Source organism: Arvicola amphibius, chromosome 4, assembly GCF_903992535.2.
Source record: "Arvicola amphibius chromosome 4, mArvAmp1.2, whole genome shotgun sequence".
Taxonomy (NCBI): Eukaryota; Metazoa; Chordata; class Mammalia; order Rodentia; family Cricetidae; genus Arvicola; species Arvicola amphibius.
Genome location: NC_052050.1, coordinates 47,406,770 through 47,478,858, shown reverse-complemented (window position 1 = coordinate 47,478,858; position 72,089 = coordinate 47,406,770). Strand labels below are relative to the sequence as shown.

Below are 72,089 nucleotides of genomic sequence, written 5' to 3'. Positions count from 1 at the left end.
ACAAGAACTCCTGAGTAAACTGGAATTAAGGCATAATGGGAGAGACTAGAAGTGGAAGCAGAGGAAGAGAATGGAATGGAGAAAAATACATAGTTCAAAAAAAAAACAATTGAAAAAACAGTGTCACTTACCTAATGAATATCTAGAATCACAAATGAAAGACAGGATAGCATCATTGAGTTACTAAGGTCCTGTTCCCTAGTTGAACTACTTTGTAAAACTTCTCTTTGCAGTGTAAATATTATGTTGTATGCCATCGAATGTGTCTTATTTTAGAGAAATATTTTGTAATATTTATATCAACATATTTACTATATTAAGTAAAAACTCCAGTGTTGCCATTATAAAGAAATTTTCTTCTTCCGAAGGACTCTTATCAGGGCCTCTTTCAGATCTCTGTTCCTCAGGCTGTAGATGAATGGGTTAAGCATTGGAGTCACCACTGTGTACATCATGGCCATGGCTGTCTCCTTCACAGTGGAGGTATTAGTTGATGGACAAAAGTAGACACCAATAATTGTCCCATAGAACAGTGAGACCACAGACAGGTGGGAACCACATGTGGAGAAGACCTTGTGGATAACTTGAGCTGATGAAACCTTTAAGATGGAACAGACAATTTGTACATAGGATACAATTATCAGTAAGAATGGGATGAAAATAAAGAGCCCTCCAAAGATAAATATCATTAGTTCATTAATATAAGTGTCAGAGCAGGACAACTTGAGCAGAGCAGATATGTCACAGAAAAACTGGGGGATCACATTGTTCTCACAGAATGACAATCTAGCCATGAGTAGGGTGTGCAGCATGGCATGGAATGTGGTCAGCATCCAGCACAGCACCACCAGACTCACACAGAGCTTCGGGCTCATGATGCTGTTGTAATTGAGGGGGAAGCAGATAGCCACATAGCGGTCGTAGGCCATGACCACAAGAAGGAAACTCTCCATGTCTCCAAAGGCTACTAAAAAGTACATTTGTGTCAGACAGTCTGCATAGGGGATGGATGGGTCCTGGATCAGCATGTTCTGCAGCAATTTTGGCATTGTGACAGAGGAAAAACAGAAGTCAGAGAAGGACAAGTTGGTGAGAAACAAGTACATGGGAGTGTGGAGATGGGAGTCCAGGTGAATGAGGATGATGATGATGAGGTTCCCCAGGATGGTGGTGAGGTACATTGTCAGAAATAGGGCATAGAACAGGTGCTGGAGCTCTTGAGGGATGGGCAGGCCCAGGAGGATGAACTGGGAGATGACAGTTTGGTTGTTTTTAGTCATGATTTGCTTCCAATGACTTCAGGAAGAAATTACTAGTTTCTTATGGTGCCAGTAGTTAAGCCTGTATGATATCATAGATGAATTCCATTCTTGTATTATTTAGAAAGAAGAATTTTTCTTTATTTTTCATGTTCTTTAATTTTTATAATTTTTTTGCTTCACTATGGCATGTAACATCCTTATTCCCTTAAGTTTTTTAGTTGTCATTTCTAGGTAATGTCATACTAACCCTGCTCTTTATACTCACTGTAATTCCCCAATTCATCTATTTATCCCAGTGAAAACAGACATGTGTCTGTGACACTCATGGTGTGTCACATACTCTACAGTAATTAATCTTACTCTTATCAAAATAATTATAATCTCTACATCCAGATACATTCAGTCATTATAGCCATGAATGACTTTTCTTAATTTTTTTAGCATGCTCTACTTTTTTGGTGTTGCCTAATCACTTCTAATTAATTTTGATACACAAAATGTATTGGCATATCTCTTTCCTGCCTGCCTGCTTATTCTAGGCAACCATAGTTCACTCCATTCTATAGTTTATTTTTCTGTGAATTTTTGAATTATTTTTGTATGCCTGATCCTCACAATTCTATATGAACACTGAGAAAAACACTTTATGTTAATGTGTTAGATTACCAAATGAAAGTCAGATGTAACTGTCTCTCTAACTCATTGCTGACTAATCATACTCTATGTTTTGTTTTTCTTGCAGGCATCTAATGCTGAATGTTTCCCAAGGTAAATATACTCCTCTCTCTCACAACATCTTCTGTTTTCTACTGCTGTCTGTGGGTCAGCCTCCAGAAGCACAGGATTTTGAAGGAATCAATCAGAGTCACTGTAATCTAAACTTTTCTTTCAGAGGTGGGTTTTAGGAAAGGAAACACTCATACATTCTCTTGATGCTTCCTTCTTTATTATCTGATTTCTGTGTTCTTTCTATGTTCTTTCTTTCTTTCTTTCTTTCTTTCTTTCTTTCTTTCTTTCTTTCTTTCTTCCTTCCTTCCTTCCTTTCTTTCTTTCTTTCTTTCTTTCTTTCTTTCTTTCTTTCTTTCTTTCTTTCTTTCTTTCTTTATTATGTATACATTTTTCTACAGCTTACATACCCCAACAAAGCTTTTCAGGCAATATAGTAATTACAATGTGGTTACACTCTGTTTTTCAAGTGAATGATTCTAATGAATATAGGTAAAACATGTTTTTATCTACCTTACATGATTAAATATTTTACATATAACAGGTGAAAAACAAATTATCCCAAGAACCCTCATACATTAATACCAAAGCAACTTGTTATTGATTAACTGTGTGGGCAAGCCAGCTGTTCTTGTCAGATCTTTTACTGGCGGGCTGCATTTTTCAGTTACAAAGAAAGAGCCAATTATTATTTATCTTAAAAGGTAAGGCGTCTTGAAGGAATCACGAACCTAAACTTTTATGTACAAAAAAGAATCAGTCACATGTACTTTAAATCTTTAACATACCCACTCATCAATAGTTTTTTTTTTATATCAGGGGATTGAGGACTGAAATGGGTATAAGGTATTAATCATCACTTTGAATATTAACAAGACCTAGCAAGGGGAGCTAACAACACTCAGAATGTTTTGTACTTTTGAACCTAGGCTTATGAGTCAGACAGTTCAGCTATGTGTTCTTGTAAACTTTAGCTTGTTTTCTGGACTTATTTATCTTAAAACTATTAGCAAGGCATTTGGTCTACCCTGAAGTTATTTTGGAGCTTTGATTTATCTAGTAGTACATGACTGCCTCTTTTTAGCATTAAGAGAAATGGAGCCAACCTGACTCCTGGACTCAGGTGCTTTCTTTCCTTTTAATGCTTAACCTGAGCAGCTCCTAGGGTGGAACTCAATGGCCTTATCTGTGAAACATATCTTCATATTTATTTTTGTTCATCTAAACTCTTTATAGGCTATAATTAATATTATCAAATAAGACAGTACAGCATAGCATGGGGTCATCTTCTTGACAATCCACGGGTAAAAATACCCAGTAGAACAGAATGTTTCCAAGCAATAAACACACTATATTACAGGCAGTGGAGTTCTCCCCACATCCACTCACACCATGCTAGGTACCAGAGAAAGAGTGTTGCACCAGACATGTAAAGATGTGGCAGAAGCAAAAGACATTCCAGGGTCTCCAGTCCCGTGGTCTTGCCTAAATGATCCATCAGAGGGTTTCCTTTTGAAACTGACCCTCACTGCTACTCTGGTATGTCCAAAGGCAGTTTTCTACTTATCTTGCTTCTCATAATATGATAAGAGTAATTAAAGACCCAGCATATGAGTTTTATTGTATTTTTTTCTTTTTTCCTACCTAGCATGACATACAGACTTTCATCTTCATCCTCTTCTGGTCCAGGCATTTAAAACTATCCAATTAATCAATCTTAGAAATACTGAAATCAGAATTCAATTCCAACCCATGTCACATGTCTCAACACTATTTTCTCCAGTATGTTTAACATGCTGGAATTCTGAGATGAAAATACAATCTTTTCTTTCTCAATTTATTCCTAAGGTGACCCTTTTGTTTTTAAGGACAAAATTCCTGTCATGTGCATAAATGGTGCTTTCTTATCTGACTTATACTAACCTTTAAGATATAGCTTCACTGGGTGTCTGCTTTCTTCTCTTCAGCAATACTTACTTCAAACTGAAGTTTGTGCCACCACCATTTCTGATTTGAGGTTCTTTTAACCTACTAAATACTCTCTTCTGTGATGTGGCTGATCCCACTTATGTTTCAAAAACATGCCAGGCCATATGCTCAGTAAAAATTTCCTCACAATAAGATCTGCTATCATATCCTATTCCCTCAGCAACTTGTACTCATCTCAAAGCTACTGAGGACTCTGATTACTGGTTTACAGCTATTGCTGTCATAGTCTACATTTCATACAGGAAAGGCCATTCATGCCTTTATCCTGCAGTAAGACCTGCTATATCTGAATATGACCCAATGTCCAAGAAGATTTCTTGGCTGTGTTGTGGCCTGAAACAAGCACTCTTTCAAATTTAAGTCAGAAATGCACATTAATAGAAATAATTTTTCCTCTTTAATCTCCCCATAATATAAACTCATTAAACTTGACCACTTAGTATGAAATTTTTTTTTTTCCTCATGGTTTATTTTTTTTTTATATTTAAAAATTTCCATCTCCTTCCCTCCTCCTCCCCCCCTCCCTCCCCTCCTTCTCCCCTTTCTCTCCCCTCCTTCTCCCCCTTCCCTCCCCTCCCCTCCACCCATACCTCCCCTCCCTCCCTCTCAAGGCCAAGGAGCCATCAGGGTTCCCCACTCTATGCTAAGACCAAGGTCCTCCCAACTCCCCCCAGGTCCAGGAAGGTGATCGACCAAGCTGAGAAGGCTCCCACAGAGCCCGTCCATGAAGAACAATCAGAGCCCAGAGCCATTGTCCTTTGCTTCTCAGTCAGCCCCCGCTGTTGGCCACACTCAGAGAGACGGGTTTGGTCGCATGATCCATCAGTCCCATTCCAACTGGAGTTGGATACTTTGTGATTAGCTTTAGAGATGCAATTGGGTATTTATGAAAAATATTAGGATAGATATGATGTAATACTCTTTTCAATAATACTAATGGCTCAAAATTTTTTTGCTTTAATTATGATTACAATGATGGTGATGAAGGGAAGGAAATACAATGAACATTTTATAAAGTAGGCATTATTTTTATTCTTCTCGCGTTCATTTTCAGCTATCTATAACTAACTTGGTAGTTAACTTTTATAGGAACTGATCTATGTGCTGATAGCAATTTTGGTCAAATTTCTGAAAATTTCCATAACTAACTTGGTAGTTAATTATTGTAGGAACTGATCTATGTGCTGATAGAAATTTTTGTCAAATTTCTGAAAATTTCTATGAAGGTGTTTTACATTGTTATTAACATTTAAATTAGTAATTAACATTAAATCAGAGTAAAGTACCTCTAATCCTTCATAATGTGACTAGCTTCATGTAAACAATTGGCAGAAGAAATGGCAAAATTGAAGTTTCCTTAGAAACTGCATCCAGACTGCCTTGGATTTGAGGTTGTACCCCACTGTTCCCAGGAAATCTGTTCTGCAGCTACTGAACTTATCAATTCCAAATTACATGCGAACTTTTTTTATAAGCATAGTTCCTTATCCTGTTCTATGTTTTTCTGGATATCTCCATATAATGAACTACAATCTATATCAACCCTATCAAAGGAGTCAGGGAGAAGCACACAGACATGAGGACAAGGACTGGGCATTTAGCTGAGTGGTATGGTAGCTGTCTAAGATGCCAAAGGTCTTGCGTTCTACCTCTAATTGAAAAAAAAAATAGAAGAAAATGAATGTCACACTGAGAGGTAGTAAATTTTTCCACCACAACTATCTGAAGGAATTCAGCTGTAGGTGTCTTCATCTTGCCAATGGTCATTAGTCCACATGCAATAACAACTTAACACTTGGATGTTATGTTTGTTTACAAAGGGAAGAGAAATAGAAGTGAAATCGTGGACCTAGTTTCTCAGAATTATTATTATTCTGTAAATGTGCGCGGTCCACTCTTACATTCAGAGATTACAAGGCAGAGGTTACCTGTGAAGCTTGTTGCTACTGACCTAATGAACTTCAATTCTCCAATTGTTGAACTTACAGTCATTAATAGCAAATAAGGATATCACATAAAAATAGTTACAACAGTTAATATACATGCATCTCACCTGGGATTATCTGTAAACACCAATTCTGCTTTTCAAGCTGATATTCAACTTTATAGATGGACACTCAGGTGATGTCAATACTTTGGTTGATGTTTTCCAGGAGCAAAAGGAGCAAGCTCTTTTTGATAGGAGTTATGTCCAAAATTTATTAATGTTCCAAAAGAAGGCTTAAGAACTCCAACATTACCCCCAACTTTAAGACCTAGTATTAGCTTTAAATTGCAAAAGACTTGCAAAGTATAATTGTAACAAACCACATTATTACCAAAATTCTTATCAATGCAACTGTGAAACAAGATATTTATACAGTATGGCATAATGATAGAAAGTATAGAAATGGCAAAGAATGTTATCATACATGAAAATTAACAGTCATACTGTCATAAAACTGGAAGTGCAAGATCATAGGTTGGAGAACAGTAAGATAACTCCTGACAACTCATCTGGGATGCCTGAAGGGTTATTAGGATTCCTGATTCAGGCCCTGGTACCTTTATTCATTATCAGCACAGAAAATGCAGCCTCTGTAGTTAACACTTTCTTACATGTTCCCTTCTAGCCATCTCTGGACCTAGGGGCTCTGTATCCCAGAGGAGTCCAGATTCTATGTAATTACTCAGGACCTATTGAGGATGAATACTCCCAGGATCCCGAGGTGTAGGCTGAATATTCTTAGGGGAAGTTGGTAATGAAGAGAAAGTCAGATGAATGTTTACCCTTTGCATTCTTATGAAATGGTCAGGTTTTATGTATAATCCAGCATTGAATTTTGAGTAGGCTAAGAGTTTTTTTTAAACTTGAAAATGATTGAAGTAATTATAAATGCTTCCGTTTAAAGAAATTGTATTTTATAATATATACTATCAATTTGTACATATTCTGTTATTCATTCTTTTTTACTTTCTAATTTTTCTTGGCATGTATAGCTTGGCTTCTCTTTCATTTCTCATCTTCTTGACTTTTGACCCCTTCTTCATTTTTTAGCTTGGATGTCAAATTTCTATCACTGTATTTAAAGGACCAACTTTTGGCTTCATTGATTTCTTCTGGTAGTTAGTTTTAAATTTCAACCTTTATCTATTCTGTGTATGTTATATGCATGTTATTTTGTTTTCTATGCTTTATTTGAGTTTAAGACATCCTTTTTTCTAGGTTTCTAATACAATTAAGCTTAGAACTTTTTCCTTTGCAATATTTGTACTCTGTGCTGTAAATTTTCATCTATGTTTAAAGTTTGCTATTTCCCCAACAATTTCAGTAGTTGTCTTTTTCTATGTTTCAAGTTGAAAGTATATTCAAATCTTGGAAACGTAACTCTTTTATCAAAGTGTAACAAAAAAAAAACAAGAAAAAGAATGAAACTATTTATCTATTGGGTAGTACAAAATTAAACTATTTATGGGCAACATAATAGTTCTTGCAGAATTCCAGAGAGTCTGAAAGAAAGATTTCTAGAACAACTAAGCCAGTAATATCACAGGATACAAATCTAAATATAGCCTTTAATCCCAGCACTCGGGAGGCAGAGGCAGGCGGATCTCTGTGAGTTCGAGACCAGCCTGGTCTACAAGAGCTAGTTCCGGGACAGGCTCCAAAGCCACAGAGAAACCCTGTCTCGAAAAACCAAAAAAAAAAAAAAATCTAAATATATGTATTAAAAAATTGCCCAGTCACTAAATAGTTTGTCATTAACTTTCAAAATATATCGCCTTTTCCTAACATGGGAGAATTTTGTTCCAATGACTCAGACAATGTCAGAAAACAATGGTAGCACCAAAATTCTATATTGTAGGGTTTTCTTCCACAAATGTTTGACTGAGGTAAAGTTTTTCTTACAAACAAGGCATAATAGAGACTCATATTAACTAATAATAGCAATTAAATTATAATAATTTAACATAATTTAAGCTATTTGATGACTATATATTTCTCTCAAAAATGTTTCACTGTATTTCATATTACACTCACCTTTCTACTTTTGATCATGAGAACTATCGCAATGTCTATGTAGAAATAAAGTGAAGAACACAGGTAATACTATATAGCTGTGTCCTGTTTTGTAATACCCATTTGAAGATTTACCTAAACCTCTCTGTGTAAGGCTTCATAGCATGAGTGGATTTGGTTCTAAAGATGGCTGAAAAGCGCCTCATAAGAAGGGCAGCATATAAGTTGTGGAAATACAAGAGGAGGTTTTTATTCAGATCTCCTACAGGATAGAGACTGAAATCACTCAGTTTTAAGCATGCTATATTGTTGTGTAATATTTTGTTTGTGCTCTGACAAATACAGCTTCCCTTGAGATCAGAGGACAGAGGTAACCACTAGTTAACCATAGAGGTCTGGAGGTCCTGCACAGACAGACAGTGATAAGGTGGGGCAGTGACAGGTTCTTAGCCCTTTTGGTTTGAGGATTCAGATAGGTAAGAAGTGACGGTGGCTTTCCCTTTGCTTTGTGATCTTTTAGCATTTTCCTCAATATCTGACACCAGGTTTTTATTAATAAGACTAACTAGGATCATGCTTCATTTGGCACCCATATATCTCGTTTTCCAAGAACTTGACAATTAATCCAAATTTGTTTTCAGGGTCCCCAAAAGATGTCATGGCCCAGTCAGACAGCAGAAAATAAATTTAAGAACAGGACATCCACATTTCCACATTTTGGGAAGCGCTTTATTGGTCATTCAGTAGGTTATGAATATTTATCATCATTTAGAGGGGTTAGTAATAAGTTGCTATTGGTAATTGTCAGGAAAGAAGCTGAACAAAGAAGATTAGATTCAGGGATCTCATTCCAAAAAAGTGTGATATAGGAATAGAATAAAAGGGTAGATTATTGAATCTATGTTTAAATCAAAAAAGCAACTTCTAGTTTTAAATATTTTACATTGTTATGGATTTGTGTATATTGATGCAAATTTAACTTTATTTCCATTAAAGCATACTGTACATATATTTCTAATCTTTTTCAAGGCATTGTACCCATACAGTTCATTTAACAATGTAATGAAAATTTCTAGTCCTTGAAAGTTATTATTAGAGAGGGCCTGAGGAAACAAGCTCCACCAGGAGCAGAAGCCAGGAGAAAATCCAGTCCTGGAAGCCAACCCAGTCTTGGGACACTGGCAGACCAGGATTGAACCAACGACTTGACTCAGTCTCTGCAATCTCCACCAGAACCGGAATGGGACTAAACCAGTAACTTAAGACACACACAGAGAGAAGGTTCCACCAGGAACAGAAGCCAGGAGCAAACCCAGTTCCCAGACACAGGCAGATCAGGATTGAGTCAGCGACCAGATCCAGAGTCAACAATCTCCACTGAAACAGGTACAGGGGAATAACTGCTGAGCGAGTGAGCCAGAGCCAGAGACTGCTGAAGGTCCGGACATGAATCTGGGACCTTCTAGGGAATAGACCTAAGCCAACACCTAAGAAAGAGAATTACAGACCAATCTCATACATGAACGTTGATGCAAAAATACTAAATAAAATACTGGCAAATAGATCCAAGAACATATCAGAATCATCATCCACAATGATCAAATTGGCTTCATTCCACATATGCAGGGATGGTTCAACATATGAAAATCTGTCAATGTAATCCACCATATAAACAAGCTGAAAAATGAAAACCACATTATCATCTCATTAGATGCCGAAAAAGCATTTGACAAAATACAACATCCCTTCATGATAAAGGTCATGAGCAGGGATACAAGGAACATACCTGAACATAATTAAGGCAATATACATTAAGCCAATAGCCAATATCAAACTAAATGGTGAGAAACTCCCAGCAATTCCACTGAAATCAGGAACAAGACAAGGTTGTCCACTCTCTCCATATCTATTCAATATATTTTTTGAGGTCCTAGCTAGAGCAATAAGACACCAAAGGGAGATCAAAGGGATACAAATCAGAAAAGAAGAAGTCAAACTCTCACTGTTTGGTGATGATATGGTAGTTTACATAAGCGATTCTAAAAATTCTACCAAGGAACTTCCACAACTCATAAATACTTTCAGCAATGTAGCAGGATACAAGATTAACTAAAAAAAAATCAGTTGCCCTCCTGTACACAGATGATAAAAGGGCCGGGGAAGAAACCAGAGAATCAACACCCTTCACAATAGCCACAAATAGCATAAAATATCTCAGAGTAAATCTAACCAAACAAGTGGAAAACTTGTATGACAAAAACTTTAAATCTTTGAAGAAAGAAATTGAAGAATACACCAGAAAGTGGAAAGATCTCCAATGCTCTTGGGTAGTCAGAGTTAACATAGTAAAAATGGCAATCTTACCAAAAGCAATCCACAGATTCAATGCAATGTTCATCAAAATCCCAGTGAAATTCTTCAAAGACCTCAAAAGAACGGTACTCAGCTTCATATGGAAAAGCAAAATTCCCAGGATAGCTAAAACCAATCCTGTACAATAAAAGAACTTCTGAAGACATCACAATCCCTGACTTCAAACTTCCACTACAGAGCTACAGTACTGAAACCAGCCTGGTATTGGCATAAGAACAGACAGGAGGACCAATGGAACTGAAACGAAGACCCAGATATCAATCCACACATCTTTGAACACCTGATCTTTGATAAAGAAGCAAAAAAATATCAAATGGAAAAGAAAGCATATTTAACAAGTGGTGCTGGCATAACTGGATATCAACATGTAGAAGAATGAAAATAGACCCATATCTATCACCATGCACAAAACTCAAGTCCAAATGGATCAAAGACCTCAACATAAAACCAGACACACTGAACCTTATAGAAGAGAAAGTGGGAAGTACACTTGAACACATAGGCACAGGGAACCACTTCCTAAATATAACCCCAGCAGCACAGAAACTGAGAGAAATAATTAATAAATGGGACCTCTTGAAACCAAAAAAGCTTCTGTAAAGCAAAGGACATGCTCAACAAGACAAAATGACAGCCTACAGAATGGGAAAAGATCTTCACTAACCCCACATCAGACAGAGGTCTGATCTCCAAAATATACAAAGAACTCAAGAAATTGGACACCAAAAGATCACAAAACCCAATAAAAAATGGAATACAGACCTAAACAAAGAACTCTCAACAGAGGAATTTAAAATGGTTGAAAGACACTGAAGGAAATGTTCAACATTCTTAGTCATCAGAGAAATGCAAATCAAAACAACTCTGAGATTCTATCTTACACCTGTAAGAATGGCCAAAATCAAAAACACTGATGACAACTTATGCTGGAGAGGTTGTGGGGAAAAGGAAACACTTCTATATTGCTGATAGTAATGTAAGCTGGTACAACCCCTTTGGATGTCAGTGTGGCGATTTCTTAGAAAATTAGGAAACAACCTTCCTCAAGACTCAGTAATACCACTTTTGGGTATCTATCCAAAGGATGCTCAATCATTCCACAATGACATGTGCTCAGCTGTGTTCATAGCAGCTTTGTTTGTCATAGCCAGAACCTGGAAACAACCTAGATGCACCTCAACCAAAGAATGGATATGGAAAATGTGGTACATTTACACAATGAAGTACTACACAGCAGAAAAAAATAATGACAGCTTGAATTTTGCTGGAAAATGGATGGAGCTATAATAAAATATTATATTTAAAATATAAAATAAAATATTTAATAATAATAAAAATATTATTTTGAGTGAGGTAACCCAGACACAGAAAGACAATTATCACTTGTAATCACTCATAAGTGGTTTTTAAACATAAAGCAAAGAAAGCCAGCCTACAAACCACAATCCCAGAGAACTTAGAGCAGACACTAAGAGAGACTTACTTAGATATAACCTACATGGGAAGTAGAATGTAGAAAAAGACAAGATCTCCTGAGGAAACTGGGAGCATGGAGATCTTGGGGGAGGGTAGAAGGAAGAGGGGAGTAGCAGGGAGGGGGTAGAGAAAAATGTAGAGCTTAAAAAGTATCAATAAAAATGTATAAAAATAGACTGGTATGAGCTTACTTACACTAATAATAATAGTGAGTAATAGAGTGAATACTTGTGAGTTATTATTTATAGGCAATTACATTGGTATAGATTCTCGTATATTGATACAAAGTTAAATTATATTGATTATTGTATGCATGCAAGCTTCTACCTTTTAAAAAACATTTTTATATATTGATATATATTTACCATAGCGTAGTGTACATGTCTACCTCTGATCAAGGTAGTTATATATTGCTTACATTTGGAGGTCATTATCCTCATTTATTACAGTCATTTTTGTCTTAGTCTTTAAGTTATATAGGTATTAAGGATTATAGATCAATAGTCATCTATGTTTGTCATACTAATAGTTAGACTAGTCAAGTTTTTCAGATACATAGAGATTATATTATGCATAGATAGATAATCTTCAACCACTTCAAAGAGCTGTAGAAAATGGGATTTAAATAACTTAGAGTTCTGTTTACATGAGGCACAATTGCTCCTGGCAGCAGCGATCTTTTCCAGAGAGAATGTTGAGCTTGTTTTCTTCTTGGCAAAAATGGCCTTTTCAAAAAGAAATGCCCATGCCTCAACCACTGATACTGGATACATAGTATCCAGAAATGGATAAACAGGATGGTCAAATCTTGCCAAGACACAGTAAGACAGTTTTGAAAAATTTCTTGCTTTTAAAAATGGTCTGTAGTTATTCTAGGCCTTAGCCAAAGTTGGTTGCTTCAATGGTGAAAATGAGACTCTGGGTGATTGCCCAGGTAGCCAGTTGTCTTTGTCATTTGTTGCACATTTTGGAAGTTGCTTGACTGTACTTCCTACTTACTCATGTGATATTATTTTTCTTCTTGGATCTTCAATGTGGTTGAAGACTAGATAATTGTAGTTATTTTCCTCTCATGACTTGGCCAAGTTATTTATTATACAAGACTTAAGCTAGTTAGAATAGTATATTTGTTTTTATTGTATATAATTTTGTATTAGGCTTAGAACTCTCTTATTTAAACAAAAAATGGAGGTGCTGTAGGAAGACCTGCCACTTGTGATTACCCGCCTACTGGGGCATGGCCTCTTATACTATCTGTGTCCGCCCTTTTTTCTCCTTCCCCTTGCTCCTTTTAGCCAATTGCATAGTTCGGATTGTTTGAATTTGATCTTCATCCATCATTCAAGCACAGAATCCTGATTTGTAAGTTTACCCCTAAGTAGATAACTCTCTATCTCTCAGTTCTGAGCTAGTGTGGGATTTCTTTTGAGCATCGATTCACTGCTTCATCTGGAGGGATCACTGCGACAATTCTCCTACTGCAAATGAACAGTACCTTTGTGTTAGATAGGAACATGTACAAAGATTACAAGCCTGAAAATCACCATCAACTGTTACCACTGATGGGACAATGGACTTCATACCGTCTTCAGATATTCAGCCCAACATTCTCAAATTAAAGAGCACATAAAAATCCCAAGGGATCTGTTTCTAATATTTGGTACAACTATATATTATCTTAGATTCTATAGAAGCACTGAGTTTGAATGAGTAACTCTTCTTGAATTTTTAAATGAAGACCCAGATGATAATAATGTCATTTTTGATGGACCGCACTTAGGAACAATCACAGATGTTACTACTAAAACACAGATTTGTGAATTTGTACTGATAAAATTGATTATCATCTTGGGTAGGACATTGTTCAGAGTTTGCTAAGACCCCACAGTGGAAAGTATAGCAAACCATTCAGTACCAGAACAGTGAACTCCATCTCACAGCAGTACCCATGGATTGAAATGGAGTGTTACTGAGAGAAAGATTACATAATGAGCAATTGTAATGAAGCTATCAGTGTAAAAGCAGTTATATGGTGGCTGTGAAACAAATACTTGCATAGTGTGGTGAAGTCTTGGGAGACAGAGAAAAGAAGAATGTTTTCATACCTGAAAAACTGTCATGCAACACATTGGAAATTCATGTGGATTGACAGTAAGACAACAGCTTATTTTCCTGCATGTACCCAGATCCGCTGAGGCTGAGTCAAAGTTTCTAGTTCAGGATCCTGTTCACCTTTATTTTGTTTACAGGCTTAAGAAGAAGTGGCCTCTGTACTCATCATATATCTGCCCCATCCTTACTCACATCCCTTTGGACATTTCTGGGCCTTCGGGGCCCTGAGTCCCTTAGGAGTCCAGATCCTGTATAAGTCATTAACGACATAGTAATTACCCAGGACCTTTATAGGACCAATTTACTACAGGGAGCTCTAGTAGAGAACAATTATAGTCACTAATCTTTCCTTCCTACACTTAGGGGAAAGTAAAATTTAAAGAACAACAACAAACAAAACAAATAAGCAAGTAGCAGCCACAACAAAACAAAAAAATGTAGAAAGATGCATACCCGTTGACTGTTCAAGTAACAAACAGGCTTCTGTTTGACTGGAACCTACTTTGTTAGAGGGAGAAATTAAGAAGCTGACTAGAAAACCACCCCAAGTTATCGGGAATTATTTTCATTGTTAATGACTAAAAGTGTCTCACACAACAAAAGTTTACACAAGAAACCATGGATAGTTTAAAAAGTTTTGGTTGTGAGCCTAGCGTTTAATGGCTGAGCCATCTTTCCAGCCCATTCACAGTATTTTTGAAACAGAACTAAACTGTCGAAAATCACACACACACACACACACACACACACACACACACACACACACACACACTTGGACAACTTCCAAATGAAGCATCTCAATCCAACATGACTATCCACATGGAAATGATTTAGGACATACATACAACTTTCTGGAAAAATTTAAACTTTATCAAGAAACTTTCTACATGTACCACTGGTGGAAAGGGCAGGAATATGGCAAACAGATGACATGTTTAATGCTTTCTCAAGCCAATAGTTCATGTTCCTATGCCTGTTTACTCATTTGGTTTTTTTACCTTTCTATAAAAACTATAATTGTACCTGTTACCACCATTACCCCAACCCCTCTCTATATACCTGAGATCACTTCCTAATTCCCTGTTCTGAGTTCACCATTGATCTTGAGGCAATTTGTGGCATTTCTAATTCATTTATTTATTGTAGTCCTGAACTTCACAGTCATCTGTTTGATGAATTACTGCACATGATAATGAAACATCAACTATCAACTTTAGGGAATCTTGATCCTTATTGGTCAAATCTTATTGGGCTCTTAGAGAGGAGTAACTTTTGTTTCTGAATGGAAAAATAGTAAGTGGGATCTAAAGATGTATTCAGTAATTTAGACAAAGTGCTGCCTGCTCTTGTTGGGTAAAACAACCACATTTTCCTTGCTAATCTATTGTGTTCAGTTACTCCAGGAAGAATGATATGTCTACTCTGTATTTTACGTGACATGAAAAGCAAATGTGATTGTATGGTAGGCTCAAATTCCAATTCAATCATTCCTAAGGATGGTGGTATTCAATTACATAAGTATAAGTAAACAGCTGTAGTATTTTCAGTGTCTTTTGCTTACTGCACAGATGCATGTTTTTCTTTGCTTATTGGCGCTCTCTTCACAATAGCTAGAAACAGATACAGTACAGATGTCTTAAACTGATGGATAATGAAAACATATGCTATGGAATTTTATTCATTTGCACAGTGCTCACTTTTTAAATTGGGTTGTTTTCTTTTCTTCTTTTTTTTACTTTTTGTATATTCTAGATAATGTCCTCTGTCATATATATGGCTGGAAAATATTTTCCCTCAATATACAGGCTACTTCCAGTTGACTATCTGTTTCCTTTAGTGTACTAACATATACTTCATTTAGTATTATTTGTCAATTTAATGAGATATCAGTACCACATTTATAATGCCCTTGCCTAGTCCTATATCTTGTAGTGTATTCCTTTTTTTTCCAGAAAAGATAAAGTTTCGTGATGAATACCTTGTACCAATAGTCACTGATTTCTCTTTTTTTGTTTCTTTCCTTTCTTTTTGTCTTTATCTGTTTTTCTATAATAGAAACTATTCATACAATTTATTTTGATCATTCTTTCTCTTTCTCCAAATCATCCCTGATCCTAACTAAAGATCTCTCAACCCCACTCCATGCTATTTGTATTTTTCCTTAAAAACAAGCAAAACACAACACACACACACACACACACTCACTCACACTCCTTACAATCATGTAATGGACATGAAATATGAAAGCAAAAATCTCAAAAAGACCAAAAATCCTCCCCAAAGCAAACTGAGCCCAAAAGTCTACAAAAATACTGAGTTCATTTAGCCAACTGCTCATGAGAATATGGCCAATATTGAAATATGCTTCATATTCATATATCCCATGAGACTTAACTAGAGAAAATTGTTTTTTCTTTCCCAAAAGGTATCAATTATATATAGTCTGCGCTCTCTCTCTCTCTCTCTCTCTCTCTCTCTCTCTCTCTCTCTCTCTCTCTCTCTCTCTCTCTCCTCTTTCTCCATGTGTGTGTGTTGGATAATTTTCTTTTTTAAAAAATTATTTATTCAACTCTCATATCTTAAATCATAATCACATTCTTCCCTCCCTTCTCTGATCCCGGCCCCTCCCACCTTCCCTATACCCCATATCCCCCAGATGCATTCCTCCTCTGTTTCCCTACAGAAACAACAGTATTCCCAAGAATATCAACTAGACAGGAATAACAAATTACAATAAGACTAGTTATAAACCCTAATATCAATGCTGGGTGAGATAGTCCAGGAGGAGAAAAAGTGCCCCAATAGCAAATAAAATAGTCAAACAGCTTCCACTCCCTCTATTAGGAGTCCTACAAGAACACCAAGCTACACAGCCATAACTTATATGCAGAGGAGCTATGTCATATGCATACCAGCTCTATTGTTTCAGTCTCTGTTAGCCCCTAGGAGCCCTGGTTAGTTGATTCTGTGGTGTCCTTGACTCCTCTGAGTGTCACCTAAGGTGCATCACTTCATCTGTTCTTATTAGTTGCTGGGTGAAGCCTTTCTGATGACTATTATGCTAGGCTCCGGTTTATGAGTATAGCAGAATACCATTAGAAATCATTTCACTGATTTTTTTGCCATTCATATTTGGTTCTACCCTGTATCTCTGGGATATCCTGCCTTTGGTTTCTGGGCTCCAGGCAATGTCAGGCTTGGCCACCTTCTTGTGGCCTCAGTCCCAAGTTAGATCAGTCATTGTTTGCTACTCCCACAAATTTAGTGACACTATTACCCAGCACATCTTGCAGGCAGGATATATTGTAGGTTGAAGGTTTTGTGTCATGTTGATGCCATTCCCTCCATTGGAAGCAGTGTGTGATTACAGAAGGTGGCTGCTTCAGACTCTGTATTCCCATTACTAGTCACCCTGGTAGAATTCAGGGAATTTTCATTGAACTTAGTTTCTACCTCACCCCTAATATGTACCCCCCAGTTCCAGTTGTCTCTCCCAGGATTTTCTTTTCCAACCCTTCAACTTGATTACTTCCTGTTCCCAACCCCAATCACCTCCAGTCTACCCAGGTACCTATTTCATTTATATCCTTTGCTAAGAGTAGGAATCTGCTCCTTCTCTCAGTGCTGACATCCCATATGGCTGGAAACTGGGCACGCTGCTACAGTTTTGTGAGTTAATATGTACACCAGTACTGTTGTTTCTGGAAGACATTGTTTCTTTAAAGACACCCATCACTTATGTCAATTAAAAGCTTTCATCATCTTCTTCCAGGCAGATTCCTCAGCTTTGAAGGGATTGTTGAAGTTGCTGTCTTCTTACAAGTGTGTATTTTTGGCTTTCTATTAAGAAATCTGGTGTCCTTAAGTGTATGGACTTAAGTCTACATCTTTAATTTGATCCCATTTATCAATATGCCTATCTGTATGCAATGCATTGGTTTCATGCACAGTGAGAAAGAAAAGTCTAGTATCACTCTTCCATATGTGGATATTCAGTGTTCCCAGAATTATTTATTGACGAGATTGACTTTTTCTCTAAGGTGAATTTTAGGTGTTGCTTAGCTTTAATTGTTATTGATTGCATGACCTATTGCATATTAAAATATTAGTTTTTTTCTCACATATAGGAAATGATTTCTTATATGAACATATTTTTTATCATTGATAATTCTGTTGTACTATATCACTGAAATTTCAGTTCATCTGTGACAAAAACTGCTGTGACATTTAAAACCATGTAGAAAATAATGTTCCAGGAAGAATATTTACTTGAAAAGGTACAATATAAAAGCTGTATGAATGATTGTCTATTTTTATGGGCAGTTGTGCACATAGAGATGTCAAGGCTCAGGTATTTATGTAGAAAATAATATGATAAATTTAAATAAGAAAGGACAAGGAGAAGTAGTGATAGAATTTACCATTCATGTGTGTGTATGTTAAGATTACACACACAAGAAGATGTGCACTGGACAGACATGCAACTAAGAAAAGAACTTTGATGGTGTTGGTATTTGAATAAAAATGAGAGAGTCAATGAAGTCTAGAATACAGGAACAGATTTTGCATCATTCCATATAGAGACAAATTAGGGAATGAATGTATTAAGACAGGAGATCTAGTTCATGGAAAACTAGAGGTTATAACTGTTCACATGGCATGAAAGTAGTTGGAAAGCATATTTTTGAAGTACTATAAAATATCTGCATAAAATATCTTAAAACAAAAAGCAATGTTTGAGATTTAATTTTGTTATATTCCACCTTCTTTCTGTGGTTTGGGGCAAATAAACTTTGAATGTCTGCTGGCTAATAATTCCATGAAAAAAGATAGAACAAATAATACTGTTATACAAGAGGATGAGAAAGACAACACAGAAACAAAAAGAAAGGGGAAGGATAAGAGATGAAATGATATAAAAACTAGTGTAGGGAGAACAGTAGGAGACACTAAAAAGAGGTTGTGGTTGAGTTATTTAGATGCTAGGGAACATCAGTCTAGATCATGATACATCATTTAGTCATGTTTAAATATTATGCTATAGTCAACACAGAAATATGGATAAAATAATAAAACCTTCAATTTACTTCAAGCTGTACCACTCTCAGGCTTATACCCAAAGGATGCTCCATTCTTCCACACGGACACTTGCTCAACTATATTTAATGCAGCTTTATTTATCATAGTCAGGAACTGGAAACAACCTACCTGTCTCTCAACTGAAGAGTGGATAAAGAAAATGAGGGACATTTACACAAGGAATTGTTACTCATCTGTTTAAAAACTGACATGACTAGAAACCGAATATGAGTGAGTACATCCCATGTTCATCTTTATGGGTCTGGGTTACCTCACTCAGAATAGTGTTTTCTATTTCCATCCATTTGCCTGCAAAATTCAAGATGTCATTGTTTTTTACCGCTGAGTAGTATATATTACTCACTCATATTCGGTTTCTAGCCATGATTAAAGGACATCGAGCCTATAAGTTTGGGATCCTTGAGAAGATAATAAGAAGAATCTCCACCTGACGATAGATGAAGAAAATGACAGAGCCCCACCTTGGAGCACCGGACTGAGCTCCCAAGGTCCTGATGAGGAGCAGAAGGAGAGAGAACATGAGAAAGAAAGTCAGGACCGTGAGGGAACCTCCAGCTGGCGACAGATGGGGAAGATGACTGAGCCCCACATTGGAGCACTGGACTGAGCTCCCAAGGTCCCGATGAGGAGCAGAAGGAGCGAGAACATGAGGGAGAAAGTCAGGAACGAGAGGGGTGCGTTCACTCATGGAAACGGTGGGACAGAACTAATGGGAGATCACCAACTCCAGTTGGAATGGGACTGATGGATCATGCGACCAAACCCGTCTCTCTGAGTGTGGCCAACAGCGGGGGCTGACTGAGAAGCAAAGGACAATGGCTCTGGGCTCTGATTGTTCTTCATGGACGGGCTCTATGGGAGCCTTCTCAGCTTGGTCGATCACCTTCCTGGACCTGGGGGGAGTTGGGAGGACCTTGGTCTTAGCATAGAGTGGGCAACCCTGATGGCTCCTTGGCCTTGAGAGGGAGGGAGGGGAGGTATGGGTGGAGGGGAGGGGAGGGAAGGGGGAGAAGGAGGGGAGAGAAGGGGGAGAAGGAGGGGAGGGAGGGGGGAGGAGGAGGGAAGGAGATGGAAATTTTTAAATATAAAAAAAATAAAAAAAAAATAAAAACTGACATGAATTTACATGCAAATTGTTCAACAAGAAAATGTCCTCCTGAGTGAGGTAACCCAGACCCAGACAGATAAATATGGTATGAGTTCATTTCGGTGTGAATATTAGCTGTTAAGTAAATGACAACCAAACTACAATTCACAGATCCTGAGAGGTTACATAATGAGGAAGGCTATGGAGGAGAAGTGTTGATCTCTCTGTTAAAAAGAAATAGAGTCGATTCTTCAGCTGAACTGACTGCAGGTGGGGATGGGAATGTGAGTAATGAGTTGCAGGGGTGGAGGGAGAAAGTTCTGGGAGAGACAGCTGGAACTGGGAGGCCTATTGGTGGCTGTGTAGAAACCTAGTGTTGTGGGAAATACCTGGAATCAATGATCCTAGTGAGACTTCTAGAAATGAATGACTACAGTCTCAACTGGCTGTCTTTTGTAGCCAGACAAGGCTCCTGGTGGTAGGAGTGGGTTACATTTGGTTGAATTGTTGTTGTAGATGTCTTGTGGATATCCCTAAACAACCCAGACTGATGCTAGAACAGAGGTTAGTTTTCTGAAAAGTGATAGAGGGGCCCGGTTGACATAGACAACATCCATGCATCACATTGAGCATACAGAGGATCAGTTCATGAAGGCTTGCAGCCTTCATCCCTACATTCTAGTCTCTTTAACATATGAAAGAACTTTTCAGGCTACAAAATAGATAAACACGGACACCAACATAGTCACAAAACTCTCCACATACAATCTGTTCTGCTTGAAACATATGCTGGGACAATGGTAGAGCAGAGCTTGTGAGAGTGGACAACCCATTTTTGATGTGTTTTAGGCCCATTGCACCAGATGGAACCCATGCTCTGAAACCAGGGACTGCATAGTCCAGAGACCTAGGTAGAACCAAACTGGCAAAAAAAAATCAATGAAATTATTACTAATGATATTCTGCTGTTCTCATAGATCAGTGATTTGTCCAGCCATCATCATAGAGATTTCCTACAACAGCAAATAGGAGCAGGTGCAGAGGCCAACAATCAGAAATCCTGCAGAGAGAACATCTAAATTGGAAATCTCCAATTGCGGCCCTCCCCTTTTAAGATTAGGGAGTACCAGGGAAGAGGTCCAAGAAAGATTATAGTAGTCAGAGGAGATGGAGGACTCCAGAAAAACAAAGCCCACCATGTCACCTAAGTAGGATTCACATAGGCCCATAGAGACTGAAATTGCAAGCATGGGGGTTGCTTTGGTATGTACCAGGTCCTCTGCATAGAGGTTAGATTGTTAGCTGGCTGTTTTGTGAGTTTTCTAAGAGTGGGGGTGGGTTTTTGTGATTCATTTGCCTTATTTTTATACTCATTTATTCTTCCTGGGTTGCCTTGTCCAGCCTCCATGTGAAGGCTTTTGCCTTGTCTTATTCTATCTTTTTTGGTCATGTTTGACCGTCATCTTTTGGAGGCCTGCACTTTCCTAGAGAGGAAACAGAGTGGTAATAGATATGAGGGAGGGGGCCATGATGGGGAACTAGGAGGAGTGGAGCAAAGTGAAACTGCAGTTGGGATGTATTGTGTAAGAGAAGAATCTATTTTCAATATAAAAAGAATGTAAGGAATGAAAATCTGATAAACAATGGCTCTTACCTAATGATTTCCTGGGATCACATGCATGGCAGAGGATTTGTCACCGAGTCATTGATCTCCCCTTCCTTAAGTGAACAACTTTACAAAATTTCTGTTTGAAATTGAAAATATATGCAGTTTGTTCTTGCATGTGGGTCCCATTGTATGGAAATATTTTGTGATAATGATATCAATATATTTAATAGATAAATTTAAGTAAAATTTCTAGTAATGTTACTATAAGGAGATTTTCTTCTTACAAAGGACTGTTATCAGGGCCTCTTTCATATCTCTGTTCCTCAGGCTGTAGATGAAGGGGTTCAACATGGGAGTCACCACTGTGTACATCATGGCCATGACAGTCTCTTTCACAGTAGAGTTATTGGCTGATGGACATAGGTAGAGACCAATAATTGTCCCATAGAACAGTGAGACCACAGACAGGTGGGAGCCACAGGTGGAGAAGACCTTGTGGATAACTCGAGTAGATGAAACTCTCAGGATGGAGGAGACAATTTGTAAATAGGAAACAACAATGAGTAAGAATGGGGTGACAATAACGAGCCCTCCCAAGATAAATATCATTAGTTCATTAATATAACTGTCAGAGCAGGACAATTTGAACAGAGCAGATATGTCACAGAAAAACTGGGGGATCACATTCTCATCACAGAAAGACAACCTAGTCAGGAGCAGGGTATGAAACATGGAATGCAGCAAAGTAAGGACCCAGGACAGCACTACTAGACTTACACAGAGTTTGGTGTTCATTATACTGGTGTACCGAAGCGGGTAACAGATAGCCACATAGCGATCATAGGCCATGACCACAAGAAGGAAGCTCTCCATGTCTCCAAAAACCATTAAGAAGTATATTTGTGTCAGACAGCCTGCATAAGGAATGGATGGATCATGACTCTGCATATTCTGCAGCAATTTGGGCATTGTGACAGAGGAAAAGCAGAGGTCAGAGAAGGACAAGTTGCTGAGAAACAAGTACATGGGTGTGTGCAGATGGGAGTCCAGTAGAATGAGGATGATGATGATGAGGTTCCCCAGGACAGTAGTGAGGTACATGGCCAGGAACAGGGCATAGAACAGGTGCTGGTGTCCTGGGGGGATGGGCAGGCCCAGGAGGAGGAAGTTGGAGATGACAGTTTGGTTGTTCATTATTGTTCTTCATATCCAGTATCCTAATGAAAAAATAACAGGATTTCTTATAATTCAAAGAAAAAAATGAACATATATTTAGGATGTATATTCTACCAGAATGGATGTGACAATAATCATAGTAAGTATAATCTTAAATTCCAAATGTCTGTAATCATAACCTTCAATGATTTTTCTCAACTTTCATAAACAGGTTTCTATTTCCATCGTTTCCTAGACAGCTTTATGCCATTTCTATTGATAAACACAGTAGACTAATACATCTCCTACAGCTGTCTGCTCAATTCTAGTTTGTTCATCTGTAATCTGTTGTATGTTATTTTGTAGAATTGATGTTCTTGAAAAATTTGGGTAAATTTTAACATCATAATATTATATAAATTTCAATAAAACCCTTCAAAAATAAAAAATGCTTTAGATTGCCATTTCAAACTCAGAAATGCATGTCTCTTTAGCATACAGATTTCTACTCCTCTCTTGACTAATCATCTCCCCTCCATTGCATGGATGACAGGCATCAGAAGCTCAAAAACCCCAAGTGGAATTCATGTCTTCACTCTGTTGTCTCTCAAAACATTCTTCAATATCCTTCCTCCTAGCTTCCCATAGTAAAGCCAAGGAGGAAGTTAAGGTTTGAGTCAGAACTCTATGAATTTTGATCCTTTCGTTTTTTTGCTTACCTTGAACTGCGGTCATACATTATACAGTCTCCTCATCATTCTCCTCCTAGTTCACCCATTTCTTTCTGTGAGATTGTATCCATAAGTGAGAAACAGATTTTGTCTTTTCTGGAATACAGAAGCAAATTCAGTTCATGTCTATGTTTTCTTGCCTTCTGACTCTGCTTGTCTCTTTCAATCTGCTTCATTTACACTGGGCATTCTAATAGAGGTAGTCCATCATCTCTTTTCTGGTTTATTTTTCATATTACCACTGTTGCTCTGAGGATAAGGAAAAGCTCCTATTAAGGACACAAATGCTGTTTCATTATCTCACATGTGCCAGTGGTATATCCTTACTTAGTCTCACAGGGACACTTGCTTTTTGCTCTTCATCAATGTTGGGTTAAAAGTTTTCACTGCCCTCATTTCAGATTTCTCCTCTACTTCCCTATCATTTCCTCCCCTCTGCTTCTCTTTTATCTGTTTCATCCTCACTCATATGTAAGGGATATTACTTCTCACATATACAGCTAAATTTATTCTATCTTTTCATAAGTGAGGCCTTCAGCCATGCTCTATAGTATCCTAACATATCCCATGTACTTAAAACTCTGATCACTACTTTAAGACACCTCACCGTCAATTGTAAACTCTGTGGAGGAAATGTATCATATCCTCTCTTTCTGTTTTATTATTTATAATCATTTTTAATCTCCAACTGAGCCAGTGCCTTTCATAATGCATGAATTTGGCTCATGAAGATTTGTTACTGGCTGCTCACCTTATGCAGATTTCATAAAATACAATGGTATACAAAATTTTACTTAAGCAGATAGACTTGACAAATTAGCACTAAATTTTGTACTTTATAATGAGTGTTGGAGATCTAATGTTGCATTTCCTCAGTGTTAGTGCTAGTTGTTTATATTTCTCTGTAATACTGATGACTCCAAATCATGTCCATATGTTTTAATCCAAAAAACGTCATGATATTGGTGTCAAAGACAGCATGAAAATATTATAAACAATAAAAAGTAAAAACAACAAATGAATTTAGAATCTTCCCTTGAGTTATTCTTCAGATGTCTATATTGTGTGTGATGGTTAATTTATCTAGGAGTGGGTTAAACATGATAGCAATTTTGGACAAATGCTAGTTGCTATGCAGATATTCTTTATTTTTTGAGACAAGGTTTCTTGGTGTAACTCTGCAGATTTTCTATAAATGTCCGTTAATATGTAGACTTTGAGTAGAATAATTAACACTTCATAACATGGTGAGCTTCATGAAGTCAGATGAAGGAATTAGAGAAAAAGGGCACATCACTGTATCAAAATCTACATTTTCTGTCTAAGACACAACTCTGTAGCATCCACTCTTTTCAAGGATTCTAATGTTCTAGAAAGTTCTTTGAATAGTGTCCTTATCAGTCTTTCACACTGGGGAGTCTGTGTTCTATGTCACATGCATGGGAGCACATGCTCACACACAGCACATGTGTTATTATATGATTCTATACAACACTGTCTAATGAACCTATTACATATCTCAGAACTCACAAAAGAGTAAAAATATCTAAGAGATCTAAGCAACTTTCTCTGATAATGTACACCCAAGTCTGACTGTTTAAATTTTCACAGACTGACAAGAGTTCAATGCAGCTGATTTCAGAGTTTGCACACTTACACATTGTGTATTAGCATTACAAAGATGAAAACACATAGGAAAAAGAATTAATAGGCCTTTAAAATGATACTCTCCTTATGTATTCAAGACTGGCCTCAAACATGCAGCACTCCTGCCTAGGCTTCTCGAGCACTGGCATTATAGGTATGTGCCATCATGCCCAGTTTCTCCTTATTCTGTAAATTAATAGTACCATTGTGATAGGTATGCATATGTGCAAAGATCAGAAGCCAGAGAAACCACCATCAACTGTTACCGCCATTGGGCCAATGGGCTTCATACCGTCTTTAGATATTCAGAAAATTTTCAAACTAAACAGTATTTAAAATTTACAAGTGATATGTTTCTAACATTTGGTACACCTTCCTATAATCTTGGGTTATGTAGAAGTACTGAGTTTGAGAGTTCTTCTTGTACCTTTGCATGAAAACATAGATGATATTAATTAATATCTTCCTTGATGGACTGCCCTTAGGATCAGTCACAGATATTATCATTAAAACATAGATTTGTGAACTTGTACAGATAAAATTAATCATCATCTTGGGTAGGACATTCTGCAGAGTTTGTTGAGACCCCACAGGAGAAAGTATCAAAAACAACCATTTAGCATTACAGCAGTGAACTCCATCTCCCAGTGCTGCTCTTATGCTGACACGGTGTGATACCGAGAGAAATTTACATGAAGAGTAACTGTGATGAACCCATCCTTATGAAAGTGGTTATAGTATGACCGTGAAACAAATACTTGTACAGTATGGTGATGTCTTGAGAGACAAGAAAAGAAGAATTCTATCATACCTAGAGGCTGTCCTGCATCACAATAGAAATTCATGTGGATTGACAGAGAGAGACCAGCTTATTTTCTTGAATGCACCCAGATCTGCTGGGTACAGAGTCACAGTTTCTGGTTCAAGATCCTGCTCAGCTTTTCAGGCAAACGAACTAGTGGCCTCTGTACTCATCCCATTGCCCCATACCTACTCACATCCCCATGGCCATTTCTGGGCCTTTAGGGGCCCTGCTTCCCTTAGGAGTCCAGATCTGGTATAATTCATTAAAGACATAGTAATTACCCAAGACCTTTCTACAGTCAATTTACCCAGGGATTTCAAGTGAAGACCAATTATTATTACCTATCACTCCTTCCTACTCTTAGGGGAAGACATAATTTAATGAACAACAATAAACAAAACACCCAAACAAATAGCAGTGACAAAAGCTTGAAAGAATGCAAACTCTTTGCCTGTTCAGGTTACGCACAGGGGTTCTGCTTGATTGTATCCCACTTTCCTAGGGGGAACAAGTGAAGAAGGGTGACTGAAATACCACTCCAAGTGATGATGCATTATTCTGATAATGATTTAAAGTGTCTAATATAATAAAATTTAATCAAGAAGCTATTAGTTATCAGGTAGGTAACCTAGCCTTTAAAGGCTATCTATTCAGCCCACCCAAAAGGATATATATATATATATATATATATATATCCTACTGTTATATATATATATATGTATATATATATATATATATTCAAAACAGAGTTTCTCTGTGAAAAAGTCCTGTCTGTCTTGGAACTCACTCTGTAGACCAGGCTGGCCTCTAACTCATGGAGATCCACCTGCCTTTGCATCCTGAGTACTGAGATTAAAGATGTGCACCACTGCCACCCAGCTCCAGCAATAATTTTTAAACAAAGTGAGAGAATAGAAAACCACACACATTGGAATAGCTTTTAAAGGACAGCTTCTCAATAGATATACAAACTTCTGGAAAATTTTAAACTTCTCCAGCCAGCTTTCTATGTGTACTAATATGTGAAAAGTCAGGAAAATGAATCACAATGCCAGTTCCCAGATCTGTTCCAGGGTAATAAAAGAAAGCCTCAGAGTAGTGAACCGTTAGGAAAAAATTCTTACCTATTTAAAAAGGCCTTTATAAAATAAACAGGCTCACATGATCTGAAAGTAACTTTCTTTACTGCTGCTTCTTTAAAAAGCTCTCCTTCAGGAAAACTCTAGCCAATATAAGAGCTGGATATTGAAGGTCATATTTCATTTTTTAAATAAACAATAGAGACAGAGACACATAAGTAATCATAAGGTTTTTCTTTCAGGCTTGAAGAAGTCACACCAACTGTAATCTTGGCAATGCTTAGTTGTCAGACTCACTGATGTTTAGTCTGATAGGCAGATAGAAAGGCACAGAGCAACAGACATTAACCTATACAATATCATAAATATTAAGATAAATTCTTCTACTCTGCATAAATAGAAAACACTATTCTAAGTGAAGTAACCCAGACCCCAAAAGATGAACATGTGATGTACTCACTCATAATCGGTTTCTAGCCATAATTAAAAGACATCGAGCCTATAATTCATGATCCTTGAGAAGATAATAAGAAGGTGAACCCAAAGAAAAACATATAGTTATCCTCCTGGATATTGGAAGTAGACAAGATTGCCGGGTAAACATTGGGAACTTGAGGGTGGGGTGGGATGGGGGCAAAGGGAGATGGGGAGAGAAAAGCGTGAAGGGGAGGATGAGGAGAGCTTGGGGGAATGTGATGCTTGGGATATAGGGAGGGTGGATATGGGAGCAGGGAAGCATATATCTTAATTAAGGGAGCCATCTTAGGGTTGTCACGAGACTTGACTCTAGAGGGGTTCCCAGGTATCCAGGGAGATGCCCCCAGCTAGTTCCTTGGGCAGCTGAGGAGAGGGAGCCGATAAAGGCCAGATCCTATAACCATACTGATGAATATCTTGCATATCACCATAGAACCTTCACCTGGCAATGGATGGAGATAGAGACAGAGCCCCACACTGGAGCACCGGACTGAGCTCCCAAGGTCCAAGTGAGGAGCAGAAGGAGGGAGAACATGAGAAAGAAAGTCAGGACTGTGAGGGGTGCGTTCACCCACTGAGACGGTGGGACAGAACTAACGGGAGATCACCAAGTCCAGTTGGAATAGGACTGATGGAACATGCGACCAAACCGGACTCTCTGAATGTGGCTGATGGTGGAGGCTGACTGAGAAACCAAGGACAATGGCAATGGGCTTGGACGCTATTGGGCATGGACGGGCTCTGTGTGAGCCTTGTCGGTTTGGTTGCTCACCTTCCTGGACCTGGGGGTGGGGTTGGGAGGACCTTGGACTTAACATAGTGTAGGGAACCCTGATGGCTCTTTTGCCTGGAGAGGGAGGGAGTGGGGGTATGGGTGGAAGGGAGGGGAGGGAAAGGGGAGGAGATGGAAATTTTTAATAAAAAATGATGAAAAAATATAAATAAATAAAAAGCTAGAAAACAAAGAAAAAAAGAAGAGTAAAGAGGACATTATGAGATAAATTTATAATATATTATTATAAGAAGAATAGGTGATGACATTAGAAAAATGTTGTGCTTGGAATATTTGGATGATTTGGGGCATCATAGGATCATGATACATATTTAAAAGTTATAGTGCAGTCAACATAGAAATTTGTATAATATAAAATCTTGGGAAAATTGGGAATCAATCTACTTCAAGGACCCAGCAGAGTTTGGAAAGTGAAGCCTGGACACCAACCCAACTACTGAACACTCCACATACAATCTGTCTTGCCTGTAAGATGTACTGTTAGTGGTGGTCCAGAACTTGTGGGAGTTAAGCCAATTAAACTTTGGTTTAACTTGAGGCCCACTCCACAACAGAAAACTCATGCCCTGCACTGCCTAGATGGCCAGAAACCAGGGACTAAATAACCCAGAACACTAGGATTGAACCAACCACCCCTAGCTAAACATTAATTAAATGATTCCTAATGATACTTCACTATACCTATAGATCAATACCATGTCTAATTGTCATTAGAGAGGGTTCATTGGAAAGCAGATTGGAACAGTTGCAGAAACTGAAAGCCAGACATTCTGTAGAGAGAGTCTAAATTGGAGGTCTCAATCAATTTTCTCTTCTGATCTCATTTTAAGTGGATATTAACTTGCCTTAGTTTTTCTATTGCTGTGAAGAAACAGCATGACAACAGAAACTCTTATAAAGGAAAACACTTAATTGAGGTAGCTCACACTTTCAGAGATTTAGTCCATTATCCTCATGTTGGCACATGGTAGCTTGCAGGCAGATATGCTGTTGGAGAAGGAGGTGAGATATCTTCATCTTGATCAGCTGGCACCAGGATGTGAACTGTAACATTGGGCATAGCTTGAGAACAGGAGACCCAAGAGTTACACATTTCCCCCAACAAGGCTGCAACTATTCTAACAAGTTCATACAGTCTAATAGTGCCACTACCTCTGGGAGCCATTTTCTTTCAAACCTGCACAAACTGTCAGGTAAAGGACAATCATGCTTCAATCCACAGATCCAGAGAGGCCAAATTAGAAGGATGGCTTAAGGGGAGATGCAAATATCTTTCTTGGATAAAGAAATAAAATAGATATTCAGGATGGACCGGGTACAAATGGGGGTGGAAACAACAAGGATTCGGTGAAGGGAATAAGAAGGGAAAGAGAACTGGGAGAAACAACTGGAACCAGGGGCAATTTAGTGGCAGGCCAGAAACACAGTATAATGGAAACCCTCTGGAATCGATTAGGGTGATGTTAGCTAAGACTCCTAGAAAGAGGGCTATAGAGACTGAACACGCCATGTTCTATAACCAGACAAGTTGTCTAGTGGAGGGATTGGGACATTAAAACAACTGCAAAAATGTCTGAACTACACTTTGTCTGGATAGCAAGATTTGCCATGGTAAAAGTGGCACAGAAAATATGGGAGTGACCAACCAATAACTGATCCAGCCTAAGACCCATGCTGTGAGTGAGAGTACACCCCTGGCATTGCCTGGAGGAAGAGCAACCAAAAGCTAGATGGGCTAGAGGCTCATGATAGAACCAAACAGAACAGAAAGAAATAAATGCAATAATCCCCTATGTATCAGTTACGCTCCATAAAGCCACCTATGAAAATAGAGGCAGAGACCCGCAGCCAAACATTAAGCAGAATTAAGTGATAAACATAGTTTCAATGAAAAAAGGAATATAAGGATTGAAAATCTGATACAACAGAAGATCTTATCTAATACTTTTCTAGAATCACACTTGCAAGGCAGTGTATGACATCACTAAGTCAGCAAGGTCCACTTCCTAACTGAACTCTTCTTTTCAAATAAAATTATTATGGAATATGTTCTGTTGTGTGGGTACAATTGTAGGGATACATTTTGTAATATTAGTATCAATGTATTAATTATATATTAATATATTAATTAATAGATGAATTTAATTAAAAATCCCAGTTTTACCATTATAAACTGATTATCTTCTTGCAACAGACTCTTAGCAGGGACTCTTTTAGATCTCTGTTCCTTGGACTCTACATGAAAGGTTTCAGCATGGGACTTAATAGTGAGATTAGCATAGAAATTTATCATAATATATTGGGAAGGAATAAAGATCAGCCCAAACAGTAACTTGTAAGTAAACTTTTCAAGAATCACACATGCAAGGCAAAGGAAGGCATCATTCTAAGTCAACAAAGTCCTGTTCCATACCTGAACTATTTTGCAAAACTGCCTTTTGCAAATGGAAATGTAAGTTCTTGAATGCTGATTTCATTGTAGGAATACATTTTGTAATATTAGCATCAATATATTTATTAGGTAAATTTAAGTAAAAGACCCAGTGCTGCAATTATAGGCAGATTTTCTTCTTGCAAAGGACTCTTATCAGGGCCTCTTTTATGTCTCTGTTCCTCAGGCTGTAGATGAAGGGGTTCAGCATGGGAGTCACCACTGTGTACATCATGGCCATGACAGTCTCCTTGACAGTAGACTTATTAGTTGATGGACATAGGTAGAGACCAATAATTTCTCCATAGAACAGTGAGACCACAGACAGGTGGGAGCCACAGGTGGAGAAGACCTTGTGGATAACCTGAGCAGATGAAACCTTTAGGATGGAGCAGACAATTTTTACATAGGATACAATGATGAGTGAGAATGGGATGACACTAACAAGTCCCCCCATTATAAATATCATTAATTCATTAATATAAGTGTCAGAGCAGGCCAACTTGAGCAGAGCAGATGTGTCACAGAAAAGGTGCTGGATCATGTTGTCCTTGCAGAATGACAATCTAGCCAAGAGTATGGTATGTAACATGGAATTCAGCATGTTAAGCACCCAGGACAGAACTACCAGACACACAGAGTTTGGGGCTCATGGTGCTGGTGTAATGAAGGGGAGAGCAGATGGCCACATAGCGGTCATAGGCCATGACCACAAGGAGGAGTTTTCCAAGTTTCCAAAAAAAAAAATAAAAAAGTACATTTGTGTCAAACAGCCTGCATAGGAGATGGATGGGTCCTGGCTCCCCATGTTCTGCAGCAATTTGGGCATTGTGACAGAGGAAAAGCAGAAGTCAGAGAAGGACAAGTTGCTGAGAAAGAAGTACATGGGTGTGTGGAGATGGGAGTCCAGTAGAATGAGGATGATAAGAAGGTTCCCCAGGACAGTGGTGAGGTACATGGCCAGGAACAGGGCATAGAACAGGTGCTGGTGCTCTGGGGGGATGGGCAGGCCCTGGAGGATGAAGTGAGATATGACAGTTTGATTTTTCACTATCATTCTTATTATCTGGTATCCTCTTGGGGAAAATTAGGATCCTTTATATTTAAAAAATGAACCTATATTTTGGATATATTTTGTACAAAAATAGAACTGACAATGATTATAGTGACTATATCCTCAAACTCCAAATGTCTGTAATCATTATAATTATCAATGATTTTACCCAACTTTTTAAAAACATGATTCTATCTCCCATCATTTTCTATAGAGATCTATGCATTTTCTACTGAGATACAAGCACACTAATGCTTCTCTCTCCAGCGTCCTGCTCAACTGTTGCTTATTTATTTGTTATTTGCTGTATGTTAATTTGTATATCTATGTGATTGAAAAATTTGATGAACTTTGTCATCATAATTTTATATATAGGTTTCAAAAGAATACGCATGCTCCAGTGCCTTAGATTACCATTTCAAAATCAGATGTGCATTTCTCTGTAACACATAGATTTCAGCTTCCCTGGCTACTAACCATCTTCTTTTCTGCATGTGTGATAGGCATCAGGATCTCAAAAGCCCCAAGTGAAATTCATGTCTTCACTCTGTTGTCTTCCAATGTATTCCTCAATCTCTTCACTCTCCAGTCTCTCACTTAAGAGAAATCCAAGTTTGAGTCAGAAATCTCTGAATTTGGGTCTATTTCCTTCTTCTTATTTTGAACTTCTGTCATACACATACAGTGTCTCCCCTTCATTCTGCGCCTATTTTATCCGTCTTCTGTGTGATTATATCTGTATAACAATATCACCCCTGTCTTTACTGGAACACAGAATAAAATTCAGTTTCTATTTTTGTTCTTATGTGTCTTGCCACTTCTCTTCTTCAACATGCTTCATTTATGCATTATAACAGATGTTCAATAAAATATTGTCTGATTTATTCTTAACATTACCACCGTTGCTCCGAGGATAAGGATAAAGCTCCTACTAGAGACACAAACACTGTTACATATACACACATATGTCAGTGATAATTCCCTGTATGCTTTCACAGTGACACTTGTATTTCTGTCTTCATCAATACTGGTGTTAAAACTCTTCCCCTCCCCCATCTTAGAGTTGTTTATCTACTTTACTATCACCTTTTCCCCTCTTTGCCACCTTCCTTTGGTTCATCCTCAATTGTATGAAAAGTGTATTACTTAACACATACACAGCTAAATTTATTATTTCCCCTAAATAAGACCTTCAGCCACATCCCGTAACATCCTACATGTATCCAGTGCACTTACTTTAATCACTGCTTTAAGCTAGCTTTATATCAGTTGCAATCTATGTGCATTAGAGGTCTTATTTGACTTCATTCTGTTTGGCTATTTACAATTTTTCCTAATCTTTAATTAGGGCCAGTACATGTCATGATATATGACTTTGTCCAGTGAATTTTTTTTTTGCTTGGTGCTCAAACTGATATGAATTTTTTCAACTTGATTGGTAGAAAATTCCCCATTTCAGTTGTAATCCTTGAACAGGTAGCATTAAAGTTTAGATTCTATGATGAGCATCAGAGATCTACTGTGGTATATGAACAGTGTTAGGGCTTTTAATTTGCATCACTCCTCAGTAACACTGATATGTCCAAGTCACATACATTTGCTTTAATCCACAAAATGCCATTGATAATGGTGCATAAAACAAATAGATGAAAAATTTTTATGAAATATACAGAAGGAACAAATTTACTTCGGAATCTTCAATTAAGTAATTCCTCAGATGACTATGGTCTATGTGATAGTTGACTTACTCATCAAGAGGATTAAGCCCAATACCAATTTAGACAAATTCTAGTTAGTAATAAGATATTCTATAAATGTCATTAAAATATGTAGATTTTGCATTAACAACTAACACTTTATAAAATGAGCTTTATTCAGTTGGACACAATAATTAGGGGAAAAGGACAATACACTGTAGAAAAAAAATCTTCATTTCTGCCTTAGATATAAGTCTATAAACTTCACTCTTCTCAGAAGCCCCAATATTCTACACAGTTTTCACATATTCACCTTATCAATCACTAATCTATGCAGTCAGTATCCTGTCACATGCATGTGCACACACACACACACACACACACACACACATACAAACACACATCATTCTGTGAGTCTGGATAATACTGTTTAATGAATCTATCACATGTCTCAAATCTGACAATACAGGAGAAACATCAAGAGTTGTAAGCAACTTTCTGTGAAATGCTACAATCAAGCCTGTCTGCTTGTGACTTCACAGACTGACAAACTTTAATGCAGCTGAATCCAGAGTCTGTACACTTAGATATTACGTATTAGCCTGGCAGAGCGGAAAAATATGTAGGGAAAAATCATTTTAAAAGATGCTCTCTTTATGGATCCAAAACTGGCACACTCTGACTCTTTCCTGCTAACACTCTGGGGTGTGTTGCTCAGGTTGAAATAAGCTGCTCAAGTTGGATTGGGGCATAGGAGTTGTGGCGCTGTCCCCGGGTACAGACTTCCAAGGAGCAGTGTAACCCAGGCTACAGAGGTATGGCCTCTCGGTATAACCTTGGGACTGTGCCTCCTTGAGCCATCACCAGCCGACAGGGGAGGAGGCCCATGAGGGTGGCTGTAAAAATTATGCCAGAAGAACCCGAGAGCACTGACAGTACTTGTTAGCACATGGTGAACTGGTAAGAAATGTTCCCCAGGGTGGTGGTGATGGTGACATTTACCAGTGTTTAACCAATGACAAAGCCATCAGGATGGCAGCAGCATTGATTAGGTACGGAATGGGCAACTCTAGCAAAGGAACCAGAGGGGGGTATTGCTTCCCGCCAAGCCCACCAGGCTTGCCCCCAGCCTGTGGTCTTCCCTTTGGCCCGCTTTGCCCATTCCTCTTCCGGGATACTAAGGGAGAATGCAGGTCACAGGCACTTGCTGGCTGGTCATCTTCCAGTTCACATTCTGGCATCAAATGTGCCACCGCTGCTGCTCTCGAGGCTTAAAACCGGCTCTACTAGCCACTTGATTCCCAGACCTTCCCATGACCCTCATCAGTTACCTTCCTGTGACTACGGCCACCACTGGGTGTACTTTCTTTCAGTGCCTGTCCCCTACTCAAACTCCACAGTCCGTTCCTGTCCTCCATAATCACCCCACCTCCCCGATACTTTCCACCTGCATCTCCTTTCCCAGGAAACATCCCAGCTATATTCCTGATGCCCATCCCCTCCTCCCCACATCTCATTCCTTGCAGCCTTCAGCCAGTCTCCTTCTCCCACTATTTCCCAGACTCCTCTACTCCATGAAATCTGAATCCTTCTGTAAAAGTTGATGAAATTAAAAAAAATCTAAAATTCATGGAAAAATCAGTTTACAGTTGTGTTTCATAATACAAGGAGTCTCTAACAAAAGAAGACAACAGAGGGGTGGTAAATAAATTGTGATAGGCCTTTTCACTGATAGTGTTCCCACCACAGATAATGACATGTATTAAAAGGAAAGTAATTGCAAAATTATGAGCCCAAACAACACCATACAATGGTTTATAGACTATGTGATGGGCCTGCAGTCAGACCAGACCAAAGTCATGGCCTCTCTAGTTGGGTATATTTTTAGGTCAAACTCATCTATTAGTGGTTTAATCTATATTAAAAGACAACTGAAAATTTTGAATGCTTTTTTGTGTCTATGTAACAAAATATATGTGAAAAACTTAGCATTTTAGTCTCTTGTTAAGTGCATAGCTGAGCGGCATTGCAGCCATTCATACAATTGTTGTTAACCACTGGTCATTCCCAAAGCTGTCATCATCACAGACAGGAGCCTTGCTCTCAGTAGACACTGATACCCTGGCCTCTCCTCCTGCTTGCCTGGGGCAAATTCTGTCCTACTTCCTCATTCTGTGGATTTGACGGATGGTACCTAGTGTAAGTGGAATCACCACAAAAAAAGTTGTCTCTTTGTGCCTGGCTTATTTCACTTAGAGTAGTGTTTGCAAGGATCCCCAGTGTCGTGCTCAGGTTTTAAAGTTTTAGCAAGGCCACAAGTCTTTGGTCACTTTTGTTTATGAGGGATTTTCTAAACTAGGTTATTGAGGTAGAAGACTCCCCTAAGGAGAAATGGTTCATCGCATGGGCTAGGGTCCTGGACTTACTTAAAAGAGAGAGTCAATCTGGTGTGGAAAGTTCTTCTGTATATGTGTTGCTTTTATTGGTTAACAAAGAGGTTGCTTTCAGCCAGCGACTTAACAGAATGTAGCCAGGGTGGAAGAGTTATAGAGAGAGAAAGTAGGCAGAGCCAGTGAGAAGCCAAGTAGCTGCCCGCAGGAGACAGACACACCAGAATCTTGCCGGTAAGCAAGAACCACGTGGTAATACACAGATTAATGGAAATGGGTTCATTTAAAATATAAGAGTTAGCCAGAAATATGCTTAAGCTATTGGCCAAACAGTATTGCAATTGACACAGATATCTATGTGGTTATTTCGAGTCTGGGCAGCCAGGAACAAACGAGCAGTCTCTGCCAACATGCATCCCTGTTCTTTGTTTCCTGGTTTGGACTCAATGTGACCAGCCACTTCCTGCTTCTTTGTCCTAATGTGCCTCAGTTTACCGGAGCACTTTAAACTAAAGCATCCCTTTCCTTCAGGTGCTCTCATGGGCTATTTTGTTGCAGCAAACAAGACAAGTAAGTAATCTCTTCTTCTGTGAGGCAGAATAACATCTGATTACATGTGAGCCATGTTTTACTTACCTGCTTGTTGAGAAATATTTTAAAGTGTTTAGAAAAACACTCATCCATCCTGTGTTACAAATGTGCTGTGACACTTTGTGATGATATTTTGTTTGTGATTTAACAAATATAGCTTGAAGCTTACCTACTAGTTAACCATAGAGACCAGGCAGTGGTGGCACATACCTTTTATCCCAGTACTTGGGAGTCACAAGCCTTTCTTCACAACACTAGGAAGGTGGAGACAGGAAAGGATGTGACTGGGTGGAGAGAGGAATATAAGGCGGGAGGAGACAATGTTCAAGGCTGAATTCAATCTGAAGATTCGTAGAGACAGGATCTTGCCACTTCAGTCTGAGGATTTCATAGAGGTAAGAACTAGTGGCTGGCTGTTCTGCTTCTCTGATCTTTCAGCTTTCACCCCCTAATAGCTGACTCTGGGCTTTTATTATTAACACGAATTAGAATTCACACTACAGCAGGTCAAAATTATTGTTATTGCTATGTAGAACATTCAAAAAAAGAAAATATATTGATCATGTTTTCTTCCTTTTCTATATTTATTTGCATTTCTTCTTAATGTGGTTGGACAATTAAAACTTATTTTAATGATACATAATTTTATCCCTCTTTTCTCCATATTCTCACCAAATTGTTCAGAAAGGGAAGAAGGAAAGAGGGAGGATGACCTGGGTGGTGCAGGTCATCTAAGCTCTGGGCCAGTGGAGGCAGAAGATCCAGTTCAAGATCATCCTCAGCTACATAGGAAGTTCACGGCCAGCCTGGGAAACATGAAACCTTATTTCAAAAACGAAAATGGACAAGAGTATGCATACTGCCTAAACCATCTTTTGATGATATTTCTTCTGATTATATAAAACTGAAAACCCATTAAAGAAGCAGAAGGGGAATAATGATTAAGTCTCTATCACCTGGCTGGTACACTATCAGTTTGGCCAATCCAGTTCTTCCCCTACCCCACCAGACCCTGGCTTTGCTCCTAGAGGGCTCTAATACAAATCCCAGCACCATGCTGCTTAGTCTGTAACTCTTTCATTGTAACACCTAAGGCAACCAAACCATTTTCAATATCACCAAGTATTCAGTCACTGCTTCACTTTTCCTAATTGCCTTATGCCTTTTTAAGTTTGTTTGAATTAAGAGTCAGACCAAATCAATACATTGCAATTGGTTGATGTATTTCTAATGTTCCCAACTGTGATTTTCCTTCATTTTCTGTTCTGACATTTTCTGCTTGGAAGAAGTGAGCCATTAGTGTATCTTTCTCTTGTCTGGATTTGCCCATGACACCCTTGAGGGACTTCTTGTGTTCCTTTGACCCCTGTATTTCCTGTAAACTTTAGGTTGCAGCCTGAGGCTCTGTCTTAGATGAAGGCTATCAGATCTACTAGCCATTGTTTTAAATACTGCCTGGAGTGATAATTTTCTACAACAGGACTAGTTGTAGTTGTAGTGTCTTGTTAATTTTTGTCAAGCTGGCTTGAGGCCCTTGCTTCTGCTATGACAAGGTAATCCTGTCCACTTACTAGGGCACTGGTAAGTTTTCCTGCTGGAGAATGTTCTTTTGGATGTAGTAAGAGGTTGTTCAGGTCTTTGTCATTTGTGTCTCTGCAGCATCTAACACTGGATTGCCATATCCGGAAACAGCAACACAGTATCTGATAGCATTGCCCTTCTTGTCTCTTTCTAGGCCCCTAAGGCTGTCCTTAGGCCTCATGTCTTCTGTACTGGCTGGTTATGTGTGTCAGCACAACACAAGCTAAAGTCACCAGAGGAAGGAGCCTCAGCCGAGGAAATGCCCTCTTGCAATCCAGCTGGAAGGCATTGTCTCATTAAGTGGTCAATGAAGGAGGGCCCAGTCTACGGTGGTGGTGCCGGTCCTGGGCTGGTGGTCCTGGGTTCTATAAGAAAGCAGGCCGAGGACTGCGGAAGTCCTGCTTGCCGAGTAGTCATCGCTGCAGTTGCCCCTCCGTTGTTGTGGTTGCTTCTTCAAAGTCCACAGCTCCGGCCCCCCAGTGCCTCCCACCGCCATGAAGTAGATGTTTAAGGAGGAATACTCGCTGGAACATAGACGCGTGGAATCTGCGAAGATCAGAGCGAAGTACCCCGACCGGATTCCCATGATCGTGGAAAAGGTCTCAGGCACTCAGATTGTTAACACTGACAAAAGGAGGTACTTGGTTCCATCTGACATCACTGTTCATGTGGATCATCAGGAAAAGGATTCAGCTTCCTTCTGAGAAGACGATCTTCCTGTTTGTGGACAAGACAGTCCCACAGTCCAGCCTAACTATGGGGCAGCTTTACCAGAAGAAAAAGGATGAAGATGTATTCTTGTGTGTGGCCTACAGCGGAGAGAACACTTTTGGCTTCTGAGCGCCACTGCTGGGCGAGGTGCACTGTTCCTGCTTGTGTATCTTGGAATAACTGGCTGTTTTCAGTTACTCCACCAGAGCCTCTGTGCATTTGAACTGGATTTATTTCTTAATATATTGGAAGGTTTGGTTTCTTTAGATTAGTATATTATCATACAGAGTTTTATTTTCAGTTTTCTTTTTGTGCATTGACCTCAGGGCTATATGCTCCAAGGAACCTGTTCTCTGGGAATCATATTTAATGAAGATATTTCCATAATGAAGGGAGGTAGGTGTGGCATTAAAGTGAAAAGGAGGGGTGATGCATTGTTCTGGATTATGTTCCAAGTGTTAGGTGGTTAAGTATTGCCAAATGAAATCCTTAGCAATCAGAATACACTTGCTTCACTAGATTTTGCCAACTACAAATCATGTTGGATTAAACTAATCAGTTTTTCTTTCTGAGACTATTAAGGTAAATAATTAACAATAAAACTTCCTCATATAAAGGCAAAAAGAGATAGAGATAGATAGATAGAGAGACAGAGAGAGGCAGAGAGAGAGACAGAGAGAGAGAGAGAGAGAGAGAGAGAGAGAGAGAGAGAGAGAGAGAGAGAGAGAGAGAGAGAGAGAGAGAGAGAGAGAGCAGACTGAGCAAGCCTTGGGAGCAAGCAAGTAAGCAGACTCCTCCATGGCCTCTGCATCAGCTCCTGCTTCCAGGTTCCTGCCCCATTTGAGTTCCTGTCCTGACTTCCTCCAGTGATGAGCAGCGGTACAAAAGTGTAAGCCGAATAAACCCTTTCGTCCCCAACTTGACTTTTGGTCATGGTCTTTTGTCACAGCAGTGGAGACCCTAACTAGGACACCTTGTTCCTCCATACTGACCTCTTCTGATAGTACTCATTGTCAACTTGACACGCCCTAGGAGACAAGACCCTGCTATGTCTTTAAGAAAGTTTCCAGGTGGAGTTAGCAGGGGAGGGACAACCCCTCCTGGAGGCGCACGTCATCCTTCCAGGGTTGGTGGCCTGGATGAATACTGCGGAGAAACCAAGCTAAGTGCGAGCAGAGGCAGCTGGAGGCTTCTAGCTTCCTCACAGCGCTCCTGCTGCCGCCCCCGCGATTAACTACACGCTCAGTGGGTGAGCCTAGAGCACTTGAGATGGCTCAGCGGTGAAGTGCGCTGGCTGCTCTTCCAGAGGTCCTGAGTTCAATTCCCAGCAACCTAAGGGGCTCACAACCATCCATAGTGCGATATGACGCCCTCTTCAGGAATAAAGGAGTATCTCACACTCATCTTGATTAAATAAATAAATAAGCGGAAGTAGAGGGGAAACCGGAAGTAGAAGCAGAAGTAGAAGGCAGAAACGGAAGTAGGGGCGAAACTGGAATTAGGGGCGGGAAGTAAAAGCAGAAGCAGGGGCGAAACTGGAAGTAGAGGCAGAAGTACAAGCGGAAGCGGAAGTAGGGGCGAAACCAGAAGTAAATGCGGAAGTAAAAGTGGAAGAAATAGAGGCAAAACCGAAAGTAGAGGCGGAAGTATAAGCAGAAACAGGATCAGAGGCGTAACCAAAAGTAGAGGTGAAACTGGAAGTAGAGGCGGAGTGCAAGCAGAAGCGGAAGTAGGGGCGAAACCGGAAGTAAATGTGGAAGTAAAGGCTGAAGCGGAAGTAGGGGCGGAATCGGAAGTAAGTGCGGAAGTAAAAGTGGAAGAAGTAGGGACAAAACCGGAAGTAGAGGCAGAAGTAGAGGTGGGATTAGAAGGCAGAAGCGGAAGTAGAGGTTAAACTGGAAGTAGAGGCGGAAGTACAAGCGGAAGCAGAAGTAGGGGCGAAGCAGGAAGTACAGGTGAAACCAGAAGCAGAGGTGGGAAGTAAAAGCGGAAGCGGAAATTGGGCCGAAACCGGAAGTATAGGCGGAAGTAGAAGGCAGAAATGGAAGCAGGGGCGAAACCGGAAGTAGAGGCAGAAGTATAAGCAGAAATAGCAGAGGCGTAACCGGAAGTAGAGGCACAACCGGAAGTAGAGGTTAAACCAGAAGTAGAGGCGAAAGTACAAGCAGAAGTGGAAGTATTTGCATGTTGTGAATATGTCCTATTACTATTTGTTAATAATCTGCTTTGGTTTATGACAGGACACAATATACATAGGATAGAAAACTAAACTAAATGCAGGGAGAAAAAAGGCAGAGTCAGACAGATGCCATATAGCTGCTGAAGGAGAAAGATAGCAGAACCTTACCATGAAGTCAAAGCCTCGCACTGAAACACAGGTTAATAGTAATAGGTTAATTTTTAATGTAAGAGCTAGCTAGAAATATGCCTGATTCATTGGTGAAACAGTGTTGTAATTAATATAGTTATATGTGATTATTTGAGTCTGGGAAGCCAAGAAACAAAAGTACAGTCTCCATTTACATATGCAGTTCCAAGAAAACTAAAAAAATAAAGGTGGAAATATGTATATTCATTGACTGGTCAAGTAATTAGCATGCTTCTGTTTGATGGAGCCCACTTTTTTAGAGGGAGAAATGAATCAGTTGACTAGAAAATCAGCCCATGTTATTTTCATTGGTAATGACTTAAAGTGTCTTACATAACAAAAATTTACACAAGAAGCTACAGATAGTTTTAAAAGTTTTGGCTGTGATCCTTGCTTTTAATGGAAGTTCAAACTCTCCAGACCATCCTATAGTAGTTTTGAAGTGCAAGTGGAATGAAACTGTAGAAAATCACACACACACCAGGACAGCTTCCAAATATAGCATCTCAATCCAACATGATTGCCTACCCGCTAAAGGGTTTTGGGCATAGACACAATCTTCTAGTAAATTTAAACTTCATCTGTCAACTTCATATGTGTGCCAAGGAGAAGGGCAGGAATATGGTTTTGTTGTTTGTTTTCTTTACTCCTTTTGTTTCCTGCCACCCAGCTACCAGATATATCACACATGGAGGCTCATTCTTAATTATAAATTATGGTTTATTCCAGCTTGTCTTAACCTAAATTATTCCATCTAATTTTTGCCTCTAGGTTTTTTCCTTTTCTTTTCCTGCATACCTTTTCTTTCCTTTTTACTGTGTCTCATTGTGTAGCTTGGTGGCTGGCCTCTGAATTCCTCTTCCTTCCTCTCTTGTTCCTTGATCCCTCTTTGTGCTCCTCCCAGATTTCCCCTTCTATTTATTCTCTCTGTCCGTCAGTCCCACCTCTTCTTTCTGTTGTTTCACTATTGGCTGTTTAACTCTTTATTATACCATCAGGTGTTTTAGACAGGCACAGTTACACAGCTTCACAGAGTTCAACAAATGCAACATAAACAAAAGTAACACAACTTAAAATAATATTCTACAACAATATGGCAAGTAGATGGAATATTTAATGCTTCCTTAAGCCAAAAGAAAAGCAGTCCATGTTTTTATGCCAGGTAATTCATTTGGTATTCTTACCTATGAATACCATGATAGTACCCTCTACCACCATTACCTCAACTCCTCTAAATGTATGTAAGATGACTTCCTAATGCCCTGTTCTATGAGTTCATCATTGATCATGATTCCATTGGTGGAATTTCTAATTCCTTCTTTCATTGTAGTTATGAACTTGGTGGTCATCTGATGAAGTTCTGTGCATGATTATGAAACACAAATTTTTATCTCCAGGAAATTTCAATCCTTATTGGTCTAATGTTATTGAGTTCCTAGAGATGAGTAACTTATGTTTGTGAATGTTAAAATACTAAGTGTGATCTAAGGATGTATCCAGTATTTTAGAGAGAGTACTACCTGCTCTGGTTGTTAAAAACAGCCATATTTTGCTTGCTAATATAATGGTTTCAGTTACTCCAGAAAAATGATTCATATACTCTCTGTATTTTGATTAACATAAGAAGCAAAAGTGGTTTTATGGTAGGTTTAAGTTACATTCAATCATCTCCAAGGATTGTGATGTTACTTATATAAGAATAATTAAATAGGTGTATTATTTTCAGTTGTTGTTGAGAGAGGGCCCTTGTTCTATACCACCTGGCTAGCTTATACTTGAAATAATCACACAGAAACTGTATTCATTTAAACACTGCCTGGTTCATTAGCTCTAGCCTCTTATGGGCTAACTCTCACATCTTGATTTCACCCATTTCTTTTTTTTCTCATTTTTTATTAAAGATTTCCATCTCCTCCCCTCCTCCTCCCCCTTCCCTCCCCTCCCTTCCACCCATACCCCCACTCTCTCCCTCTTCAGGTCAAAGAGCCATCAGGGTTCCCTTCACTATGTTAAGTCCAAGGTCCTCCCAACTCCCCCTAAGTCCAGGAAGGTGAACAACCAAGCTGACAAGGCTCACAGTGAGCCCATCCATGCTGAAGAGAAAAGGCCATAGCCGTTGTCCTTGGTTTCTCAGTCCTCCTCCACCGTCAGCCACATTCAGAGAGTCTGGTTTGGTCGCCTGTTCCATTAGTCCCATTCCAACTGGACTTGGTGGTCTCCCATTAGTTCTGTCCCACCGTCTCAATGGGTGAACGCACCCCTCACGGTCCTGACTTCCTTGCTCATGATCTCCCTCCTTTTGTTCCTCATCAGGTCCTTGGGTGCTCAGTCCGATGCTCCAATGTGGGGCTCTGTCATTTTCTCCATCCAACGCCAGGTGAAGGTTCTATAGCAGCATTATTTGTAATAGCCAGAACCTGGAAACAACCTAGATGCCCTTCAGTGGAAGAATGGATGAAGAAAGTGTGGAATATATACATATTAGAGTACTACTTGGCGGTAAAAAACAATGACATCTTGAATTTTGCAGGCAAATGGATGGAAATAGAAAACATCATCTTGAGTGAGGTAACCCAGGCCCAAAAAGATGAACATGGGCTGTACTCACTCATAATTGGTTTCTAGCCATAAATAAAGGACATCGAGCCTATAATTCGTGATCCTAGAGAAGCTAAATAAGAAGGTTAATCCAAAGAAAAACATATAGTTATCCTCCTGGATATTGGAAGTAGACAAGATTGCTGGACAAAAAATGGGAACTTGGGGGTGGGGTGGGATGGGGGGATGGGAGGATGGGGAGAGAAAGTGTGAAGTGGAGGATGGGGAGATCTTGGGGGAATAGGATAGTTGGGATATAGGAAGGGTGGATATGGGAACAAGGAATTATATATCTTAATTAAGGGAGCCATTCTAGGGTTGGCAGAGACTTGACTCTAGAGGGGTTCCCAGGTATCCAGGAAGATGCCCCCAGCTAGTTCCTTGGGCAGATGAGGAGAGGGAGCCATAAATGTCCAGATCCTATTGCCATACTCATGAATATCTTGGATTTCACCCATTTCTAATACTCTGTGTTCACCACAAGGTCGTGGCTTACTGTAAAAGATTCAGCATGTCTGACCTGGTGGCTCATGGTGGCTCTCTGACTCTGCTTTCTTCTTCCCAGAATTCAGTTCTGTCTTCTCCGCCTTCCTAAGTTCTTCCCTATGAGGCCAAGCAGTTTCTTTATTAATTAACCAATGAAAGCAACACACAAACAGAAGGACCTCCTACACCATTCAGTGTCTTTGGCTTAAAGGAGAAATTTATGCAGTGGCAGGATAGAAACATAGTATAATGGAAACTCTCTGTAGTCCATTAGAATGATAGCTAAGACTCCCAGTAATAGGGATATGGAGACTGAACATGACATGTCATATAACCAAACAAGATGTCTAGTGGAGTGATTGGAACACTAAACCAACTGCAAGATTTTGGTATATACTTTGTCCTGACAGCAAGATGTGCCATGGTAAAAGCTGCACAGAAAATATGAAAGTGACCAACCAATAACTGGTCCAGCCTGAGACCCATGCTGTGAGTGAGAGTGCACCACTGCCATTACCTGGAGGAAGAGCAACCAAAAGCCAGATGGGCCAGAGACTTATGAGAAAACCAAATAGGTCAGAAAGAAATAAATGCAATGATCTCTATGCAACAGTTATGCTCCATAAAACAACTGGTAAAAATAGAGGCAGAGACCCACAGCCAAACCTTAGGCAGAATTCAGCAACAAATCTATTTCCAATGAAAAAAGGGAATCTAAAGAGTGAAATTCTGATACAACAGTGGCTCTTAGCTAATACTTTTCTAGAATCACACTTGCAAGGCAGTGGATGACGTCAATAAGTCAGCAAGGTCCACTTCCTAACTGAACTACTTTGCAAACTCCCCTTTGCAAATGTAATTATTATGGAATATGTTCTTTTGTGGGGGTCCTATTGTAGGGATGCATTTTGTAATATTGGTATTAATATATTTACTAGATGAACTCAAGTACATTATAAACAGATTTTCTTCTTCTAAAAGACTCTTAGCAGTGACTCATTTCTCTGTTCCTTAGTCTGTAAATTAAAGGGCCCAACATGGGAATTATAGTGAGATTAACAAAGAAATTGTATAATATCACAAAATCTTGGGAAAGAATAGAGATCAGCCAAAACAGTGACTTTTAACTAAAGCTTTTTGAGAATCACATATGCAAGGCAGAGGAAGGCATCACTAGGTCAACAAAGTCTTGTTCCTTGCCCGAACCTCTTTGCAAAACTGTGTTTTTCAAATGGAAATGTATGTACTTGAATGTTGGTTCCATTATAGGGATAAATTTTGTAATATTAATGTCAATATATTTATCAGGTAAATTTAAGTAAAAATCTCAGTACTGCCATTATCGGCAGAATTTCTTCTTGCAAAGGACTCTTGTCAGGGCCTCTTTCATGTCCCTGTTCCTCAGGCTGTAGATGAAGGGGTTCAGCATGGGAATCACTACTGTATACATCATGGCCATGACAGTCTCCTTCACAGTAGAGTTATTAGTTGGTGGACATAGGTAGAGACCAATAATTGTCCCATAGAACAGTGAGACCACAGACAGGTGGGAGCCACAGGTAGAGAAGACCTTGTGGATAACTCGAGCAGATGAAACCTTTAGGATGGAGGAGACAATTTGCACATAGGACAAAATGATGAGTAAGAATGGGATGACAATAATGGGTCCTCCCAAGATAAATATCATTAGTTCATTAATATAAATGTCAGAGCAGGCCAACTTGAGCAGGGCAGATGTTTCACAGAAAAAGTGCTTGATAATGTTGTCCTTACAGAATGACAATGTAGCCAAGAGTAGGGTATGTAACATGGAATACAGCATGTTAATCTCCCACGACAGCACTACCAGACACACACAGAGCTTGGAGCTCATGATGCTGATGTAATGAAGTGGGAAGCAGATGGCCACATAGCGGTCATAGGCCATGACCATAAGAAGGAAGTTTTCCATGTTTCCAAAAAAAATGAAAAAGTACATTTGTGTCAGACAACCTACATAGGAGATGGATGGATCTTGGCTATGCATGTTCTGCAGCAATTTGGGCATTGTGACAGAGGCAAAGCAGAAGTCAGAGAAAGACAAGTTGCTGAGAAAGAAGTACATGGGTGTGTGGAGATGGGAGTCCAGTAGAATGAGGATGATGATGATGAGGTTCCCCATGATGGTGGTGAGGTACATGGCCAGGAACAGGGCATAAAACAGGTGCTGGTGCTCTGGGGGGATGGGCAGGCCCTGGAGGATGAAGTGAGATATGATAGTTTGGTTTTTCACTATCATTTTTGTTATCCAGTATTCCCTTGAGAAAAATTAGGATCCTTTATATTAAAAATTGACCATATATTTTGGGTATGTTTTGTATAAAAAGAGATATGACAATTATTATAGTGACTATATTCTCGAACTCCAAATGTCTGTAATCATTACAATCTTCAATGATTCTTCCCAACTTCTTTACCTGATTCTATCTCCTCTCCTTTTCAAGAGAGATCTATGCATTTTCTACTGAGATACAAACACATTAATGCTTCTCTCTCCATCATCCTGCTCAACTGTTGTTTATTCATTTGTAATTTGCTGTATGTTTTTTGTATATTGATGTGATTGAAAATTTTGATAAAGTTTGTCCTCAAAATTTTATATAGGTTTCAAAAAACCCACATATATTCCGTGCCTTAGATGACCATTTCAAATTCAGATATGCGTGTCTCTGTAACAAATAGATTTATGTCTTCACTCTGTTGTCTCCAAAGCATTCCTCATTTCCTTCCCCCTCTCCAGTCTCTCATTGGACAGTAAAAGAAATTCAGGTTTGAGTCAGAAATCTCCGAGTTTGATCCTTTCATTTCTCCTTACATTAAACTACTGTCATACATCATACAGTGTCTCCCCATCATTCTGCCCTTCTTTTATCCAATCCCTTTCTGTGAGATTACATCTATATATTAGGATCACCTCTTGACTTTACTGGAACACAAAAGCAGATACAGCTCATGTCCATGATCTTATGTCTCTTGAAGCTTCTCTTCTCCCTCAGTATGCTGCATTTACACATTCTAATAGAGGTGTTCAATCAACTGTTGTCTGATTCATTCTTCACATTACCACTGTCGCTCTGAGGATAAGATAAGGACAAAGCTGTTGTCAGGGATGCAAACACTGTTACATATACTCACACTTGCCAGTGGTATACCCCATATGCTTTCACAGGGACACTGGTATTTCTCTCTTCATCAATATTTGAGTTAAATTTCTTTACCCCCTCCATGTTAGAGTTGCTCGTCTACTTTACTGTCGCTTCCTTCTCTCTTCTCCCTCATCATTTGGTTCATCCTCATTTGTATGTTAAGGTATTGCTTATCACATACACAGCTAAATTCATTGTCTCTCCAAACTAAGTAAGACCTTCAGCCATGTCTCATAGGATCCTATATATATCCAATACACTTATTATTTTAGTCACTGATTTAAGCTACCTTTACATCAGTTGTAATCTATGTGTATTTGAGCTCTTATATTCATTCTGTTTTGTTATTTACAATTTTTCTTAATCTCTAACTAGGGCCAGTACATGTCATGATGTATGACTTTGTACAGTGAAATAATTTTGCCTGCTGCTCAAACTGATATAAATTTCTTCAACTTCAATAGTAGAAAATTCCTCATTTCAATTGAAACCTTAGAAAAGATATAATTAAATTTTAAACTCTATATCCAGCATCAGAGATTTGATGTGCACAATGTTAGGGTTAATCATTTCATCACTCCTCGGTAATACTGGTATCTCCAAGTCACATATATATGCTTTAATCCACAAAATGTCATTGATTTTTGTTGCAGAAAACAAATAGGATAAACTTTTTTATAAATTATAAAAAAGGAACAAAGTTAGTTTGAAATCTTCACTTAAGTTACTCTTCAGATGACTATGTTCTGTGTGATAGTTGATAAGCATATCAAGTAGATTAAGACCAATACCAATTTTGGACAAATTCTAGTTGGTAATAAGATATTCTATGAATGTCATTAAAATCTGTAGATTTTGCATTAAACAACTAACACTTTAAAACATGAGCTTCATTCAGTCTGATGAAAGAACTAGGGAAGAGGACAATACACTGTAGAAAAAATTTTATTTCTTCCTTAGATCTAAGTCTATAACCTCCACTTTTTTCAGAAGCCCCAATATTCTACAGTTTTCACATGTTTACCTTATCAGTTGTTAATCTATGCAGACACTATCCTAAGTCACATGCATGTGCACACATACATACAAACAGAGAGAAACACACACACATACACAAATCATTCTGTGATTCTGGATAACACTGGTTAATGAACTTATTGCATGCTTCAAAGCTAACAAAACAGGAGAAACATCAAGAGTTGTAATCAATATTTTTTCTGAAATGCTTCAACTAAGTCTGACTGCTTGTTTCTTCACAAACTGGCAGTGTTCAATGCAACTGAAGCCAGAGTTTGTACACTTAAACATTACATATTAGCCTGGGAGAGGGGTAAAGCATATTGGGAAAAATCATGCACCATTTAAAGATGCTCTCCTTATGGAATCAAAACTGGCATGAAAAATGCAACACTCCTGACTATTCCCAAACATTGATATTACAGGTGTGTGCCACCATCCCCGGTTTCTGCTTCTTCTATAAATGAACAGCACCTTTGTGTTGTGGAGGCATGTGTACATAGATCACAATCCAGAGAATCACCATCAACTGTTACCAATAATAAGTTAATGGAGTTCTTGCCTTCTTAAGATGTTAAGACCACAGTTTTCAAATTTAACAGCACCTGTAAATACCAAGGGGCATGTTTCTAACAGTTGGTACCCCTGTATAACATCTTGGATTATGAAGAGGATCTAATTCGATTGTATAGGTTTCATGTTACATGAGTACCTGGATGATGCTATTGTCTTCCTTGATAGACTACACTTAGGAAAAAACACAGATGTGACCACTAAAACACAGATTTGTGAACTTGTACAGATAAGATTGATCATCATCTTGGGTAGGACATTGTTCAGAGTTTGATAAGACAACACAGCGGAAAGTATATTAAACCAATAAGCACCAGAACAGTGAGCTCCATCTCACAGTACTGCTCTTAAATTGAAATGGTGGGATATCGAGAAAAAATTGTATAATGAGTAATTGTACTAAAGTCATTAACACAAAAGTGATTATATGATGATTATATTATATAACATTCACAGTCTGATAAATTCTTGGAAGACCGAGAAAAGAAGAATGTTATCATACCTGAAAATTGTTCTGCATTACACTAGAAATTCATGTGGATTGACAGAAAGACAACAGCTTACTTTCCTGAATGTACCCATATCTGCCGAGTCTGAGTCAAAGTTTCTGGTTCAGTATCCTGCTCACCTTTATTTTGTTTGCAGGCACAGGAACTAGTGGCCTGTGTGCTCATCATCTATCTGCCCTATCCCTACTCACATTCTCCTGTGGACATTCCTGGGCCTTAAGGGCCCTAAATCCCTTAGAAGTTTAGATGCTGTATAACTCATTAAAGATATACTAATTACCCATGTCCTTTCTAGGACCTATTTACTTCAGGGATCTCTAGTGGAGACCAGTTGTTACTGATCACTCCTTGCTACACTTAGGGGATTGTAAAAATGATAGAAAAACAAGAAACAAAAGGAATAAACACATGAATTCATAAGAAAAAAAGATGCACACCCATTGACTGTTCAAGTAATGAACAATTTTCTGCTTGACTGGAGCCCACTTTGTTAGAGTGAGAAATGAAGAAGTTGACTAGAAAATCACTTCAAAGTTATCAGACAGTGTTTTCATTAATAATGTCTTAAAGCGTCACAAACCAAAAGAATTACAGAAGAAGCCATGTATAGATTTGAAAGTTTTGGTTGTGATTCTAGCCTTTAATGGCTGAACCGTCACTCCATCCCATCCACCAGTAGTTTTTAAGTAGAATGAGTTCATAGAATATCACACACACACACTGGGATGCCTTCCAAATACAGTATCTCGATCCAACATGACTGAGTAACTGCAAAAGATTTAGGACGTATACCCAACCTTCTGGAAAAAAATTAAACTTCATCAACCAAATTTCTGTGTATTTAATTAAGGTGGGGAAAGTGGATATCTTTTCCTTGTTCCTGATTTTATGAACAAGGCAGTTTTTTATTAACCAATGAAAGTAACACATAGACAGATGACCCTCCTCCATCATTCTTTAATTGTAAAACTCCAGACAATTTATTTTGATCATTCTTACTCATTCTCCAACTCCTCCCAGATCCTCCAGACCTCTCCACAAACCCCGCTCCATGCCTTTTCACTTTCTTTAGAAATCAAATGAAACACGAGAAACACACACACACACACACACACACACACACAGGAGTTCCTCAAAACCACAAAATAGACACTTAATACAAAACATACAGAGGACAAAACTTTACAAAAGTAGTGAGTCCATTAAGTGCTGGCCAACAACTTATAAGCATAAGACTTACACTGAAAGATGTTTCATATACCTGTGAGATTTCTCTAGGGAAAAAATGTTTTTTTCTTTGCCAGCAGGCATTAATTTCTTATATCTTCTCTCTCTTTCACTCTGTGTGTTCAATAATTTTCTTTTAAAAAAATATTTCCGTATTTATTTACTTATTTTTTCTCATATATTACATTTTTGCTCCCCCCTGTCATCCCTGTCCTTCCTACCTTCCCTATAGCCAACATCCACTCCTCCTCCATTTCCCTTAAGAAAGAGCAGGCCTCCCAAGGATAGTATAGCCTAGGTATTAATTCTCTGTCACATATAGCAGGCAAATATTTTATCCAGATCCATACGTGGCTTCCAATTTATTGTCTGTTACATTTGCTGTACATAAACCATTTTTGTTCCTTATGTGTTGTTTATAATTTCTTTTATTTCATTTTGTTAAAAAGGTCAACAAACTATTTTTTTATTTTACATACTAATTCCATTTTTTCACTCCCTCCTCTCCTCCCATTTCCTCCACCTGCCCTGCACCACAACAGCCGCCATTCACTCCTCAGAGAGGGTAAGGTACATTGCTTTGATAAAGGTCTAAGGCCCTTTCTACTATATATAGGCTGAGCAGGTTATCTATCCAAAGAGAATAGGATCTGAAAAAACCTATACAAGCAGTAGAGAGAAATCTTGGTGCCACTGCATGTGGCCCGGCAGTCTGTCCCAGTCATACAACTGTCACCCACTTTCAGAGGGAGTAGTTGGGACCTATGCTGGTTCCTTCCCTGTCTGGTTGGAGTTGGTGAGCTCCCATTAGCTCAGGTAAACTGTTTTAGTGGGTGTACCTATCATGGTCTTGACCTATTTGCTCATATTCTCACTCCTCCCACTCTTCAACTGAACTTTGGGAGCTTAGCCCAATGTTCCTCTGTAGGTCTTTGACTCTGTTTCTGTCAGTTGCTGGAAGAAGGTTATATGGTGACATTTGTGCAACTATATTCATGGCACCATTTTTTTCTGATAGCCAGAACCTGGAAACAACCTAGATGCCCCTTAACCACAGAATGGATAAAGAAAATGTAGCACATTTACACATGAGATTACTATTCAGTGGGGAAACAAAACAAAACAAACAAACAAACAAACAAAAAACAATGACATCTTGAAAGTTGCATTCAAATGGATGGAACTAAGAAAAACCATCCTGAGTGAGGTAACCTGGGTACAGAAACATTTTAGTTTCATGAAGTTTTAGTTTCATTTGTCAATTAAATGAACTTCTAACACCCCATTTACAATGCTTGCACCTATGCCTATATCTTGAGGTGTATTTCCTATTTTTCTGAGAGTCATGTAAGCATTTCATGTTGAAGTCCTTGATCCAATAGGCATGTTTTTTCTTTGTTCTTTAATTGAAATAACAATTTGTACAATACATTTTAATCATGCTCTCTTCTCTTTCAACTTCTCCCAGACCCTCCCTACCTCTCTCTACCACCTCACTCTGTCTTTTCTCTCTTTCCTTAAAAATAAAAAAAACAGAATACACACATACACACATATCACAAAACTACAAAAATGGACTTGTAAACAAGAAAACAAAGGGTCAATAAGACAAAAATTTCCACCAAATCAAGATGTGGCAAAAGTCTACAAAAATACTAATTCCAGTTGGTGTTGGCCTACTCCTCATGAGCATAGGGCCTACACTGAAATATGGTTAATATACCCAGTTATGCTCCACTGAAGAAAATTGGTTTTCTTTTTCTATCAGGTATCAATGATGGGGAAGTCAATGGAGTCTAGAATGGAAGAACATATTTTACACCATAGTGTACAGGGACAATTAAGGGAATGAATGAATCAAGGTAAGAGACCTAGTTCATGACACATTAGAGCATTTAATCATTCATGTAACATGAACGTGGTTGAACAGCATTTTTTACATACTGTAAAATATCTACATAAGAAATTTTGCAGGCAAAATAAAAAGAAAATTAAAGTAATGATAAATAATGAATATTGTTCTGTTTCCAGCTTCTTTTTATCATTTTGGGTAGGTAACTTTTAAATGGCTGGTGGCTAATAATTTCAGGGAAAGAAAAATGGCACAAACAACACCATTATGCAAGAGAATCTCAATTCTTTTTCATGGTCAGTACAGGTCAGAATGGACAACACAGAAATAAAAAAATGGCTTGGAAATGGTGTTACATGCTTTTAATCCTAGATTGTGGGAGGTAGATGCAGGTGAAACTTCGTGTGTTTGAGTCCACCTGTAAGTGAGTTTTAGGACAGCCAGGTCTACATAGAGAAACTCTGCTAAATTTATTTTAAAAAAATTGGAAAGAAAAAAAAAGTGAAAGGGAGGTTAAGAGTAGGAGGACACATTAGAAAAAGGTTGTGTTTGAAATATTTGGAAGCTTTGGGGTATCCTAGAATCATGAAACATCATTTATTCATATTTGAATGTTATAGTGTGGTCAATACAGAAATTTGAATAAAGTAATAAAATCTTGAGAAAAGTGGGAATCAATCTTCTTGAAGATTCAATTCCCAGTTAGTGTGAAATGCATGTTTAGCAAGCATTAGGTACTGTATTTGAACGAATAAATGTGAATCCTCTGCACATGCAAAAAAAAAAAAAAGACAATTATACCATTCTCAGTCATATACTCAAAGGTCTCTCTGTCCTAGAACAAAGACAATTTCTCAACTATGTTTATTGTGGGTTTATTCATTATAGCCAGAAAACTGAAACAACTAGATGCTCCACATTTGAAGAATGGATAAAGAAAAAATGCAATACAGTTACACAATGGGGTATTAGTCAGTTGTTGAAAAATGGCATCATCAAATTTGCATACAAATGATAATAACAAGAAAAAATTACCTTAAATGAAGTAACCCAGATTCAGAAATCAAATATGGTATATATTCACTTATAAGTGGATATCAATTGTTTAGTAAATGATAATCAAGTCACAATACACAGATCCAGAGAGATTATGGGAAGATGAACACTATAGGGGCAAAGCTAGGATCTTTCTGGGAAGGGAAAATGCAATAGATTATGGGGGTAGACTGGGGAATGTATATCATGAGGGTTCAGGTGTGGGAGGGGGATAGAGAGAGACAGTTCAGGGATAGAGAGTTGGAAATTGCATGCAGTTAGAAGGCAATGTGGAATCCTAGTGCAGTGGAAACTTCCTGGAATCTGTGAAAACTAGGATTCCCAGTAATGGGGAATACAGAGTCTAAATTGGCCACTTTTTCTAGTCAGGCAATGTTCCCTGTGGTGGGATTTTGTTACATTTGGTTGATTTGTTAGCCTAAGAATCTCCATAGCGATCTGCAAACAACTCAGGCTGAGGCTACAACAGACTTAGCTTTCTGGTAACTCACAGCAGGGGCCCAACTGCAGGAGACAACATCCACATAGTTAATTATACATAGAGAGGTTGAGCTAGTAGGGGCTTGGAGCCTTCACCCTTACATTCCAATCTCTTCGGAAAAGGAAGATACTCTGAAGGCTTTGGAAAGTGAAGCCTGGATACCAACCCAACCACAAAACCCTCACCTACAATCTGTTCTGCCTGTAAGGTGTGCTAGCAATGTTGGCCAAGAACTTGTGGGAGTTTAGGCCAATGAAAATTTGGTTTAAGTTGAGGCCCACTCCACAACAGAAACTCAATGACCTGCACTGCCTATATGGTCAGAAACCAGGGACTAAATAGCCCAGAAAACTAGGTTAGAACCAAAACCACCTAGATAAACATCAATTAAATGATTCCTAATGATGCTCTACTATACTTATAGATAAATGTCATGTCCACTTGTCATTAGAGAGGTTTTATTGTGCAGCAGATTGGAGCAGTTGTAGAAATCAGATGCCAGACATTCTGGAGAGAGAGTCTAAATTGGAGATCTCCGAAGTGCAACTAGTAAAACCTCAGGGTCAGAAACTGGGGTTCAACCTAAAGACCCAAAACACAAAAACAGCCAGCCACTGGCTCTTACCTTGAACTCAGTCTATAATGGTGATCCTGCTTCCAGGAATCTCAGAATGATACTGTCTATTAGAGCTACTTTCCCCCATCTTATATTACTATCTAGGACTGGGATTAAAGTCATACACCACTGGGATTAAAGGCATTCACCACCCTGTTTCTAGGGCAAGTAGTGTGGCTACCGGGATTAAAGTTGCATGTCACTGTGGCTATAGAAATCAAAGGTGTGTGTTACCATGATCTGCTCTGTAAGGCTGACTGGTAAGACTGTTTTACTCTCAGATCTTCAGGCAGTCTTTACTTATTAAAATACAATTGAAATTCCACTACAGGTCTCCATCAGTTTTCTCTCTTTTGGATATCAGGGAACCCAGTGTGGGGGTGGGGTGGAGGAAAGATTGGAGGAGTCAAAGGGGATGGTGGATACTAGAAGAAGAGGACACACTAAATCAACTAAGCAGGGCTCAAAGAGACTGAAATTGCAAGCACAGGTCTTGCATGGGTTTGTACCAGGTCCTCTGCACATATATTAGGGCTGTTGGCTTGATATTTTTGTGGGTGAGAACTGGTGTATCTCTAACTTTTTTGCCTGCTTGTGGATATCTTTCCTTTGACTGGGATTGCCTTGTCCAGCCTTGATATGAGGGCTTTCACCTTGTCTTTCTGTATTTTCTTTTGTCACATCTAGTTGCTGTCTCTTGAAGACCTGAACCTTTCTGAAGAGGAAATGAAAGGGGAGTACATCTGGGGAGGAATGGGTGAGCTGATGGTGGTAGAAAGAAGGAAACTGTGGTTAGAGGTATCTTATGAGAAAATCTACTTTCATTTCTTTTTAATTTTTTATTAATCTATTCTTTAATATATTAAATCCTGACAATAGTTTTTTTTAGACATAAAGCTTTATTAAAGGGGAGAGGGAGAAAGAGACGGGGGGAAGCAGAGAAGTGGGGAGAGAGGGAGAAGCGAAGCTGCCTCTCTGAGAGGAAGATGGAACAGAGTGAGCTCAGGCCGGAAGCTGAAGACCAGCCTGCCTCAGCGGATGGGGAGAGAATGGGCAATAGTTTTTCTTCCTTTCTCTCTACCCAGACACTTCTTCCTCCCCAATCTCAATCTATCTCTCTTATATTTCCCTTCATAAAATTGTAGTTCTTCCATAGATATAAACCCAACATAACATATCATGTTTCAATAAGGCTAGAAAACTCCCCTCAAATTAAGGCTAAATGAGGCAACACTTTAGGAGGATAATGGTAGTAGTCAAAAGTAGCAGAAAAAATGGCCCCTTCTCCCTCTACTAGGAGTCTCATAAAACACAATGTTATACCACTATACCATATACGTAGAGGACCTAGGTTAGACCCTGGTTGTCAATTAGTTACAGTGAGACACTATGGGCCCATGATGATTCTGTGGGTTTCCTTGTAGTTTTGGCCTTTATGACTCCAACAATTTCTCCTCCCCTTCTTCCACAGGATACAATCCTTGGCAAAATAATGAATTAAAAAAGTAGGACATTTACATAATGGAGTATTACTTAGCAGTAAACAAAATGCTATTATGAAATTTGTAGGCAGATATCTCCAGGATTATAATAGGTATTAATAATAAAAACTCAGAGTCTGACGTCAGGGTAAATGCTGAAAGATCAGAGAAGTAAAGGAGCCAACCACTAGACAGAACCTTTACCTTGACCAAATCCTCAGACCAATGTAGGAAAGATACTGTCTCCACAAATCCTCAGACTGAATGCAATGCACTCCTGTCTCCTCCTGCCTCATATTCCCCTCTCTGCCCAGCCATATCCCCTCCTGTCTCCACCTCCTTCTTGCTGGAATTAAAAGCATGTGACTCCCAAGTATTGGGATCAAAGTTGTGAGCCACCTGACTCTGTTTCTCTTTGAGACTGGATCAATCAAGTGAAGCTCAGGGTAGCCTTCAACTCTCAAAGATCCATCTGCCTCTGTCTCCTGAGTAATGGGATTAAAGGTGCTTGCCATCACTGCCTGGCCTCTATGGTAAACTAGTAGCTTGCACTCTGATCTTATGGCAAGCTGTATTTGTTAGATTACAAACAAAATATCACCACAGACAAATGGGTGTAACTAGAAAAAAAATCAATTTGGGCAAGGTAACCAAGACCCAGAAAGACAAACATGGTATGTACTCACTTGTAAGTAGATATTAACTGTGTCTTAGTGTTTCTACTGCTGTGATGAAACACCATGACCACAGCAACCATTATAAAGGAAAACATTTAATTGGGGTAGCTTACACTTTCAGAGTTTTAGTCCATTAAACTCATGGTAGAACAGGGCAGCTCACAGGCAGACATGCTGCTGGAGAAGGAGGTGAGATGTCTACATCTTAATGAGCGGGCATCAGGATATGAACTGTAACATTGGGCACAGCTTGAAAATAGGAGACCCAAAAGTGACACACTTCTTCCAACATGACCACACCTACTCTAACAAGTCCATATATCCTAATAATGCCATTCCCTTTAGGGTCTATTTTCTTTAAAACCAGCAAAAACTGTCAAGTAGTGAACAATCATGCTACAACCCACAGATCCAGGGAATTCAAGTTACAAGGATATTTCAAGGGCAGATGCATGAATCTCCCTTGTAAGGAGAAATATAGTAGATATTGGGGATGAGCTGAGTGCAGGTGGGGATGGGAAAATGTGAGAGGAGTAGGGAGGGAGGTTGTACTGGGAGGAACAATTGGAACTAGGGACACTTCAGTGGCATGGTAGAAACAGTGCAATAGAAATCCCCTGGAATCAATTAGGGTGATGCTAGCTAAGATTCCTAGTAATAGAGGATATGGATTCTGAACCAGCCATCTCCTAAGACTTAGAGTTGAGGGACTGGGACACTAAACTAACTACAAAATTTTTGACCTATAATTTTTCTGCCAACATGATGTGCTATGGTAAATTGGCACAGAATAAACGGGAATGACTAACAGTAAGTGGTCCAGTCTAAGACCCATGTTATGAGAGGAACCATACTGTTGACGTTCAGAAGGAAGAGAAACCAGAAGCCAAATGACTGATGAGAGAACCAAACAGGTCAGAAAAAAGTAAATAAAACAACACCTAATATGTCAGTCAGACTCCATCAAACAACTGATGAAAATAGATGCAGAGAACCACAGATAAACATTAGGGAAAATGCAGAGAAAACTCTGTTTTCAATTTTAAAAAGAATCTAAGAGATGAAATATTGATATAAGAGTGATTCTTATCTAATGCTTTCTAGAATCATACTTGGAAGACAGTGGAGTAACAGTGAGTAACAAAGGTCCACTTCCCTAACTGAACTACTTTGCAAAACTCCCTTTTGCAAATAAAATTATTATGGAGTATGGTCTATGATGTGGGTTCAATTGTAGGGATACATATTGCAATATTAGTATCAATATAATATATTTTCTAGATGAAATTAAGTAAAACTTCCAGTATTGCCATTATGAAGAGATTTTCTTCCTGTAAAGGACACTTATTAGGGCCTTTTTCATATCTCTGTTCCTCAGGCTGTAGATGAAGGGGTTCAACATGGGAGTCACCACTGTGTACATCATGGCCATGACAGTCTCTTTCACAGTAGAGTTGTTAGCTGATGGACATAAGTAGACACCAATGACTGTCCCATAGAACAGTGAGACCACAGACAGGTGGGAGCCACAGGTGGAGAAGACCTTGTGGATAACCCGAGCAGATGAAACCTTTAGGATGGAGCAGACAATTTGTACATAGGACACAATTATCAGTAAGAATGGGATGACAATAAAGGGCCCTGCCAAAACAAGTATCATTAGTTCATTAATAAAAATTTCAGAGCAGGCCAACTTGAGCAGGGCAGATATGTCACAGAAAAAGTGGGGGATCATGGTGTCCTTACAGAATGACAATCTAGCCAGGAGTAATGTGTGCAACATGGAATGCAGCATGTTAAATACACAGGACATCACTACCAGACACACACACAGCTTGGGGCTCATGATGCTGGTGTAATGAAGGGGGAAACAGATGGCCACATAGCGATCATAGGCCATGACCACAAGGAGGAAGTTTTCCATGTTTGCAAAAAACATGAAAAAGTACATTTGTGTCAGACAATTCACATAGGAGATGGATGGAACTTGGCTCTGCATATTCTCCAGCATCTTTGGCATTGTGACAGAGGAAAAGCAGAGGTCAGAGAAAGACAAATTACTGAGAAAGAAGTACATGGGTGTGTGGAGATGGGAGTCCAGTAGAATGAGGATGATGATGATGAGGTTCCCCATGACAGTTGTTAGGTACATGGCCAGGAACAGGGCATAGAACAGGTGTTGATGCTCTGGGGATATGGGCAGGCCCCGGAGGATGAAAGAAGAGATGATAGTTTGGTTTTTCATTATCATTCTTATCATCCACTATCCTAAGCAGACAATATTAGTACCCTTTCAAATTTTAAAAAATATGAACTATTATGGATATATTTCTACAAAAACAGATCTGACAATGATTATATTGACTATATCCTCCAACTCCAAATGTCTGCAATCATTACAATCATCAATGATTTTTTTCTCAACTTTTTCTTAACCTGATTCTATCTCTCAACTTTTCCAATAAAAATCTATGCATTTTATACCAAGAGTCAAATGTACTAATGTTTCTCTCTCCTTCTACCTGTTCAACAGTTGTTTGTTCATTTGTAATTTGCTGTGTATCATTTTGCATATTGATACTATTGAAAATCTGATAAATTTTGTCATCATAATTTTATATAAGTTTCAACAAAAACACACATACTCCAGTGTGTTAGATTATCATTTCAAACTCAGATATCTAGTCATTAACAATCTTCTTTCCTATGCATGTGTGACAGGCATCAGGAATTCACAAGCTAGAAAAGAAATTCATGTCTTTCCCTTCTTGTCTTCCAAAGAATTCTTCATTCTCCTACCTCTCCAGTCTGATTTTGGATAGTAAAAGAAATTCCAGTTTATGCCAGAAATTTCTGAATTTAACCCCTTTATTTTTCCTTACCTTGAACTACTGTCACACATTATACAGAGTCCCCCCTTCGTTCTCCTGCTATTTTATTCATTCCTTTCTGTGAGATTATATCCATATATTAAGATAACATCTTGTCTTTTCTGGAACACATAAGTAGATTTAATTCATGTCCATATTCTTATGTCTCTTGACCCTTCTCTTCTCCTTCAACATGCTTCATTTACACATTTAACAGAGGAGTTCCATTATCTTTTGTCTGATTTATTCTTCACATCATCACTGTTGCTCTGAGGATGAGGAAAAAGCTCCTATCAGGGACAAAAACATTGTTTAATTATCTCACATATGCCAGTGGTATATCCCTCCTAGGGTCTTATAGTGACACTTGAATTTCTCTTTTCATCAATGCTGGGGTTAAAATTCTTCTCTCCCTCAATTTAGAGTTGCTCATCTAGTATATTATCACTTCCTTTTATTTTCTCCCCCTTCATTTTGTTTATCAGCATTCATATGTAAAGGGTATTAGTTATCACATACATGACTAAATTTATCTCCCCATAGTAGGTAGGATATTCATGTTTGTCCCTGAGCATTCTCTATGTATCCAATGCTTTGTTTTAATCACTGCCTCAAGCTACCTTCATATCAATTGTAATCTTCACGCAGTAGAGGTCTTATATGGCTTCAAACTCTTCGTTTATTTAAAAATCTTTCATAATCTCTAACTAATGCCAGTACCTGTCATGACGTATGACTTTGTCTAGTGAAAATTTTTTGTCGGAAGCTCAAACTGATATATATTTCTTCAACTTCAATGGTAGAAAATTCCCATTTCAATTGAAAAATTGACAAGTGTGCATTAAATTCCACGTACTATAATGAACATTAGAGATTTAATATGGTATATGTGCAGCATTAGGTCTAATCATTTGCATTACTCTTTCATAATACTGATAACTAAAAGTCATATACATATGCTTTAATCCACAAATGTCATTGACCGTGGCAAACAAAACAAATAAGATGAAAAATTTTATCAATTGTAGAAAAGAAGGAACAAAATTACTTTGAAATCTTCACCTAAGTTATTCCTCAGTTGACTATTCTTTATGTAATGGTTAATTTACACATTAAGTGTGGTAAGTCCAATACTGATTTTGGATATATGATTGTTGGTAATAATATATTCTATAAATGTCATTAAAATCTGCAGATATTGTATAAAAAACTAACACTTTATAATGTGAGCTTCTTTCAGTTAGATGAATGAATTAGGGGAAGAGGACAATACACTACAGAAAAATTTTGCATTTTTACCTTAGATAGAAGTCTATAACCTCTACTCTTCTCAGAGTCCCCAATATTTTAGACAGTTTTCATATGTCATCAGTCATTAATCTATGCAGTCAGTATCCTAAGTAACATAAATAGGCACACACACACAAACACATACATAAGACTTGCCTCAAACATGCAACACCCCTGACTCTTTCCTAATCAGCAGGATTACAGGTATGTGTCACCAACTCCATTTTCTGCTTCTCCTAAAAGTGGATATTACCTTTGTGTTATGGAGGCATGTGTACATAGATCACAATCTAGAGAAATCACCATCGGCTGTTACCAATGATGGGCTTATGAATTACGTATCTTACTTATATTTTAAGCCACCATCCTCAAGTTAAACAGCACCTATAAATAACAATGGTTATATTTCTAATAGTTGGTACAGATTAATATAATTTTGAACTATGTAGAAAAAATGGTTTTCATTATAGAGATATCATTTTACATGAGCACCCAGATATATTATGTCTTCTTTGATAGACTGCACTTAGGAATGATCACAGATATAACCACTAAAGAACAGATTTGTGAACTTGTACAGATAGAATGGATCGTCATCTTGGGTATAAAACAGTTTAAAGTTTGCTAAGACCCCACAGTGAAAAGTATAGTAAAACATTCAGCAGTAGAACAGTGAACTCCATCGCACAGTACTACTTTTGGATTGAAGTGTTAAGGTTTTGAGAGAAAATTATGCAATGAGTAATTGTAATGAAGCCATCAATACTAAAGCTGTTACATGATAATCATAAAAAACGAACAGTGTGATAAATTCTTGGAAGACAATGAAAAGAAGAATGCTACTGTACCTGGAAAAATGTCCTGCATGACACTCGAAATTTATGTGGATTGGCAGCAAGACAATAGTCTATATTTCTGAATGTACCCAACTATGCTGATGCTGAGTCAAAGCTTCAGGTTCAGGATCTTGATCACCTTTATTTTATTTGCATTCACAGGGACTAGTGGCCTCTCTATTCATCACCTATCTGCTAATCCCATCTCACATCCCTCAGTGACCATTCCTGGGCCTTGGGGGCCCTGCACCCCTTAGGAGTCCAGATACTGTATAACTCATTAAAGACATAGTAATTACCCACTTCTTTCCTAGGACAAACTTACCTCAGAGATCTCCAGTGGTGACCAATTATAGTTACTGATCACTCCTTCCTACACTAAGGGGGAGGAAGAATGTAAAGAACAACAAACAAAATAAATAAACATATACATGAGGTGGGTTTCCCCTCTGTATGCTATGAATATGTCTTATTACCATTGGTTAATAAAGAAGCTACTTTAGCCTATGACAGGACACAATTTAGGTAGGCAAGAAAAATAAACCAAATGCAGGCATAAAAAAGGCAGAGTCAGGAAGATGCCATATAACTACTAAAGGAGAAAGACACCAGAAACTTACCAGCAAGTCACAGCCTCATGGCAATGCACAAGTTACTATTAATGTGTTAATTTAAGATTCAAGAGCCAGCTAGAAATATGCCTGAGCTATTGGTGAGGCAGTGTTGTAATTAATATAGCTTCTATGTGATTATTTGGGTCTGGGCAGCCAGGAAACAAGAACCCATGGATAGTTTTGAACGTTTTGACTGATCCAAACCTTTAATGGCAGTGTCATCTCCCCAGCTCATCCTACAGTAGGTTTTAGTGGGATAAAACTGTGGCGGTTCAAGGTCCCTGCCAGCAAGCAAGCTGCAACATGTTAAACAACAATCAAAAGCTCCATAGTCAGGACCGCCTTCTTGAAAGAGTCAGAGTTTGCCCTGACAGGATGGCCCAGAAAGCTGGCATTTTAAAACAGCGCAACTTTTTTCCTGCTACAGCTGAAAACCGAAAAGCATGCGGTTGGCTTTTCATCAACACCGTTTAAGTGTTTCGTGGCAGGATCTCTTAAAAGAGCCTGCCCGGCTTTGGGCCACCGGCTAGCTTATGCCCCGAAATAACAACACACAAATTATATTCTTTAAACACTGCCTGGCCCATTAGTTTCAGCCTCTTACTCACATATTGATTAACCCATAACTCATAATCTGTGTAGCACCACGAAGTGGTGCCTTACTGGGAAGATTCTAGTGTATGTCCATCTTGGGCCGGAGCTTCATGGCGTCTGACCTGGTGGCTGGCTTCATGGTGACTGGCTCAGAGAGGAGAGGAATGGCAATCTGACTGAGCCATCTACCTCACTTCCTTCTTCCTGTTCTGTCTACTCCACCCACCTAAGGGTGGGCCTATTATATGGGCCAAGGCAGTTTCTTTATTAATGAATGAAATCAACACAAACAGAAGACTCTCCCACATCAAGGGTAGAAGGGGCAGGGTAGGGAGAGCTTTAGGGAATGGGATAGTCGAGATAAGAACAAAGAAAGAGAGATATCTTGATTGAGGGAGCCATTATAGGGTTAGCAAGAAACAAGGCACTAGTGAAATTCCCAGGAATCTACAAGGATAACCCCAGCTAACACCACAATCAATAAAGGATATGGGGCCTGATCTTGATTTGCCCTGTAGTCAGACTGATGAATATTTTAAATATCACTATAGAGCTTTCATCCAGCTACTAATGGAAACAGAGGCAGAGACCCATACCAGAATAATGGACTGAGCTTCCAAAGTCCAGTTCAAGATTGGGAGGAGTGAGAATATAAGCAAAGAGGTCAAGACCATGATAGGTTCACCCACTGAAACAGTCTACCTGAGCTAATGGGACCTCACCAACTCCAGCCAGACTGGGAAGAAACAAGCATAGAACCAAACTAGTCCCGATGAATGTGACTGACAGTTGCATGGCTGCAATAGACTGAGGGGCAACTGGCAGGGGAACCAGGATTTTCCCTATTGCATGTACTGGCTTTTTGGGAACCTATTCTCTTTGGATGGATAGCTTGTTCAACCTAGATATTTTAGGGAGGACATTGGACCTTCCCCAAAGTAATGTGCCTTACTTTCTCTGAGGATTGGATGGAGGTGGAGTTGGAAGGTATGTGGAAGAAATTGGAGAAGTGGAGGGAGTGGGAATTTGGATTGAATAATGAAAAGAGATAGATTGTTTTCTTCATAATAAATAAATAAACAAATAAATAAATAAATAAGAGTTAGCTAGAGATATGCTTAAGCTATTGACCAAACAATGTTGTAATTAATTTAGTTTTAAGTGTGATTATTGCAGGTCTCAGTAGCTGGGAAATGAGCAGTCTCCCCATACAAAATGACACCCATACATTTGGGGCTAATCCACATGGCCATGCACAAACATTGGATCCAGGTATTTGTATGCCTACTCATGGTTTTGAGGAAAGCAGCTGAGAGCATACTTGCTACTCAGCATGTCTTTCTGGAAAAAAAGCTGGATCGGGTCTGCTAGGTGTGCACAGGAAGGAAAGCATGACAAATTCCTAATGCCATACATGGAGATATTTCCAGGCTGATCAGCACACTGCATGGCAGATTTAGTGTTTACTCAGACAAAATGGTTTGTGTAATGCATGATATTTCCCAGAGTTGAGGTGGTGAGCATGGCTTCCACACAACAGTCCATGTGAAGTTGATTACTGTTTTTCGAGGTCTGTGAAGTATTTTGCTGGAATTTTGATGGGCGTTGCATTGAATCTATAGATTGTTTTTGGTAAATTGCCATTTTTTAAAAAATATGTTAATTCTGCCTACCCAAGAACAATTTCTTTCTTCAAAGATTTAAAGTTCTTGTCATACAAGTTCTCCACTTGTTTGATTAGAGTTACTCCAAGATATTTTATGTTATTTGTGGCTATATGGAAAGGCAAAAACCCAAGATAGCCAAAATAATCCTGTACAATAATATAGTATTATTAAGAATCATTTAATTGATGTTTAGATAGTGGTGGTTAGTTTGATCCTACTGTTCTCGGTTATTCAGTCTCTGGTTTCTGGACATCCATAGAGTGCAGGGCATTGGTTTTCTGTTGTAGAGTGGGCCTCAAGTTAAACCAAACTTTAGTTGCCTTAATCTTCCACAAGTTTTGGACCACTATTGACAGCACACCACATAGACAGGACAGATTGTAGGTGGAGGGTTCTGTGGTTATATTGGTGTACAGGCTTTACTTCCCAAACTCTGAAGATTACGTTCTTTTTCAAAAGAGGTGAGAATGTAGGGGTAAATTTTTCAAGTCTAAACTAGTTCAACCTCTCTATGTTCAATGAACTATGTAAATATTGTCTCCTGCAATTGGGTCCCTGCTGTCAGTTTTCAGAGCACTAACATCTGTCCTTGCATCAACTTGAGTTGTGTGAGGGTCCTTGTGATAATTCTTAGGCTAACAACTCTACCAAATATAATAAAATTGGACTACGGGGAGACTTGTCTGGCTAGAAAAATTGATCAGTTCAGACTCTGTATTCTCCATTAGTAGGAGTTCTCACTAGTGTCACCTTCATAGATTCCAGGAAGTTTCTACTGCACTAGGGTTCCACATTGCCCTATAAATTCACACAGGTTTCATCTGTCTATTACTCTACTGCCACACTCTATCTTTACTCCCACACATGATCCCTCATGATCCTGTATCTACATGTCTCCAGTCTACCTACATAATCTATTGCATTTTCCCTTCCCAGAGAGATCCAAATTTTGCTCCTATAACACTCACTTTCCATAACAACTCTGAGTCTGTGGATTGTAACTTGATTATCATTTACTTAACAACTAATGTCTACTTATGCTGTGGGCAATGGTCTTTTATCCTGTCATTTGTATTATTTTCATTAAACACTAATTGGTGAATAGTCAGGTAGGAAGTATAGGTGGGGTGACCAGGCAGGAAGTAGAGGTGGGGCAACAAGAACAGGAGAATTCTGGAAAGAAGAGTCAGTCTGCAGTCATCACCCAGACACAGAGGAAGCAAGATAAGAATGCCTCACTGAAAAGGTCCCATACCTCCCATACCACATGGCTAACATAGACAAAAATAATGAGCTAATATAAGATGCAAGAATTAATTAATAAAAATCCTGAGCTACTTTATGTTAATTATAAAGCCAGTTTATAATTAATGTGGATCTCTGTGTATTTATTTGGGCCTGAACAACTGTAGGACCAAGCAGGACAGAAAATTCTGTCAACACATTTAGAAGTGAATACATACCAAATTTGATTTCTGGTTCTGGGTTGCCTCATTCAAGAAGAATATTTTTATTGGATCATTTTCATGCATATTTTATGATTTTTTAACAGCTGAGTAATACTGCATTGTATAAATATACTGCATGATTTCTTTATCCATTCTTCAATTAGGGACATCTAGATTGCTTCCATTTTCTGACTATAATGAATAAACCCATAATGAACATACCTGAGTAACTGCCTTTGTGCTTGGATGGATATTTCATTGGGTATATGCTTGAGAATAAAATAGCTCAGATTTGAAATATATTGATTTGATGTAGGTGTGTCTTCTATCTATCTAATGATTTCATTGGTTAATTAATAAAGAAACTGCTTGGCCTGATAGGTTAGAACACAGGTGGGTGGAGTAGACAAAACAGGATGCTGGGAGTGAGGCAGATGCCTCAGGAAGCCGTCATGCCTCTCCTCTCTGAGACAATCACCATGCCTCTTCTCTCTGGGTCAGACGCAATGGAGCCAGCCACCAGGTCAGACATGCTGAATCTTTCCCGGTAAGACACCGTAGTGCCACACAGATTATTAGAAATGGGTTAATCAAGATGTGAGAATTAGACAATAAGAGGCTGGAACTAATGGGCCAGGCAGTGTTTAAATGAATACAATTTGTTGTTATTTCCAGGGCTAAGCTAACTATGTGGGAGCCGGGCGGGATGAAAAGCAGGCCTGCTCGACTCCTCACTACATTGATTCTCAATTTTCCCAAGATTTTATTATTTTACCCAAATTTCTGTGTTGATTGCACTATAATATTTATATATGTATAAATGATACATGATAAATGATACATATATAAATATTATATATTTATAAATATATAAATGATACATTTATACATATATAAATGTATATATATAAAATTAATATATGATGATTTATCACAATCATAGGATGCCTCAAAGCCTTCAAATATTTCAAATACAAACTTTTTTATGTCTCCTAGTATTCTTCATAGATTAATTTTATATCCACTTCATCTCTTAATCTTCCTTTCACTTATAGTTCTTTTTTTTTAGTCTTTCAAGGCAATGTTTATGTATGTAGCCCTGGCTATTCTGAAACTCACTTTGTAGGCTAAGCTGACCTTATACTCACAAATATCCACCTGCCTCTACCTCCTAAAGTACTGGGATTATAGGCATATGCTACCACCACCTAGCTTCATAATTATTCTGTGTTGTCCTTTTTGACCTATCCTGACCTTAAAAAAATTTTGTGATCCTCTTGCTTGATGGTGTCTATGCCATTTTTCTTTTCCTGAAATTATTAGCCAACAGTCATTTAAAAGCTATCTACACATTATGATATAAAAAAGCTGGAGGCAGAACAATATTCAGTATTTAATATTTTCTTTCATATTCTTTTAATTTTGCCTGTAAAATTTCTTATGCAGATATTTCATAGAACTTGAAAAGTATGCTGTTGTACTATGTTCATGTCACATGAATGATTAAATGCTCTAGTGTGTCATGAACTAGATCTCTTACCTTAATCCTTTAATTCTCTTTATTGTCTGTATAAACTATGGTATAAAATGTTCCTCTATTCTAGACTTTATTCATTTTCTTATCTTTGAAGTTCAGTTCATCCATAACTCTCTGCTGTTCTGCATATCTGTCCAGTGAACAGCTCCATGTAAGATAGAAGCATTTCTATTTTAACACACACAAATTTGAATGCTAAGTTCCATCACATATTCTCATTGTCCTTTCATGTCTTGATTTGTGGTATAGCCTACTACATAGTTACCTGAGAAGCCAATTGTCTGAGTGTAAAACTATCTATACACAGAGATGCTTTATATAACTTTTATGTTGTCACCTTTTCCAATGAATATTCTTTGAGGAATATTATTGTCAATGGTTGTCAAGGTCACTTCAGGTATTATCATACATAAACTGAAATCTCAGTGGTGAGGAATGATCAATAATAAAGGATAATATTAACATATACATTAAATCACTTTCCTGTACATGAGAAAACTTAATATTTTAACATGTAATAGACTATATAATCAGCAATAATAAAAACTAGAGCAGACCTAAAATTCACACGAGGAAAAGACAATCTCTTCAACAAATAGTGCCTGGAACATTGGATATCCACATTCAGAAGACTGAGACTATATCATTCTTTCTCACTGTGTGGGAAGTAAATGTGTGCATAAAAAGTGGCAAATTAATCAATGGAATTATTCTAAACACTCAGACAAATACCTAGGGACTCAGATTCATGGGAATTCTTAAACAGAAGTAAAAAAAAACTAGACACTAGTAAAAAAGACAGTATCTTCCACAATAACTTCAATGCTGAGGGATTTACTTAGAAGTGTAGGCTGGAAGATTCTAGTAGCCACAGGTGATGGGTGACTCCAAGGAACTTTTCAGACAAATCAGGACTGATACATATGTGAACTCACAAAGACTATGGCATCACACACAAGTCATGTAAAAGTTCAAGTCAGGTTGGGTTTTAGCACCGAGAGAAGGAACAGGCTCCTAATTCTAACCAAGAAGATATTTGAAATTGACACCTGCTAACAGAGGAAAAACAAATTTTCTTCTACAGCGTCTCATTGGGTATATTAGCCAAATATCACTGTAGTATAGGCCCTATGTTCATGAGAAGCAGGTCAACACCAAATGAACTCAGAATGTAACTTACTTTTTGCCTCTTTTTGATTTGGTGAGAATTTTAGTCTATTAGTCTTTTGCTTTTATGTTCTGGTGCCCATATTTTTGTGATGTGTGGTATGTGTTTTTTTGTTTTTAATTTTTTATTATTTTTGTTATTGAGATCTACATTTTTCTCACATTTTTCTCTCCTTCCCTTTGCCATCTACCAAGCAAGATCCCCATACTCACAATTTACCCAGGAGATCTTGTCTTTTTCTATTTCCATGAAGATTAGATCTATGTATCTCTTTCTTAGAGTCTTCATTGTTGTCTAGTTTCTCTGGGATTGTGATTTGTGGGCTGCTTTTTTTGCTTCATGTTTAAAAACCACTTATGAGTGAGTATATGTGATAATTGTCTTTCTGGGTCTGGATTACCTCACTCAAAATGATGTTTTCTAGTTCCATCCATTTGCCTGCAAAATTGAAGATGTCGTTATTTTTTCTGCTGTGTAGTACTCCATTGTGTAAATGTAACATATTTTCCTTATCCATTCTTTGGTCAAAGGTCATTTAGGTTGTTTCCAGTTTCTGGCTATGTATTCCCTCAAGCAATGCAGGAGTGTTCCCTTTAAAAAACAACTCTGAGATTCCATCTTACACCTTTAAGAATGGCCAATATCAAAAACACTGATAACAACTTATGCTGGAGAGGATGTGGGGTAAAGGGAACACTCCTGCATTGTTTGGGGGAGTGCAACCTGGTTCAGCCCCTTTGGATATCAGTGTGATGATTTCTCAGACAATTAGGAAATAACCTTCCTCAAGACCCAGTAATATCACTTTTGGGTATATATCCAAAGGATACTCAATCGTGCCACATGGACATGTGCTCAACTATGTTCATAGCAGCATTGTTTGTCATAGCCAGAACCTGGAAACAACCTAAATCACCCTCGACTAAAGAATGTGTAAGGAAAATATGGTACATTTACATGATAGAGTACTACACAGTAGAAAAAAATAACATCTTGAAATTTGTAGGCACATGGATGGAGCTATAAAACTATCATTTTGAGTGAAATAACCTAGACACAGAAAGACAATTATTTTGTTTACTCACTCTCAAGTGGATTTTAAACATAAAACAAAAAAGCCTACATATCACAATCTCAGAGAACCTAGACAACAATGAGAACCCCAATAGAGACATATATGGATCTAATCTACATGGGTAGTGGAAAAGACAAGACCTCCTGAGTATATTTGGATCATGGAGACCTTGCAAGAGGGTTGAAGAGGGGAGGGGAGCAGAGAAAATTTAGAGCACAATAAAAATCAATATTAAAAATTAACTAGAAAAAATTATGTCACTCAATAAAAAGAAGGAAGCAGTTTGGAGAGAACTACACCTAAATTCCCTAAATGTTGTTTATAAATGTTTGTTTACATTTAAGGAGGGATATAATATAGAGATAAATAGTTTGCATTGGTATGTTTCTTGGTCTATTCATACAACTTTAAGGTCAATTTTTATACTGTATATATGTATTTCTGCTCTTTATTAAGGTATTGTGTTTGTGTAGCTCATTTAAAATGTGATATATAATATATATATATATATATACATATATATATATATATACATATATATATATATAATAGATAATCATCCATAATAGTCAAGCTTATAGTCATGTTATTTAGGTTTTCTAAATATATACATATATATTTCAGATAGATAGGTATTCTTCAAATCTTTCAGAGACCTTTAGGATATGGCACTTAAAATGTTTTAATGACTTAGGACTTTTCATGGCATTGAGACACATCTGTTCCTGGCAGCACCAATTACTTTAAGAGGAAGATGGGCATCAAAGAGACTCCTTATGGAAGTTTAGTAGACATTTGAACAAGGGCAGGATTTAGATAGGTGGAGTAGACTGAACAGAATGCTGGGAGAAAGAAAGCAGAGTCAGGCAGACACCAGGAGGCTCCTGCCTAAGACAGAAGGACACTCATTAGACTCATCCGGGTAAGCCACAGTCAAGTGGTGATACAGATTATTAGAAATGGGTTAAATGAATATGTAAGAGTTAGCCAATAAGATACTAGAAATAATGGTCCAGGCAGTGTTTAAATGAATACAGTTTCTATGTAATTATTTCAGGTAAAGCTAGCCGGATCTGAGTGGGAACACAACCCACTGCTCCTATTTTACTACAATGCTATATGAACTGGACATGCAGGACCCATAGAGAAATGACCACTGAAGTTGACTGAAGGTGAGACAAAAAAATTTGTTACTGCTTCATGAAAGCATCTGCTAGACATTCTGCAGGACACAGAAAAAAGTGACTGACAAACTGCCAATATAGGAAGAATTGTCTTTGAAATTTCATGCTTCATGGGAAATTCTGCTGAATACTATGGGCCTGTAGGCTGAATATGGGTGCTCCAATGATACAGAAGAACTTTGTGTGGCTGTCCAGACAGAAAGATGTTTCTGTCAATTCTAGAATTTTGAAAGTTGCTTAGAATGTACTTCCTCTTTACTTAGGTAATGTTATAGCCTCTGGAGTCTTTGATGGAGTTGAAGAATAGATAGTTATAGCTTTTGTTAGTTAAGATAAAGTATAAATGTTATATAAATACTATACTTGCTTTGATATATGTAATTTTACTATGTTAAAATTAAAACCTTCCTTTTTATTTAAATAGAAAAAAGGAGGCAATGTGGGATTCTCCTCTGTATGCTGTAAATACCTTGGTTAATAAAGAAACAGTCTTAGGATTACACAGGGCAGAACAGAGATAGTAAGAGAAAGCTAAGCTGAATGCATGGAGAAAGAAGGAGGAGTAAAGGAGAAGCCATGTAACCCCGCCAGAGACAGATGACATAACTTTTTCCAGGGATCCACGGCCTTGTGGTGATGCACAGATTAATGGAGATGGGTTAAATTAATATGTAAAAGCTAGCCAATAAGAAGCTAGAGCTAATGGGCCAAGCAGTGGTTTGATTAATACTGTTACTGTGTGGTTATTTTGGAATTCTGGGCAGCCGGGAACTAAGTAGCAGCCTCCTACAACAGGTTGAACCC

The 72,089-nt window shown here is 38.4% G+C and overlaps 4 protein-coding genes and 2 pseudogenes across 4 annotated transcripts; 1 reads left to right on the top strand and 5 right to left on the bottom strand.

Moving 5' to 3' along the window:
- Positions 1-341: 341 nt before the first annotated feature.
- LOC119811969 (olfactory receptor 1468-like) lies at positions 342-1,280 on the bottom strand. The gene has a single exon (XM_038326234.1). It carries the CDS (start codon positions 1,278-1,280, stop codon positions 342-344), a length of 939 nt encoding a protein of 312 aa, XP_038182162.1.
- A 20,715-nt stretch (positions 1,281-21,995) lies between these two features.
- On the bottom strand, positions 21,996-22,928 carry LOC119811892 (olfactory receptor 1468-like). The gene has a single exon (XM_038326048.1). It carries the CDS (start codon positions 22,926-22,928, stop codon positions 21,996-21,998), a length of 933 nt encoding a protein of 310 aa, XP_038181976.1.
- Positions 22,929-30,973: 8,045 nt separating this feature from the next.
- Positions 30,974-31,909, bottom strand: LOC119813672 (annotated as a pseudogene).
- A 6,750-nt stretch (positions 31,910-38,659) lies between these two features.
- Positions 38,660-39,005, top strand: LOC119813610 (annotated as a pseudogene).
- Positions 39,006-45,667: 6,662 nt separating this feature from the next.
- On the bottom strand, positions 45,668-46,609 carry LOC119811993 (olfactory receptor 1468-like). Its single transcript, XM_038326279.1, has one exon. It carries the CDS (start codon positions 46,604-46,606, stop codon positions 45,668-45,670), a length of 939 nt encoding a protein of 312 aa, XP_038182207.1. The 5' UTR covers positions 46,607-46,609.
- Positions 46,610-58,314: 11,705 nt separating this feature from the next.
- On the bottom strand, positions 58,315-59,262 carry LOC119811999 (olfactory receptor 1468-like). Its single transcript, XM_038326289.1, has one exon. It carries the CDS (start codon positions 59,260-59,262, stop codon positions 58,315-58,317), a length of 948 nt encoding a protein of 315 aa, XP_038182217.1.
- Positions 59,263-72,089: the final 12,827 nt, after the last annotated feature.

What these genes read in the sequence shown, in the direction of transcription:
- LOC119811993 (XM_038326279.1), bottom strand. Translation starts at nt 46,606, where the DNA reads ATGATAGTGAAAAACCAAACTATCATATCTCACTTCATCCTCCAGGGC.
- LOC119811892 (XM_038326048.1), bottom strand. Translation starts at nt 22,928, where the DNA reads ATGAACAACCAAACTGTCATCTCCAACTTCCTCCTCCTGGGCCTGCCC.
- LOC119811999 (XM_038326289.1), bottom strand. Translation starts at nt 59,262, where the DNA reads ATGATAAGAATGATAATGAAAAACCAAACTATCATCTCTTCTTTCATC.
- LOC119811969 (XM_038326234.1), bottom strand. Translation starts at nt 1,280, where the DNA reads ATGACTAAAAACAACCAAACTGTCATCTCCCAGTTCATCCTCCTGGGC.